The sequence below is a fragment of the Podarcis gaigeae genome, assembly GCF_964106915.1.
Source record: "Podarcis gaigeae genome assembly, chromosome: 7".
NCBI classification, from domain to species: domain Eukaryota; kingdom Metazoa; phylum Chordata; class Lepidosauria; order Squamata; family Lacertidae; genus Podarcis; species Podarcis gaigeae.
This window is the reverse complement of record NC_139683.1, coordinates 82,344,888-82,416,976: the sequence shown is the minus strand read 5'-3', so window position 1 is coordinate 82,416,976 and position 72,089 is coordinate 82,344,888. Positions and strand designations below refer to the sequence as shown.

The 72,089-nt window shown below is 42.5% G+C and overlaps 1 long non-coding RNA gene across 1 annotated transcript; it reads left to right on the top strand.

Moving 5' to 3' along the window:
* Positions 1–57,891: 57,891 nt before the first annotated feature.
* On the top strand, positions 57,892–67,776 carry LOC310849490. Its single transcript, XR_014566924.1, has 2 exons — positions 57,892–57,982; positions 67,471–67,776. It is a non-coding gene; the product is annotated as an uncharacterized lncRNA (long non-coding RNA).
* Positions 67,777–72,089: the final 4,313 nt, after the last annotated feature.

Genomic DNA, 72,089 nt, shown 5'->3' with positions numbered 1-72,089 from the left:
GGGATTTGGAAAACCGTTAAAAGGACATGCAAAGAAATTCAACCAAAGGGAAGCAAGGAAGTCACTTAACAAAGTTAATAACTCTAATTTTCAATAAGGCTATGATTTATGTTTGTTTGTTTTGTGTGTTTGTTTATTTGTTTATTATATTGTGAAAACTAATATTTTTTTGGAAAAAGAAAGAAAAAGAAAGAAATGCCCTTCACCCAAACTGTATTTACATGACTTTTCTTTGCTGGAATGGGCAAGATCCCATCAAAAGCACTTTTGAGTCCCATTTCTTTCAAGAATTACAGATGTGTTTAACTCTCTCGTCGAAATAAAGGGGACCTCAGTGTGCTTGGATTACACATGCTGGAAAGTTGGCCTGTTGTGCTTTCAGATTTAAGGCACAATTAAATGTATGAGCATTTAATTGTGAGCAGGGACGCGGGTGGCACTGTGGGTTAAACCACAGAGCCTAGGACTTGCCGATCAGAAGGTTGGTGGTTCGAATCCCTGCAACAGGGTGAGCTCCCATTGCTCGGTCCCTGCTCCTGCCAACCTAGCAGTTCGAAAGCACGTCAAAGTGTAAGTAGATAAATAGGTACCGCTCTGGCAGGAAGGTAAACGGCGTTTCCATGCGCTGCTCTGGTTCGCCAGAAGTGGCTTAGTCATGCTGGCCACATGACCCGGAAGCTGTACGCCGGCTCCCTCGGCCAATACAGCAAGATGAGCGCCGCAACCCCAGAGTCGGTCACGACTGGACCTAATGGCCAGGGGTCCCTTTACCTTTACCTTTAAATGTTTGAGCAGGAGGAAGTGTGAAAACAAGGACTGCTTGATGCAACATTGCATAACCTCCACGGAAACAAATCAGGGCAACTGCTCAATAAATAGTTGATGCTGTCTAGCCACCCTGCAAGCTTTGCACAAACAAATTTGGGTGAATGCTCAATAAACAGATCATCCATAGACTGTTTGGCAATGCAACCTTCTTGCAGTCCTTTTTGCTGGTGGACCAGTTGCAACAAGCATACAAGGATATTAATGAGGAGGCCACAGTGATTGATGGCTGTTAATTTTATTTCTTTCCCCTATTTGATGGAATAAATATTTGCATGTGTGTTCTCTTAAACCTCTCTTAGGGCATGGGAGGGTTATTTTTAATGCTTTGATTAACTGATATTGTGCTTTGCTTTTAATTAATTAAATCAGATTATTCCCCCCCATTTTGTACTGCTTATTATTTGTAAGTCACTTTGAGATGCTTGAAGTGTGAAGTGTGATGTGTGAAGTGACCAATAAACTGAAATAATAGTGGTAATCTGTGCTATTTGTCTAGAAACAGAGATGCCGGAAATCACCATGAACGTTGTTCTCTAATAATGGTGCCCACCTGAGAGGTGCCAGAACTGAGTTCTGGCGAGTTCTAGTTGAAAAAAAGCCCTGTTAGTAATAAAATAATAATCTATTAACACTGTTGGATAACAAAAAAAGAGCAATCATTGAAATGTTGCACCTGTGTGAGAATCTAGCCAACAGTGTTGGGTTTCTCCCAACCATGGGTAGCCACAGAAATTTTGAGTGTGTGAGTGTGTGAGTGTGTGTGTGTGTGTGTGTGTAAATACTGCAAATAAATATACATACTTACATATATACATAACTGGCAAGTTTCTCAGCAAACAAATAAGTAGAACAGTGCCTGGACATTTTACCTCCTACCCCTTGTTTACTCGTTTAGTCGTGTCCGACTCTTCGTGACCCCATGGACCAGAGCAATCCAGGCACTTCTGTCTTCCACTGCCTCCTGCAGTTTGGTCAGACTCATGTTTGTAGCTTCGAGAACACTGTCCAACCATCTCGTCCTCTGTCATCCCCTTCTCCTTGTGCCCTCAATCTCAGGGTGTTTTCCAGGGAGTCTTCTCTTCTCATGAGGTGGCCAAAGTATTGGAGCCTCAGCTTCACGATCTGTCCTTCCAGTGAGCACTCAGGGCTAATTTCTTTAAGAATGGATGCGTTTGATCTTCTTGCAGTCCATGGGACTCTCAAGAGTCTCCTCCAGCACCATAATTCAAAAGCATCAATTCTTCGGCGACCAGCCTTCTTTATGGTCCAGCTCTCACTTCCATACATCACTACTGGGAAAACCATGGCTTTAACTATACGGACCTTTGTTGGCAAGGTGATGTCTCTGCGTTTTAAGATGCTGTCTAGGTTTGCCATCGCCTTTCTCCCAAGGAGCAGGCGTCTTTTAATTTCATGACTGCTGTCACCATCTGCAGTGATCATGGAGCCCAAGAAAGTAAAATCTCTCATTGCCCCCATTTCTTCCCCTTCTGTTTGCCAGGAGGTGATGGGCCATGATCTTCATTTTTTTGATGTTGAGCTTCAGACCATATTTTGCGCTCTCCTCTTTCACCCTCATTAAAAGGTTTTTTAATTCCTCCTCACTTTCTGCCATCAAGGTTGTGTCATCTGCATATCTGAGGTTGTTGATATTTCTTCCGGCAATCTTAATTCCGGCTAGAGATTCATCCAGCCCAGCCTTTCGCATGATGAATTCTGCATATAAGTTAAATAAGCAGGGAGACAAAATACAGCCTTGTCGTACTCCTTTCCCAATTTTGAACCAATCAGTTGTTCCATATCCAGTTCTAACTGTAGCTTCTTGTCCCACATAGAGATTTCTCAGGAGACAGATGAGGTGATCAGGCACTCCCTCCTACCTCAGGTTCTACAAATGCTAGAAACTTACTCTTTTCTTTAAAACAAAGCTAGAAATCAGGGGTTTATGCCTCTTCTATTGCTGGTGGACGACAGCACCCCATTATGGAGTTGACCACTCAGCCTTCCAACACAGTTGGGGCTCATTCAGATTCCCGTTTGCCCTGCTGCTTCACCTTGGGGAAACCCACCATTTAGCACTGAACTGGAACATACAGCATTTGGGTTTTCCATGAATTGCTGTTTATTGCAATTTAGTGCTAAAGAGAGAGTTTGTTTTCTAGGGGAAAGCTGTGGGGCAAAAGTACAAGGACCAGGACCCATGCCCGCCCAGATGTCAAGGAAATAACTATCTGATTTTTAGAAGACATCTGAAGGCAGCCTGTATAGGGAAGTTTTTAATGTTTGATGTTTTAATGTGTTTTAATTTGTTGGAAGCTGCCCAGGGTGGCTGGGGCAACCCAGTCAGATGGTCAGCATAGAAATAAATAATAGTAATAATAATAATAACGGAATAACAAGACAAGTGTAAAACTGCTCAGCCCCATGTTTTTTGGTACAGGACAAGCAGATGTGTGGGTGACCCTTAGAGTTATTATTAATAATAATAATAATTTATTATTTATACCCCGCCCATCTGGCTGGGTTTCCCCAGCCACTCTGGGCGGCTTCCATAAAAACCAAAAATACAGTAAAATCACACGTTAAAAACTTCCCTGAACAGGGCTGCCTTAAGATGTCCTATTTATCTACTTACACTTTGATGTGCTTTCAAACTGCTAGGTTGGCAGGAGCAGGGACCCAGCAATGGGAGCTCACCCTGTCACGGGGAATCGAACCACCGACCTTCTAATCGGCAAGTCCTAGGCTCTGTGGTTTAACCCACAGCGCCACCCGCACCCCACAGTGTTGTTATTTGTGTATATACAGGGTTGCAGTGATGTAAGAGTCCACGAGTCTGTATTTCTAATCAGGGGATTGCATGCAAAATAGCAATTTGTTACTGGAAATTACAATGTATGTCCTTTTAAAGGAACCTGGAATTAGTTTACATATACAAGAGTGAGAAATGGAATTATTTCACATATGTATAGGGGTTTCGGTTTCATATTCCATCAGATTGACATGTCTGAATTGGCCATCACCGTGCTAGAATTCTGTATTTATTGAGAGAGAGAGAGAGAGAGAGAGAGAGAGAGGGGAAGAAGTTCTTATTTTCTATTATGATATTGTTCTCATAGTGCTATGAAACAATCCTTTCCTTTTTAAAATAAGGTTGCAGCAAGTCAAGGTATTAAATTAAAGTGGGGAAAAAATTCTACCAAGTCACTTAAGCACACTCATTATTATGGCCCTTGCCACCTCAGGCCACTGGAGAACTTATAATTTAGTCTGCATTATGCAGTTTGAAGTGTTTTATGTTCTGCATGGGAGCAGGCTGCAATTCAAATATCATTGGCCATGAAAAATATGCACATACATTTAGCATGGAAAATCTCCAAGGGCATGACAGAAGAGACGGGCACATGTTGCCTCAGCGTGATGGGGAATTTCTCTGAATTAATCATTTGGACATAGTTTATCACCATTTTAGAGTTTTGCCAGAGACATTTCCTCCCCATTTGTCGGAAAGCCTTATTATACATGCACATCTCCAGAAGATAATAAGGCCAAAGCCTTTGATGCTTAAAGGCAACCGGCTCTGTTAGATTCTGTTATGACACAGACAACTTCTCCACTGACAGAGCCGTTCAGATAACAGGAGTAATTGCTTATTTTATTGAGTTTAGGGAATTGTGTTCCATTCTCCCTCCTTGCCTATTACATCAGTTATTATGACCTGTCTTCTGTCATAATTTAGTGGGGAGTGTAGAATATGCATTCTGAAAGCATTTACTGAAAGAAAAGAACGCTCTATTTAAATATTTCGTCCATATTCCCAAAGTGCATATAGTATAATTTTTATAGGCTTACCTGAAGCTCCATACTGCTATTGCCAGCGTCAAAAAATGGCTTGTGTTTTCAGTGATTTGGGGGCACTATTTGCGAAAATAGTGGCCTGTTTGTTTACGTTACTCTCTCAGTTGCAGTGATGAGTGAGCTGAACACAGCTTGCCACCCAAACAATTTAAGGGTTTTTTTAAAAATAAAAATTGCTTTCCTGTCATTGCAACCCCCCCCCCCTATTTTCTGTAAGCAAAAATGGAAACAAAAAAGATTCAGGTTAGAGGAGGGGTAAATCTCAACCTATTGCCATCCCCCCTCCCTCAAGCTAACCCCTTGTTTAGAAATTTGCAGAAGATTTGGGTATTTGCAGAAAAGACTGTGGTACAATCCCCATATTGAGTTAGACTCATCTAGCTCAAAGGAGCCTAATTCAAAATGGGATCCAACTTGATGAGTTTGCATAGCTTCACATTTTGAGCTTCATCCACTTGAAGCAATGGCAGACCTACATTTTTGGGTCTCTGAAGCTTGAGCTGTCATGGGGGCCCTTTTGCAACCAGCAATGTTGTCTGTGTAAGCACTGTTATCTTCTTCAGTGGGGTTGTTCCACGACAGATCAGCACCCCTTTACAACATCTGTGCTACTGGCCCTCAAACTCTGGGATTGTTGAAATATATACAACAAAAAAATAATCAATTTGAGTCATGCAACTCAAATCAGGTCTACTAGATCCCAAAAATTTAAGCAGTGTAAGACTAAGGTCCGTATAGTAAAAGCTATGGTTTTCCCAGTAGTGATGTATGGAAGTGAGAGCTGGACCACAAAGAAGGCTGATCGCTGAAGAATTGATGCTTTTGAATTATGGTGCTGGAGGAGACTCTTGAGAGTCCCATGGACTGCAAGAAGATCAAACCTCTCCATTCTGAAGGAAATCATCCCTGAGTGCTCATTGGAAGGACAGATCCTGAAGCTGAGGCCCCAATACTTTGGCCACCTCATGAGAAGAGAAGACTCCCTGGAAAAGACCCTGATGTTGGGAAAGATTGAGGGCACAAGGAGAAGGGGATGACAGAGGACGAGATGGTTGGACAGTGTTCTTGAAGCTACCAGCATGAGTTTGACCAAACTGCGGGAGGCAGTGGAAGACAGGAGTGCCTGGCGTGCTCTGGTCCATGGGGTCACGAAGAGTCGGACACGACTAAACGACAACAAATCATTTCTTCTCAGTCTCCTCTTTACCAGGCTAAACATACCTAGCTCCCTCAACCGTTGAAGAATAACACAAGCTCACAGCCTTTCTCTTCCTTAGTCTCCTTTTACCTCAGTCTCCCTCTAGCTCCTGTACCTGTTTATGAAGCTGGACCCAATATGAAGATTCAGTTCTAACCATTAAATGTTAGACCAGGAAAGAACATTTTAATGAGTTTGCGTAAAGTTCCCTATTCAGGCGAAGGCATTTAAACAGGTTCCACCAGCAGAGCTAAGGTGAAATCATTTAAACAAAGGCACACACTGTACGAAACGTAGAGCTCAACTGAAGGCTTTTTAAGGGGTGTTTGCCGAAGTTACTGATTTCTGTTTTTAAGGACCTGCATCACAAGACACGGAACAGTGAATTATAAGCTAATGGATCATAGAATCATAGAGTTGGAAGAGACCACAAGGGCCATCGAGTCCAACCCCCTGCCAAGCAGGAAACACCATCAGAGCACTCCTGACATATGGTTGTCAAGCCTCTGCTTAAAGACCTCCAAAGAAGGAGACTCCACCACACTCCTTGGCAGCAAATTCCACTGTCGAACAGCTCTTACTGTCAGGAAGTTCTTCCTAATGTTTAGGTGGAATCTTCTTTCTTGTAGTTTGGATCCATTGCTCCGTGTCTGCTTCTCTGGAGCAGCAGAAAACAACCTTTCTCCCTCCTCTATGTGACATCCTTTTATATATTTGAACATGGCTTTTATATATTTGAACATGGATGTTCTACTGCACTCCAGTGGAAGGAACAACTTTGGGGGACTTACTAAGTGGGCACTGATATTTTAAAAAATAGCTGTCTGCCTGCTGTCCAGGTCCTCTAAAGATTGAAATAATCCAGAGGCCATTTTACAGGAAGTCTGCCTCCGTGGCATCGCTGCCGAAAGAGAAGCTCTTAGCCTTGGACCGCTTGCACTTAGGGAACATGGTGGACAACTCCTTGCTGACACATCTCTGACACAGCTGAATAGCTGAAAACATAGGGGTGGGGGAAATCTCTGGGGTTGCCATATTTCAAAAAGTAAAATTCCTGACACCCACAAATTTGTGGAGCTTTTCTTGGGGAATAAACCTACATTGTTGAGCTTTTTTGGGCAAGGTAAAAGGTAAAGGTACCCCTGCCAGTATGGGCCAGTCTTGACAGACTCTAGGGTTGTGCGCTCATCTCACTCTAGAGGCCGGGAGCCAGCGCTGTCCGGAGACACTTCCAGGTCATGTGGCAAGCGTGACAAGCTGCATCTGGCGAGCCAGCGCAGCACACGGAAACGCCGTTTACCTTCCCGCTGGTAAGCGGTCCCTATTTATCTACTTGCACCCGGGGGTGCTTTCGAACTGCTAGGTTGGCAGGCGCACCCCGCCGCGGGGATTCGAACCGCCGACCATGCGATCGGCAAGTCCTAGGCACTGAGGTTTTACCCACAGCGCCACCTGCGTCCCATTTTTTGGGCAAACATCCCCCCAAAATAGGGATTTCTTAAAAAGCCTTTGGAGCTGTTTCCACTGTTTTATTTTTCTATCCCAAAATTCCCTCCTAACACCATTTTAACACCTGAAAACCAGGACATGTCAGGAATTCTCCTGACATATTGCAAGCCTACCTTTTACACTTAGACTCTAAAGCCTCCTTGATGTATTTACCCATAGAATTTGGAGGTGGTGGTTCCACTTATGGAAGAGGCAGCAGAGTTGTATTGGTCGTTCCTCCCATGATGTAAGGCATCTTCCCCACTCACAATGTCTACACGTTGAGCACAGATGTCTGCAAAAGGGAAGCCTACTGTGGCGTTTGCCCGTTCGTTTGAAAATGTCTGTACAGGGGAGAGAGAAAGGGTTAAAATGTAGACCAATAGGAAAGCCGGAGGCGGAGCCTACCTGTTTATAAAAGGGCTTATCCTGAGGTTTGGGAGTGGGTAGTTGGTTGGTTGGTTGGGAAAGGCAGTTGGAAAAACAGTTGGCAGGCAGTTGGAAATAGAGAGACAGTTAATACAATTGGTTCTTGTGTGAGGGGAGGTGGAAGAGATAGAGACAGGATAAAATAAGACTAAGAAGGTAAAGAGTAACTATGTTTGGAATGCAGTTAAAGTTTGTTTGTGTCTGCAATAAACTACACTCTTCTTTGTTAAACTGACAACCTGAGACTAAGTGATTTACCAGGGAGGACCTGGTTGGTGGCAGCGGATTAGTGGTGTGTGGGTCAATAGTCCGTGAGATGAACGGGGGCTCCATATGAATGCCACACCTACACATGTAGACCTCTATGGGTTCAGGAACCCTGACTGTGCATAGTTGCTGATCCTCTGGAAGCCTAGCCACATGGAGGTGTAGACACATAGGGTTCTCTTTGGCAACATGGCCACGTTCAGCATGTGGATGGTTGGACAGAGAATCTGAATTATATTGAAGGTGGGACAGTTGCATCACCCCACTGCTTTTTCACTGCATGGATGTGCAGTTACGCATTAGCAGCATGTAAGGAGGACATAAAGGACACATGTGGCACTGTGGTCTAAACAACAGAGCCTAGGACTTGCCGATCATAAGGTCGGCGGTTCGAATCCCTGCAACGGGGTGAGCTCCTGTTGCTCGGTCCCTGCTCCTGCCAACCTAGCAGTTCGAAAGCATGTCAAATAGGTACCGCTCTGGCAGGAAGGTAAACGGCGTTTCCATGCGCTGCTCTGGTTTGCCAGAAGCGGCTTATTTATGCTGGCCACATACTGTATGCCGGCTCCCTCAGCCAGTAAAGCGAGATGAGCACCACAACCCCAGATGCAACTGGACCTAACAGACAGGGGTCCCTTTACCTTTTAAGGAGGATATAAGTGTTCCATTTTTAGGCAACCCTGCGTATACATAAAGCAAAAAAAAAAAAAAAAAAAAAGGGCTCATAATAAAAATTTGCACATAGATATTTGTAATCTTTACAAGAGGCAGATATTTCCAGAAAGTGTTATACTTCTTCATTTCATTATCTCCCCACCCACTTTTATTATTTAGATTAGTGGGCACAATTCAGTTAAGGCCACACACACACACACTGTTGAAATCAATGGATTAAGCAGTTTACCCCTGAGTAATTTATTTTAGTGCATCTCAGGTGCAGCTAAGTGTCTCTGGATCATTTCCGAAAATGTGTTCATATTCAAATTACATTTCTGATCATCTTCGTATGCTACTTTGTTTAATACACAAAGATCAAACAGGGTTTATCTTGCATTTTCATGGATATTATCAGATTAGATTGCATATTGACACAATTGCTAATCACAAGAAAACTGATCAATGATTATTCCTTTGGATGCAAATAAGGCATTTGAGTTTAGCCTGCCTTTTTAAATTGAGAAAGAATTTTCTCAGCTTTCAACATTAGCTGGTTTTGGCTGCTAATGGGATGTGTTTCTCTTCTTTTCACCTACACAAACAGGAACTCATCAAAAATGTCCTTTATTTCTTCTTTTGTTTAATCAAACACTATAATTATTACCGGTATATTTTCCAATTAGATGCAGTCCTGAAATAACTCCAATGTGTTACAAAGAGCACACAATAAAACAGTATTCTAATTGTTCAAGAACAGTCACACATTTATATAGCTTTTTTTAAATGTTCCAACCGATATGCATTTGGACATTACAGTCATACCTAATGGCTCAGTCATTGGTGACCCTCTGGCTTGTTTGGTCTTAAGTCACCCACTAATCAGAGCTATAGGGGCAGCGGTTCTTCAGTTCATGTTCTGATTTTCAGGTGTAAAAAATGGGGTTGGGGGGAGTGTCGAAGCGGCAAAATGTGAGGGAAAACTTGGATGAACCGGATTTACATATAAACTAACCAAGCTATAACTTAGGGCCCCACTCTCTTGTTGTTGTTTAGTCGTTTAGTCGTGTCCGACTCTTCGTGACCCCATGACTAGAGCACGCCAGGCACTCCTATCTTCCACTGCCTCCCGCAGTTTGGTCAAACTCATGCTGGTAGCTTTGAGAACACTGTCCAACCATCTTGTCCTCTGTCGTCCCCTTCTCCTTGTGCCCTCCATCTTTCCCAACATCAGGGTCTTTTCCAGGGAGTCTTCTCTTCTCATGAGGTGGCCAAAGTATTGGAGCCTCAGCTTCAGGATCTGTCCTTCCAGTGAGCACTCAGGGCTGATTTCCTTCAGAATGGAGAGGTTTGATCTTCTTGCAGTCAACTCTCTTGGGCCCCGCCCAAAAGTTTAAAGGGGAAAAAACTGGATGTACATTTCGAAAATATAAGATAAAAAACAAATAAAATGAAGGCTACATAGAGCAACAGTATTTTGTGTTGTGTAGGCTCCTATGATGGACCGGTACATATTTTGTAATGTGCAAATGGATTTAGATACCCATTAGGTCCATAAATTACCATATCACATATAATCAACACAAAATAGCGACAGTTTGTTGTTGACAAAGGACAGCTGGACATATAAAGGGCCCCATTACCTGCAGTAGCATAGGGCCTCATCAGGTCCTGCCTGGATATTTGGCAACGTGATGGAAAAAGCAGCAGAAACAGCTCAAAAAGCTTAAAATCACTATTGGGGGGGGGGAGGTTTGGCCAACACAGCTCAACAATTTGTTCCCAAAAGAAGCTCAACAACTTTGTGGGTGTCAGGAATTTTACTTTTTGAAATATGGCAACCCTAGAAGAAAGGTATCCTGTTTCCCTGTGGCACCCTGCAGAAGAGTGCACCCCTGGAGGCGACATTTATACATCCCTCAGTTTGTGCACATGCGATCAAGGACATGTGCCAACAAGGGAGTCAAAAGAGTCTCCCTGGGGCAAGGTATTCCAAAGCCTGCGCACGGCAATGGAGAGTGTGTCCTTCATTCCCGCCAAATGGAGCTCCATATATCTTGGTGGATCTCTGGCACAGGCATCAATTCTCGTTTTCTCTTGCTGCCCATTCTGACTGGAATGTTTGGCTACCTGAGGTATGATCTATTTGCTCTAGGGATGTGGGTGGCGCTGTGGTCTAAACCACTGAACCTCTTGGGCTTGCTGACCAGAAGGTCAGCGGTTCGAATCCCCGTGATGGGGTGAGCTCCAGTTGCTCTGTCCCAGCTCCTGCCAACCTCGCAGTTCGAAAGCACGCCAGTGCAAGTAGAGAAATAGGTACTGCTGTGGCAGGAAGGGAAATGGTGTTTCTGCATGCTCTGGTTTCCGTCACAGTGTTCCGTTGTGCCAGAAGCTGTTTAGCCATGCTGGCCACATGACCTGGAAAGCTGTCTGTGGACAAACGCCAGCTCCCTTGGCCTGAAAGTGAGATGAGCGCCCCATAGCGGCCTTGGACTAGACTTAACCGTCCAGGGGTCATTTACCTTTTACCTACCTATTTGGTCTCTCCCTATCTTTAAAAATATCACAGATGTACTTTGGTTAAACTAGACTCCATCTGAGTGTTTTCATTGGTGAGTTGGCAGTCCCTCGTATTTTCTCCCCACCTTTCCTTTGTTTTTAATATTTTCTTCCCATTATGAAAAGGTAAACCTATATAGGTTGGGCTTGTTGTTTCTTTTTTGACAGTACGTAGTTCTTAGGGGCATGTTGTTGTAGTCATGGTGTGTAGTTTGTAGACACATTACTTCTCACAATCTCTGAGTTTTCAACCAGCAGACTTTCCAGTCCTTGCTGTCTGCTACAATTCCCCAGGGTAGACTCTGCCCAGGCCATCCATCTTTGAATATATTTTATATGTTTACACAATGCTCTCTGATCAGAGGAAATTTTATTTGAAGCGAGTGTTCCTTAAAGCTATTGATGCATATAGATATGTCTAAAACTTTGCTCCAGTTTAACTATTTGACTGGCTCTGAAAAGACGCCTTGTTGCACTGATTTTTAAAGACTTTCCCAGAGTAAATCTAATCCCGTCTTGCAAAGGTGGTAGCCAATAGGTTAACTATAAACAGAGAAACATGTCAATTTTTTGCATTGTGAGGTCATTTTCACATGAAGAACAGAGTCTTCTAATGAAGATGTGTTATCTGCCATTCAGAAATCAATGCTCCTACAGCAACCAGTATCGTTGAGAAATGAGAAAACATTGGCTTTTAAAACTCTTTAGACTCATGGCTCACTACGTGGGTATTTCAAAGGTGATAAAGTAGTATTAGAGGTTATAACTGGTGAAGAGCACTACACGACACGTCCTTTCTTAAAAGGGTTGGTAGCCCATTTGGGCTGAAACGCTTACCCAGTTGCGTGTCGAGGTCCCCAAGCTACTCTCCTAAATGAATCACAATTCACACAGAATTTTTGTTTAAAGTTTTTGGCATAATTTTGGCCACATGGCCCTAGCCCCTTGCCGGGGATACAGACAAATGTATGGCAAACCCATGGATTCCTTTAACGGAATTCCCTTGCAGCAACAGCATTGGAGGGGCAGGCACAGCCAACCCTTACCCCTCCACCAACCAAATTTTAACCAATGCCTAACCGCAACCTTACAAGTTGTGACCATTTGCTATGCAGTAGGCAAAAACCAAATGGCACCAGCCAATCAGCCAAATGGACAAAATTCCTACCAGGCCTCTGCCCCAAAAGCAGGCGACCCCATGACAGGCATAGCAAGGTCAAACACAATAGTCTTTAATTAGGGAGGGTGGGCGGGCGATCCGATGCACGCAGCAAAAGAGGCTGAAAAAACTGTGTGCCAAGAATATACGACCTTTGGGCCAACCCTCTAAATGGTAACATCAAAATCTCCCCAACAACCCAACTTGGTCCAATCACAGTCATGGCCATCCAAACGGTTCCACCCAGAACCCTAGAGGGGGTGTCTTGCTAGACCCCACCGCAACACGTGCTCTCCATGAAGGGGAACACGCCTTGTAGAATTGCAGAGTTGGAAGGGATCATGAGTGTCATCTAGCTCAACCACATGCAATGCAGGAATTATTTTGCCCAACATGGGGCTCAAACCCATGACCCTCAGATTAAGAATCTAGTGCTCTACAGACCGAGCTAATCCTGATCTAACTAAGAGGCTATGCATAACTGTGTCTTCTTTCATCTTTGAAGCCATACACTAAACAAATTGCTTCTGTCTTTCTGGCCACCAAAGAATTTGCATCTATTTCCTTATTGAATCTATTATTTAAGTGCCTTTTAGTGGCCATGTGTTTCTGGTCCCTCAGTTGCTCCCATGCCAATCACTCTAAAAGTTTGCATCCCTAAGGCACAAGCTGTCCCATGTCACAGGAGCAGTAATTTACATGAGCAGTAGCACTTAGGTATTCCCTGAACAATGCTGGTGCAAAACCAAGAATGGCAGGCAGCTATCCCTTGTATGTGTGTGTAAGTCTATTGCTGTTGTTGTTGGACTACAACCCGCATCCTTTGCAGTCCACTTAGCTGATGATCATGGATGATGGGAGCTGTGGTTCAACAAAATCTGAGCAACCAAGAGGCTGCTGCTACATCTGGAGAACTGGGTTCGCGTCTCCGCTCCTCCACATGCAGCTGCTGGGTGACCTTGGGCCAGTCACACTTCTCTGAAGTCTCTCAGTCTCACTCACCTCACAGAGTGTTTGTTGTGGGGGAGGAAGGGAAAGGAGAATGTTAGCCGCTTTGAGACTCCTTTGGGTAGTGATAAAGTGGGATATCAAATCCAAACTCTCCTTCTACATAACCTTTGTTTCCTAAACATGCATCTTAATCTGGGTTCAAAGGAATATTTGCTGGGCAGGAACAGGATGGCTCAGAAAGCTGGCCTGTTCAAGAGAGTTTCATTCGGATGTGATGGCTGTCAAAAGGAGATTTTTCAAAAGTACTAGGTTCAAAAGAACTTTTTGGAGAGAAGACATGAACTGAGCAATGTTGCCTATATACAACATGAATAAGGTGAGGCAAGTGCAAGACGACATAGAAGAAGAACAAGAAGAGGAAGAAGGAGGAGAAGAAATAGAAGACGTGTGGCTGCGTAACCTCTTTGCTTAATGAATAACAACTCTGCTTTCTTAGCTTTTTGGGCAAGGTGTACTACTAAAAGCGAAGAACGAAATGAAGGCTTAGCGTACATTCAGCAGAATCGCCAAATAAAGAAATTTCCATGTAAAACTGAATGTTTCTCCATTTTGGGGTGAATATTTTAGTACCTTCTTTAAATATTTTAGGGAAAAGGAAAGATGATTGCACCCTTTTTGCCATTTGCTTCCCCCCGCCCCTTAAGCATTCTCCACTCGCTCGTTTCCAGAAGGTCATCTTTGAGATGTACAAGCCAGCCCCCTTCATTTAGGTCTCCTCTTAACATTCATATTTAACTTTCCTTTCATTCTGTGGCCTTTATTAGCCGAGCTCCTGGAGCTTGTAGCACATTTTAAACAGCAACACTGGGAGGATGTAAATGCAGAATAATGTATCAGGACTCAAATTTGCATGGTCAAATGTCAAAAAAATTAGGTCTTCCCCAGAACCATGTCAAGAGAAATAACATAAGTGGCCGGCTCAACAGCAGGCCTGCCATTTTCAGTTAGTTCAAGCTGTCATCTCTGCCTGGGAGTGGAAGCAGTGGTCATTAGCTTTAACTCTGCAGGGGGAAGTTGCAATTCTTTTTTTATTGTATAATATATATAGGTCCTATTTTTAACACCGCATGACAGTTTTTCACAGAGCACCCACAATGTTATGGCGCCTCTTTGACACGGAGGTGGTGTTTGGGGCAGAGAGAAAAAAACAGAGGGAGACAAGGAAGAACCTTCCCATCATATATTGTCAGCCAGAGCGTGCAAGAACCAAGTTGCCGATTGGATAAATACTCATTTAGAGTAATCACTTTATTTCAGGCCTGTAATGACATTAACAAGCTTGGAATACAGGGAATTACATGAGCCAGAACAAATAATTGAATATTCCGCTACTACAGAACGCGGCGCAAAGTCTGACTTAATGTCATGCCATTTCGGAAGCTAGCAGAAGCATGCAATTAGATAATAAGCTTAAAAAGCATAAAATTGACACAGCGAGTCCAAAAAAGAGGACTATTAATAGCAAAGTGATCAGCTTATAAATTCCGCAAAACAGGAAAATATTGTTTACATGTTTATTTTTTTCATCAGAACGATTAGCTGAAACGTTGGAGATGTAGAAATAAAACCTAGCATGGAAGCGCTGATTCATAACTAGTATTTTGGCTGTAATCCTATAAAAGCTTACCTGGGAGTAAGCTCCATTGGACTCTATAGAATGTACTGAGTAGATATCGATTGCTGGAAAGTAGATATCGATTGTGTGTTTGTGTGTGCATATCCTCAGATTGATCTCCTAGGGCCCATACAGAAACACTAAAAAACTCAAACTGCTTTGTAACAGTTTTATGTTATATTTTCTTTTTATATACATATTCTGTTGGAAGCCGCCTAGAGTGGCTGAGGCAACCCAGTCAGATGGGCAGGTAGATTATATTTAACAACGTTTTTGATGAATGAAAACAAGCTATTTTGAATATCTCTCTGTCTCTCTAAGCATTTAGGGGGCCAAACATGATTCCTTCAACTACATGTATTATATATTTTGAACCATTTTCTTCCCAAGAGTTCAACGTAACAAAGATTTAAGAAAAGACCTTCAATAAAAACAAAATATATTTACACACATACATACCTACATGGCTGTAACCCCACTCCTTGGAAAGAAAGTCCAGTAAAAGAAGTCTGACAATGCCTCATCGTTTGATAGATTTCTCTAGGAAGGAGGTTCTGCGAATGTGGAACAGCCATCAAAATACCCCTCAATGTGTCTGTGTTGCTTCAGTTCAGAAGATTGATGCTACATGCTCAACCACCATCCATCTAGGACATAGGTACGCAAACTAAGGCCCGGGGGCCAGATCTGGCCCAATTGCCTTCTAAATCCAGCCTGCGGACGGTCCGGGAATCAGCGTGTTTTTACATGAGTAGAATGTGTGCTTTTATTTAAAATGCATCTCTGGGTTATTTGTGGGGCATAGGAATTCGTTCACCCCCCCCCCTCAAAACATAGTCTGGCCCACCACAAGGTCTGAGTGACAGTGGCTGCAGAAAAAGTTTGCTGACAACTGATCTAGGACAAAACACCAAATCTTGCATATATGAATCCCTATTCATCCCACCCATGCCCTCTTCCATCAACCCTTTTGGGTTTTGCTGAAGTAACCAGTGTTTCCAGTTTGCCCCTGTGTCCTGTTGTTAAGAGAGGTGGATAACACTTTTCTTATGAAGGGCTGTTGACCCACAGGAAAAATCAGTTGGGGTCACAGAGGATGGCGGACACAGACAGAGTTTGCAGCACTGCAGGATTGCACAGTTATCTCCTGGGCACACACGGTCATATCCCCCCCCCGGCAAAGCAAAAGACAAAGTAATTCGCAGAAGGGTGGTCTTGGGCAGCAAGAGTGGCAATATGAAACTAGAACAAGGGCCACAGGCTTACCACTCCAGGTTTAGATGCTGCACCATGCTTTCCCCATTTAGAAGCCCCTTTTCATTTTTGACGTGTGGAATGGCATTCTTCTTGCATATCTGGAGAAATCTGAGTGTGCTGGCCCAGGGGTAACCCATGAAACGCGGTCCAGGACCAGTCCAGAATCCAGAGGTTCCGTTAGGAGTCAGTCCGACAGGGCCAAGGCAGGACACGAGGCAGGAAACCAGGCAAGGACAGGTACAGAATCTCAGGCAGGATCTAGCATACAGCAATGTTGGTCCCGCAACCTGGGGCGGGGCCCGACAGCCTTTTATCTTTGTCGGGGTAGCAGCTGGTCCTGATCCCCCGGCGACTCACCTCCCTTTTTCGTCCGAAGGCGAGCACTCCTCCTGCGAGTACTCAGGTCTCTCCTTCTCTCAGATCTTAGTCTCTGCAGCTCGGGAGACATCGATGGGTTACTAGACCCAGGGGCCACCTCAGCCTCCCCTGACCAAACCGGTAGTGGAGCAGCTGTAAGCAATGGCCCAGCTGAAGGCAACGAGGTAATCCCTGCATCTGAAGCCAGGCCAGGCTCAGGCCCCTGACTCGGCCCAGCTGGTGTTTGTTGCAGAGGAACCTGTGCAGACTGGGACTCTTCAGGATCAGGCCCCAGGCTTGGTTCAGGTGATGCCTGAGGCAAAGGATCTGGTGCAGACTGAGTCTCCTCTGGTTCCGAGTCCGAGCCCGAGTCCCAGGCTATCACACTGAGAAGCTCTGGGCCATGTAGGAAGATCACAAGGTGCGGCTCCCCTCCACGACAGTTCCTGGGAAGGCAATTCAAGTGAGGAGTCCTCCTACAAGGACAGGGTCTTTTGCGTTAACCCCCGCCCCCCATGTCACTGGGCCAGCTCCCCTATCTCCACCATAGCCCAGGCTGAGGCCGTCAGTCTCCACTGATGGCAGCCATGATTTCCATAGCAATTAGCTTCCTCGCTGAACTTTGGCAAGTTCTGTTTGCTAACTTCAGTGAATCAGCTTCCATTTGATCTCCTTTAAACTCAATTTTGTTTGTAAAACTGTTCCTATTAACCATTCCTTTTAACCAATCCTTCTTTGTGCTGTGTGATTGGCCACCTAAATTGTATAGCATTGTCTCTGCTCCCCGACTGGAACTTCTGAAACAGAATAACAGAGCCCATGATGAATAATGAATAGCAGATAGTCTTGTTCACACATGAATAGTTTGGCTTGCATGAAAATGTGGATATTCACATCATTTTTCAGCAAGCTGCAGCATTTAGAAATTCCTCCTGGAAGAAACAGAGAATAAGGACTGTGGGTACAATAGCTTGAGTATTCAGATCAGCAGCTTCCCTCGCCATAATTCCTCTCACTAGGCTTGAAAATGTTAATGGGCTCAACTCTTGAAAACATGTTATTGATCTGCTTTGGATCATTCACACATTTTTTATTTATCATTCAGGCTTGGAATCCTCCTCATCCAAGGAGCTCAGGAAATACTATAGCAACAGAAACCTGGAAAAGATATTTTGCACGGCATTAATTTTGTCATTCATTCAGCATTGTAATTTCTCAGTGTTCAAAGTGCTTTCTGTACATTATCGGGCTAATCCTTACAACAACCATACAAGGTAAGCCAGCACTATTATCCCCAGTTTGCAGAAGCGGCAGCTTGCCCAAGACCACCTAGTGAACTCGTGGCAAGATCAGGACCAGGGCATTTCAGTTCACAGCTCCGTCTTGCAGCTGCTATGTTACACTCATTCTTTATGTACAGTGGTGCCCCGCAAGACGAATGCCTCGCAAGATGGAAAACCCGCTAGATGAAAGGGTTTTCCGTTTTGGAGGTGCTTCGCAAAACGAATTTCCTATGGGCTTGCTTCGCAAGACGAAAATGTCTTGCGAGTTCCTGCGGGTTTTTTCCCCTTTCCCCCCCCTTTTTCTAAGCCGCTAAGCCGCTTATCAGCTGATCCGCTAAGACGCTAAGACGCTTATCAGCTGATCCGCTAAGCCCCTAAGACGCTAATAGCGCTAATCTGCTAAGCCGCTAATGGGCTTGCTTCGCAAGACGAAAAAACCGCAAGAAGAGACTCGCGGAACGGATTCTTTTCATCTTGCGAGGCACCACTGTATTGGATTTGTGTCTTGCCCAGTTCTCCAAGGAGCTTGGGGTAGCATTCTATTGTTTTATCTCCCATCAGGGCAAGTGGAAGGTGCATGCTCACTTGTGAAGGCGTGAGCAGTAACAGCCCTGGGTGGAATTCAAAATAGCACTGAGATTGCTCTGCCGGTGTCAGCAGTTTGGCTTGCCTCTCCTCTTTTCCTGCTTCCACTGTTCTCGGAGTCCTCTTGCCTGCACCTCTGAGCAGATTTGGAGGGGGGATGCAGGAACGTGTGTATGGGGTGGGGGGAGAAGGTGGAAAATCATGTTTTGCTAGCTGGACTCATTCCGCTGGCTCCCACTAATGCAGCTATTCAGTTGAATCTGGCCCCTTGTGATGCTCAACTGAAATTCTTTAATTTTGGACTCTTTTCAAATTGGGCCACTATATGTTGTGTGAGAGATTTGCGCTCCAGGAGCCATAAAGCCCTCCACTTTGGATTGGGCCCATGGCATGGAGGGAGGGCTCCACGCCTTCCCTCCAAATTGCCCTGAACCCAGTAAACAAACAATTATTGTTACCAGATCCAGGGTGTGTATGAAATGGAGCTCCTTGCAGAAAAGTAGGAAGGGGTTATCAAGGGTCAGCAAACTTTTTCAGCCGTGGTCCGGTCCACTGTCCCTCAGACCTTGTGGGGGGGCCGGACCATATTTTGGAAAAAAATATGAATGAATTCCTATGCCCCACAAATAACCCAGAGATGCATTTTAAATAAAAGCACACATTCTACTCATGTAAAAACACCAGGCAGGTCCCACAAATAACCCAGAGATGCATTTTAAATAAATGGACACAGTCTACTCATGTAAAAGCACGCTGATTCCCAGACTATCCGCAGGCCGGATTTAGAAGGCAATTGGGCAGGATCTAGCCCCCAGGCCTTAGTTTGCCTACCCATGAGTTAGATCCTTTTGCCCACGCCTTGGCCTCAATCTGAATGGCCCCCCATCCACTGCTTTTAGAAGAAAATTACACCACAAGGTCCATTCATGAATCCCCTATATAATGTTAAGACAGGCCCCTTGCCTCTCTGCTGCAGCCCCACACCACGAATCCTCCCTCCTATATTCAGCAAGGGAGCCCATGGTTCAGAGGGTCCAGAGCATTCAGCGACCCCTAGCTTAAGGCTTCCGCAAAACCACACATGCGTGGTAGTGTCCAGGTCTTGATCCTGAAGCATATGGTTGCTGTGCTTAAGGATGGGCTAATCTGTCCTCTACGGTTTCTCTGTTTTTCATTTCCCACTCTTCAGTTCAGCTCTTCGTACAGTGGTACCTCAGGTTAAGAACTTTGCTTCAAGAAATCGTGCAGTGGCAGAAGGACCGCATTAGCTAAAGTGGTACCTCAGGTTAAGAACAGTTTCAGGTTAAGAACGGACCTCCGGAATGAATTAAGTACTTAACCAGAGGTACCACTGTATTTCCACATCAGTTTGCATAATAATGACAAGAAAGTCTTCATGAAAATTCACCAGCCTTTTAATGCAAATTTCTCCAGATAGTTATTTGGATGAAATTTTGCCTCCAAGGTCTCTCTTCCTCTGTTCGGATGATTCAAAAATGTCCTCCGTACCAAAAGGCAATCCTCTCACAATTTTCTCCCGTTGAGGAGTACCCCTTGCTATTAAGAACACTTCCACTCAACCCAAACTGAGAACCACCATTACTTCAAGGCAAATCCACAGGGACAGACCATAATGGTAGAGTTTGCCTTTCCCTTGTTCCTCTGTACTCTTTCCAGAGAAGTTCCCTACTTGTGCCCAAGTTCTGTTCCTATCGAAAGCTAAATGAATATACTGTATTCTAAATTGGCACTGGTTTGATCTTTCCAGTACAGCAACAACAAAAACGTGAAATCTTCCCTACAGGTGGGAATTCCTAGAGATAACTATTGAGGCAACCCTGATTGAAGATGAACCACGTTGCTTGTTGGAAAACAGTTTATTTCAAAGCAATGAGGTATAACGCAGTTCATTCCTCTGGCACTTGGGAAATTTGTGACTGTGGAGGGATGGCAGGGGAATGTGTTTGATGTTACACATTATATGCATTGGTGTATCCATATTGCTAAATAAGGTTTGTAATTATTTCAGCATAAATAGGGAGCCATCAACTATCAAACATCACAGGGTTTTACCATCATGCGACCTCCCATCTTTGAATGCCTGTCAAATTCTTGGCCTGTTCACCTCACCCCCCCTACCCCTCTCTCTCTCACACACACTAAGTATAGTGTATCTATATTTCATATGCAAATTCTCCAATGAGTGATTTGCCTGTTTTGTAAGCTAGACTGCACCTGTAACATGTGGGATTGAGTTAAAAATGACAAGCAGACAAGCACAAAGCACATTATCTTGACAAACCCAGCCTCTGAAAATTAGCCTGTGACTGAATTATTAAAATAACAAGGAATATTTCACTCAGCTATGCAGAAATGTTCCTAATTGTCCACTTTAGCCAACTTCTTTCAGACTTCACAATCGGTCAATTTGCAGTCGGGGCTTGCAAATTCCTGAACTCCCATTAGAGGATAGCTCAACAGCGGTTCAGCCACCCTCATTTATTTTAATAACCTGCCAAGCAGACATGAAAACGGGGAAGCGGAAGGTGACAACATGACAGGAACCTGACTTGTCAGAGCTACATTATAATCTAGTTAAACTACTCTCTGCCTTTCATTTCTTTTCTGGTAAGTGGTGAACTAATTGTCAAATTACTAATTTTGTTGGCATTAATATCAGCACCAAGGCAAGGAAAACCAAAACAGGTAACCCTCCTTCTCTTTTCTTCCTGGTAGCTGGTGTAAAAAGTAGTCCTCAAATCACAGAATGGAATCTAGGAAACTTCACAAGTTATGTGTTGTGGGGGTAGAAACTTGCTGTTTTCAGACACAAATGCACGGTGGAACTTTGAAACCAGTCTTCAGACTCCAACCAGCCAATGCTTAAGGCTTGAGAAGGAAGATTAATAAATACATCTGACAGCCAGTGTGGTGTAGTGGTTAAGAGCGGTAGTCTCGTAATCTGGGGAACCGGGTTCGCGTCTCCACTCCTCCACATGCAGCTGCTGGGTGACCTTGGGCCAGTCACACTTCTCTGAAGTCTCTCAGCCCCACTCACCTCACAGAGTGTTTGTTGTGGGGGAGGAAGGGAAAGGAGAATGTTAGCTGCTTTGAGACTCCTTAAAGGGAGTGAAAGGCGGGATATCAAATCTAAACTCTTCTTCTTCTTTCAGCCATTGCATTGCTTTTGTCTAAGCTATGGTAGTTTACCAATAATTTTTGAAAACCTGGAGTTGGCAGAGTGTTGGACTTGAACAGGAGAGGTTTGTGTTCAGATCTCCATTCAGGCACGATGGCACTGCTCAATCACCATCTTTCAGACTAATTCACCTTAAAGGATTGCTGTGGGTGTAAAATGTTTTCAATTTACGGAAGACCGCTAAGCTTGTGTGAAGGAGCATCTTTCGTCTCAGGCTCTCTTCTCCCAATTTCCCCTTCTTTTGCACATGTAATGGCTCTGTGTAAAACCATCTTAAAAAATTACACTGCTTATACTAAGTTGTAGCAGCTGCTCCTTTAGATATATATACGAACAGTGTCACATGAAACACATGTGGTGCACAACAGTTGTTAGGAAACTGCAGGAATCATCGCATCTCTGAGACAATTGTGCAGCTGCTTTCGATGGAAAGCAGCCCCAAAATTCCCTGCGTGTCCCAGTGAAAAGTTGTTGTCCAAGTTTTGTCACTGGCCTAGGAAATGGGTGTGTGTGTGTGAGAGACTTTGCACTTAAATAATATTCTCCATTTTAAGAAGGAAGTTTGCTGGTGGTGGTGAGGGAGGCAGCCGTGGATATTTCGCTTGCCATTAGCATGTCTGCTCTCTGTTTCGAACATTTAAAAGCTTCTGTTTTAAATTAAGATAAATGCGTCCTCAAACAGCTGAGCAGCGCATGACACAGAACAACTGAGGAAGGATCAAAGTGCCTGACAGATAAAACTGTGCTGGATGTGGTAAAATAAACAGGGCTTAATCCCTTTATAACTTGGGTAAATAAATACAGCTTTAATTCAGATACAGTTTTGCCTCCAGGTTACTCTGTTCTGTTAACACCTATCTGTCAGCAGTAATACCATGTAAATGAGCCACTCTGAGCTTTCCCCCTTGCATCTTGTCTAATCCTCTTCCATTCTTCTAATCATCCTACACACAGAGGCCAGTATCTATTTTCATCTGGCAAGATAAGATCTCCTAAGGAATTAAAGGGGGCTTCCACTTAGCTTGGCAGCAGGCCCAGGCTCGGCTGTGATCTAGGGCTTTAGGGATTTCTCATTATGCGCTGGTGCACGCTGGATCGAAGACTTGCATTCCTGGCTACTGGATTTTTAATCCTCCTGCGACCAATGTTCGGAGCTCCACTTATTTGAGATCTTTGATTACGCAGAGCTTGGCCCTTTGATTGAGTGAACTTCTGAAGACAGCATGTGACTGTTGATTTCCAAGTTAGGGGTTTTAAGGAACTACTGGAAAAAACAGATAGGAGAAAGCTAAGATTAAGCTTTTCAGCCTCTCTCTCTCTCTCTTTTTAAAAATTGACTTTCTGAAGCTTAACTATATGTACACAAATGCAAAATCCTCCCATCCAGATAAGTAATCATTTTAATGAAGAGCTGAAACAGCCCAGGTGTCTCCTCTGTTTGCTTTTACACAGGGACTTGAACACATATTGCAAAGGTGAAAGATTTACTGCCTGCTTTTGGGCGTGGAGAGGTGTTGGGACAACAGAAGAAGTATGTGTGGTTTTCATACTTTTTGCTACATAAAAGGAAAATCTCAGTGCAAGCAGCTCTGAGGAGCCTTTGAACCATATAAGCCTACCATCAATGGCCACCATCAATGGCCTCCCATAGCAGAAACAAAGGAGATGAGGGCCAGTGATCCACTGGGGGCTGCTCCATGAGGGCAAAAGGGGCACTGCCTCACCAACCTCACCTGCCCTCACTTGCCTGCCTTCTTATTTCTGACCAGTCCAGGGAGTGGCCCTGCTTGCTGCCTGTCAGCTTCTTCCTCCTTCATCTCAGAGGTGCCCCTTGTAGCAGGGAGGAGAATGGGGTCAAAACTAGAATGGTGGAAAAGCTCCCAGAGCCTTCAGGATTCCATATGATTCCATAAACCTCAACAGGCAGTCCATACAAATGGGTTCCCCACCTGAGGCGAGCCATTACTTTGTTATCATGTTTGTATTCTAAGTTCGACTTGGCAAATCTTCTCTGGAAAGGCTAATTTATGGTGCAACTTGTCTGGGAAAATTAAAAAGCAAACGCCTAGATTCTATTTCATCCGAACTGAGAAAAATGGCGTCTGCCACCCGAGGAGGACTTTTGGATGGATTCGGCATAAATAACAGTGTGTGAGGATTTATTGCAAACAAAAGACTTACCAGCTTTAAAAAACAAGGGAGAGCCTTACAAAGTTCACACAGAAGCATAATACTGTTTACTTTAACTCACCTGTGGAAACTAAGGTAAAGGTAAAGGTACCCCTGCCCGTACGGGCCAGTCTTGACAGACTCTGGGGTTGTGCGCCCATCTCACTTAAGAGGCCAGGGGCCAGCGCTGTCCGGAGACACTTCCGGGTCACGTGGCCAGCGTGACAAAGCTGCATCTGGCGAGCCAGAGCTGCACACGGAAACGCCGTTTACCTTCCCGCTGGTAAGCGGTCCCTATTTATCTACTTGCACCCGGAGGTGCTTTCGAACTGCTAGGTTGGCAGGCGCTGGGACCGAGCAGTGGGAGCGCACCCTGCCGCAGGGATTCGAACCGCCGACCTTTCAATCGGCAAGTCCTAGGCGCTGAGGCTTTAACCCACAGCGCCACCTGCGTCCCTCCTGTGAAAACTACTCAGAGGCTATTAAGAAGAAAAATGAAAACAACAAAAAGATTGATAGATGGGACTGGTGAACACTAAAAGCAGCAGAAATATGAGATGATTGGACCCTACTGAACTCGAAGCATGGGAGCCCCCAACAAAAAATTATAATTTGGCAAAATATTTGGACTTTATGATATGTATTGGTATAATTTGGAATAATTAATGTGATATGATTGGATTGTTAAATGTAAAACTTAATAAAAATTATTATTAAAAACTTCCGGGTCGGCGCCATCGCCGAATGGCGGACTCCCTCCGAGCTCCGGAGGGAGCCTGCTGGGTAGGGGTTGGGTCCTGCCGCGCCGGCGACACGGGGACCCTCAAAAACCATGGGCGGTGATGCCCATGGACTTGGCGACGCGGCGGGCACCGTTTGCGCCCCCCGACCCGCAAAGGAGCCTTTTTAAAGGCTGCGGAGCGGGTGACGGGGGGTGTGTGCTATGAGTCCACTGCTTCCCCTGCCCAGCGAAGCCGCATGCCATTCGGCGGAGAGCAAGGACTTCTTCTTTGGAAAATTTTGGATTTGGATTAAAAAGAACAACCCGTGAGTAAATTTATCGGACTTAAAAGGAAAAATTTGATTTATGAATTTAGAGCGAGCGGGGGAGGTGCAAAAAGGAAGTCCGCCCCCCCTGTTGTAGATATTTTAACGCAAGGATTTGACAACTAAGATCGAGAGATGAACTTGTTTATTTGAAAAAAATTAATTTCACGAAGGGAAATTACAACAATTGTGCTGGAGGAGAAGATTGGTTTGTGAGAACTAAAATGCAACCCCCCCGGGAACCGGGAGCGATCCGTTATGAGAGACTGGTGAAGAGACACAGAAACTTTGACAGCTGTCAAAGTAGCTGTCAAAGCAGGAAAATAAAAGAGAACTTTGTTACTATGGCTTTGCTGGTTAGATTTGTTACAATTTGGACATAAATTATTGGAAATAAAGGCAACAAGTTATTTGACTTTTGGGTCTGATCTGGAAAGAAATTAAGTTACCATATTCCCTCTAGAGGGAGGTTGGGACATTGCAACAGTAGCAGCAAGCGGAAAAATACTATGAAATTGAGCAGGATTTGTTATCTCTTGGGAAAGCTGCAAAAACGAAGCATTATTTTGTCTACAGAGGTTTCTACACTAAAGGAGACAATGGATTTATCTATTGAAGAAAGGAAGGGACTTGACGTAAGTTTATGTTCCTGAATAAATAAAGCCTCTGTGGAGAACAAGAAGTTTCTGAATTAGAAGGTTTTTGCAGCAGAACAGGAAAAGAAACCTGAGGAATAAGAGCTGGACCAAACTCGAAGTTGGAACATTTGGGACATCCAGACTTTAAAAGGATCAAGAAACAGAATTTGAGTTATACTCTTAAACATAGAGGTCTGGATGGAAGAAGAATCATCTTTTCTGAGAGTTTCTCCGAGATTGGACTTTCTGAAATCAAAAGCTATCAAAGACGGCAAAGTAGAACTGAGACATGGACGTGGGTTCTCCAATTTGGCAGTAGACAGATGGATGAACTTTGGGGATCAGAACCGGGAAAAGGGGGAGGGAGATTTGGAATCCAAAGGCTGTAAAATTACATATTTTTTCTTTCTTTTCTTTTTTCTTATTTCTTCTGGTTCTATGAAAATAGGGGAATTCGTGGAAGGGAATTGGGGTCGAGCTTAGGGAAGCATAAAAATCATAAGGAGAAATGGTTAAATAAGATAAATTAATTTTGAATAAATGGGTTATTTATAATTATAATAAGGTTTTAAAATTTGGGTAAGAATTTGTGGAATTAATTTTATGGAATGGGAATACGAGAGGGGGAGGGGGGAGTCCAGGAAAGATGTTAACGAAACTAAGTGTAAAGTTTATTCTTTTCTTTTTTCTATCTTTCCTTTTTTATTTTGGAAACTTTAATAAATATCATTTTTTAAAAAATTATTATTAAAAAAACAACAACAAATGGGTCCCCCACCCCTGCAGAATGGAATAGCTGCATTGAACCCAAAGCTCACCAGGCAGTGATTCGCCCATGATAAGCTCTCCACCTCCAATCAGCAGAGTATTCCTCAGTGACAAGGATCAGTGCGAGGATATGTTCAGACATGTAGGCTAGGTCAATGAGTACGCTCATACCATGAAGTTCAGAGTTGGCCCACTGCAGGAAGCCTGGCTACCAGTATTACAGTATTGAAGCCCCACAACTCCACCGTGAAGAGGTTCTCCATCACCACATCCAAGACAATGTCTGCGAGCTCAGTTTAAAAAGCCTGTAGTGTGGCAGGGCAGATGGCACACTAACAAAACCCCTCTTCTGTTCCTCTAGGCCAGCGGTTCTCAACCTGTGGGTCCCCAGATGTTGTTGGACTACAACTCCCATCATCCCTGACCACTGGTCATGCTGGCTAGGAATGATGGGAGTTGCAGTCCAACAGCATCTGGGGACCCACAGGTTGAGAAACACTGCTCTAGGCCAACAACATGAACCAACATTTGAACTCAGACACAATGGAGATTGATATCCTGAAGAGAGGAATTGTTTATGGACAATCACGACTCCTGCCCCCTGCCCTGACCTGAAATGGTGCTTCGCTGAGTGGAAACAACTGGATTAACCTAAGGCCACCCAGATCACCTGTGCATGTCTCAGGTATACACACCAGATTGACTCCCCTGTCTGTGATTCTGTGATCAAACAATACCACGACCAGACCAGGGGATGAGTGGATTGACACCTTCAAGTTCTGACATATTGGAGGAGAAGTTTCTGTTTTTTCTCTTTGTTTTTTCTTTTTGTTTCATTTTCTTTCTATGTATATAAAATTTGTATATAATTTTTGTTTTGGTTTTTATAAATATTTTATTAAGATTTTTGAATAAAAATGCAAAGATAAAGAAACAGAATAACATATATCATAACATACTTTCTTAACATCTTTGGACTCCCTCACACCTCCCGCTCCCATTTGCATCGTTGTCAATTCTTGCCCGCAATTTATCATCTTGTTTACAGTCTTGTGTCAGGTTCATTTAAATATAATCTGTTAATTCTCCAATAGATTTATAAGTTTTCCTCAAACTTTTTTTATCCTTTTAATTATCTAATTTAGTGGTGCACAATTATTTATGATCTAGCATCCTTTCTTAACATTCAACCAAATTACAATGTTTTTTTAAATAAGTCTTGAATTTCTTCCAATCTTCTTCGACCCTCTCCTCTCCCAGGTCTCGGATTCTGCCAGTCATCTCAGCTAGTTCCATATAGTCCATCAGTTGCATCTGCCATTCTTCCAGCGTGGGTAGATCTTGAGTTTTCCAATTCTTAGCGATAAGTATCCTTGCTGCCGTTGTTGCGTACATGAAAAATGTTCGGTCCCTCTTTAGCACCTTCTGGCCGACAATGCCCAAAAGGAAGGCCTCTGGTTTCTTAGTGAAGGTATACTTAAATACCTTTTTCAGCTCATTATATATCATTTCCCAGAAGGCCTTCACCCTAGGGCAGGTCCACCAGAGGTGAAATAATGTTCCTTCATTTTCTTTACATTTCCAACATTTATTATCAGACGAATGGTATATCTTAGCAAGTTTAACTGGGGTCATGTACCATCTATATATCATTTTCATTACATTTTCCTTCAAAGCATTACATGCAGTGAAGTTCAACCCAGTGGTCCACAACCTTTCCCAATCCTCAAACATAATATTATACCCAATGTCCTGTGCCCACTTTATCATAGCTGATTTAACCATTTCATCTTGTGTGATCCATTTTAACAGCAAGTTATACATTCTTGAAAGTACCTTAGTCTTTGGTTCTAACAGTTCTGTTTCCAACTTCGATTTCTCCACCTGGAACCCTAGCTTTTTGTCGTTTTTAAAGACTTCTTTAATCTGAGCATAATGTAACCAGTCTCGCACTTTATCCTTCATTTTCTCCAAACTCTGCAATTTCCAATTGTCTCCGTCTTTTTCTAATATTTCCCAATATTTTGGCCATTTGGCCTCCGTATTGGGTCTTTTTCGGGCCTTAGCTTCCAGAGGTGAAAGCCACCTTGGAGTTTTGTTTTCCAATAAGTCTTTGTATTTTGTCCAGACATTAAACACTGCTTTCCTGACAATATGGTTCTTAAAGGCCTTATTGCTCTTAACCTTATCATACCATAAGTATGCATGCCATCCAAAAGCATTATTAAAACCTTCCAGGTCCAATACATCAGTGTCTTCGAGAAGTAGCCAGTCTTTTAGCCAGCAGAAAGCTGCGGCTTCATAGTACAACTTTAAGTCTGGCAGGGCAAAGCCCCCTCTTTCTTTCGCATCAGTTAATATCTTATACTTAATTCTGGGCTTTTTGCCCTGCCAGACAAATTTAGAGATATCTCTCTGCCACTTCTGGAAGCACTCCGTTTTGTCCACAATCTGTAGTGTTTGAAACAAAAACAACATTTTTGGCAATACATTCATCTTAATAGCAGCAATTCGGCCTAGCAAAGAAAGCTTCAATTTTGTCCAACTGTCCAAATCTCTCTTAATTTCAGACCAACATTTTTCATAGTTATCCTTAAGTAAACTCAGATTTTTTGCTGTAATGTTTACCCCTAGGTACTTTACTTTTTTGACCACAGTTAGTTCTATTTCTCTCTGAAACCGTTCTGACTCTGTATCTGTCAAATTTTTCCCCAACACCTTGGTTTTCTGTTTGTTTAGTTTAAATCCCGCTACCCGACCAAAGTCTTGTATCAGTTGCAATACTCTTTTTGTACTAGATTCTGGCTCCTGCAAAGTCAAAACTAGGTCATCTGCAAAAGCTTTAAGTTTATATTGTTTCACTCCGACCTGAATCCCTTCCACCAACCGGTCCCCTCTAATCATGTTCAAGAGCACCTCCAGAACCGATATAAATAGCAGAGGGGAAATCGGGCAGCCTTGTCGTGTTCCTTTTTCAATTTTAAACTCTTCTGTAACCACATTGTTAACTATCAATTTAGCCTTTTGTTCTGAGTATATTGCATCAATCCCATTCTCAAAACCCCGTCCCACTCCCATTTCTTTTAAGTTTCCCTTCATAAATTTCCAAGAGATATTGTCAAAGGCCTTCTCCGCATCTATGAAAATTAACACTGCTTTTGTATTTATGTTTGTTTGTAAAAGTTCCAAGATGTCAATGATGTTCCTTGTGTTAGCGAACATGTGTCTGCCTGGGAGAAAGCCTGCCTGGTCTTTATGAATTACTTCATTTAAAACTCTTTTAAGTCTGCTTGCCAATACATCTGCAAATATTTTGTAATCCACATTTAAAAGGGAGATGGGACGATAGTTCTTGAGTTTTGTCTTCTCAATTTCCGATCTTGGTATCAATGTGATGAAAGCTTCCTTCCACGATTCCGGCGCCCTCTTCCCCTCCATGATTTCGTTGCTGACCTCCATCATTGGTTGAATCAAATAGTCTTTTAATGTCTTATAATACTTGGAGGTCAAGCCGTCTGGCCCTGGAGATTTGCCCAATTGCATATTCTGAATGGCTTGTTCAATCTCTTTGTCGTGTTATTTTGTTATTCAGGATTGATCTATTTTCTTGTGACAATTTTGTAAATCCATTTTTTTCTAAAAATTGTTTAATCTCAACCTCATCTTGCGGCCCTTGAGTATATAGTTTTTTAAAGTATCTCTGGAAACACTTTCTGATCTCCGCGGGGTTCTGAATATTTCTTCCTTCAATTTCTAAATTTGTAACTATGTTTAATTTTTGTCTCCTCTTCAACTGCCAAGCTAGCAGTTTCCCACATTTGTTTGCCGATTCAAAAGTTTTTTGTTTCATTAATTTAATCTTCCACTCTATTTCCTGATTTATCAGTTTAGAATATTGTGCTTGGTGGAGTTTGATTTCTCTCGGAATCGGCTGTGACTTCGGATTTGATCTTAATTTCTTCTCTAATTCTTTAATTTTCTCCAAAATCTTATCTTTCCTCTCATTTTGTGTTCTTTTCTTTACAGCATTCTGTTGTATCAAGAACCCCCTCATCACTGCTTTGCTTGCGTCCCAGATAGTTCTTTTTTCCACCATAGTGTTCATGTTTATCTCAAAATAATCCTTCAAAGCTTTTTGGGCCTTCTTAATAATCTCCTGATCTCTGAACAAATTGTCATTCATCTTCCATCTAAAGGAACCGGTTGGTAGTAGTGTCATGTCCATCTTCAGTGTGTTATGGTCGGAGCAGGTCTTTGGGCAGATTTCCACCTTTCTAACCTTGGGTGCCAGACTTCTAGATATCCATATTTGGTCGATTCTTGTCCAAGTCAGTTGGGCTTCAGAGAAGAATGTTCCTTCTCTTCCCAGGGGGTTCTTGGTTCTCCAAATGTCAATCCAATCCATATTGTCTGTCATTTCAAAGAAAGTCTTTGGTAGTCTGCCGTCTTTTGTAACATTTTGGCTTTGTGACTTATCCATGTTAGTTGATACGACCCCATTCATGTCTCCCATCATGATGATGTTGTTATAGTCCAGATAATCCAGCATGATCTCATGCAACTTCTTGTAGAATTCCGATTTCCCGTCGTTTGGTGCATAAATTCCTAATATCAAAATCTTCTCTCCTTGGTGTTGAATCTCAATTGCTAAGATTCTTCCATGTTCGTCCTTAAATAAAAATTTAGGTGACAGGGTCTCTTTTGCATATATCACCACCCCTCTCTTCTTTACTCTGTCCGAAGATATAAATTCTTGGCCAAGTCTTTTATTTATTAACACTTTTCTGTGGAGCCTAGTCACGTGTGTTTCTTGTAAGCAAATAATGTCCAATTGTTCTTTTTTTAATATATGAAAAATTTTCCTCCTTTTTTCCGGGATGTTACAGCTATTTATGTTCCAACTCAAAAGTTGCAGAGACATCCTGAATGAATCTGGTTATTTGTCTGGGGGTGGTATCTTATTCGCTGGATCTTCAGGGTCCAAGGGTGCAGGTTCCTCTGGTGTTTCAGGCCCTGAAGGTAGTCCAATTCCTTTTTGAAGGTCCTCTCCGTGTGCAATCAGAAATTTATCTCTATCTTCCAATGTTCTGATTTTAACCTTCTTCCCTCTAAAGGTGAAAGATAATCCTTGGGGGAATTCCCACCTAAAGATGATTGAGTTGCTCCTTAGCAGTCTTGCCAGCTCCAAATATTCAGATCTAAGATCCAACAGTTGTTTAGGAATGTCCTTGTAAATTTCAATTCTTTTGTCCGAAATGTCCAGTGACTTTCCGTAATGCAGGCCCAGAATCTTGTCCCTTTCCTCCTTTGATCTCAATATTATCAAACAGTCTCTGGGCTTCTCTTTCTTTATAAGTCTTCCAAGCCTAAAAGCTGATACAATTTTAAAGTCCTTTTCCTCTAGTTTCCAATACTTGGAAAATTCCTTAGTCAAAAACTCAGCCAAGTTGCCTTCTTCCACTTCTGGTACTGACCTTATCCTTAAGTTATTCTCCCTATTCCGCAATTCTAACATAGAGAGATAGTTCTGGTGTTCCCCCACTTGTTTGCAGAGTGGCCTTACCTCTTGTTCTAATTTTCCAAGTTTTTGGCTGGTATCCTCAGCCAATTTCCAATTTTCACCTGTGGCCCCCTTCAATTCTCCAATTGCTTGTACATTCTGTGCTACTTGTCCAGTTAATCTATTTAAACATTCTGTATTTTGGTCAGTTTTATATGTTTGCTCATCCGTCTTTTTGTCCAAAGATTCCACTCTCTTGTCCAAAGATTCCAATTTTTCAAAGATTTTCTCTAAAATAGAAGTACTTGCTCCTGAGGCCATATCTTCCAGTTGTAATTCCTCAGTTTCACCCTCCCCTGCCCGTGGCAGAGAAGCAGCTTCTTCCTCAGAAGGCAGAGTAGGCACAGATGATCTACGTGTCTGTGAGGCTGCGGTTAAAGTTGTTAAAGTTGTTTGTCTTGCTCTTCCCCTCTTTCTTGCGCCACTCATTCCAAAGTTATCTCAAGCTGAGTTGTTCCCATGAGAAAGCAACGGCCCAGATGGTAACAGTCAGGCAGGAGGCCGGGAAAAGGAAAGTAAAATAAAAGTCACTGCTGTAAGTCCCAAATCCTCTAGGGGGAGTTTAGAATATTTTTAGGGAAGAGATCAATTCCATAAAAATTAATAAAGTCAAATTCAAAATCCAGGAACCTTCAGTAAAAAGTTTTAGCAGAGTTAGTATATAGTATTTAACAACCACAATGTTTCAGATGGTGCATACTGGCAATCCAAATGCTTCAAAATAACAAGTTCAAGCTCCCTCAGATTATTTCAAAGTTCAGATTCAAAGTATCCAAGTCTGCAAACTGACAGCTCAGTTACTCAGGCAGCTCCAGCACCTGGGTTTCTTGCTTAAATTGGAATTCCAATAGAAGAAAGGTGTCACCATGCAACTAATAAGCATAAAGTCCAGCACTTAAAGTCCTTATTCCGCTTACTATAAAGTTCAATGGGTGCTCAGATCAATTAGGTTAAAAATTCTCTCTTTGCCTCCACTCCTCCAGCTCTTTGCTTTGATGTTCAATGAGAGCGGAAGACGGACTTCCTGTTTTTCGTCACTCCGCTTTCAGCCAATTTCAATACTTTAAAGTCCCGAAGTTATATAGAGTCAATTTGTTACTCACGGGTTGTTATTTTCTGAATCCAAAATTTTCTCAGGAAGAAAGGTCAGCGCTCACCGGCAGCAGCAGCGCGGCTTCGCTCCGATGGTTGCTAAAACGACCCACAGCGCCGCTACCCCCTCCCTGTTCCGGAGCCCCTTACGGGGTTCCTTCCACGTTTCGGGGGTTGCTCCTGGCGCCCGCCGGGTCCCGAGACCACAGGCCTTCGCTGCCTGTGGGTTTTCAAAGTGGGTCTCCGCTTCGCCGTAACAGACGACCCGTTCCCACCGGAGCTCCCTCTCCGCTGTTAGCAGAGGGCAGCCATTGCCGTTCACGCCGCCTCGCGCCGCGTAATTTTTGTATACATGTTGGAAATTATATTATAGTAAGTTCTGTAATGTAATATGACAACGTTTATCGATGTACAGTGGTACCTCTGGTTACGTACTGTTACGGAAGGGGGGGCATGTCTTCTTCACTACAATATATTTGCTCAATTTCTCTAGGATTCCATCACCCCTCCCCTGTCCCCCCTAATTCCTCAAGTAAGATGTCAAGACCCTAATCCTGTCAAATCACTCTGCCAAACCTTTCCTCCGGGCAATGCCAGGTGACAGACTATGCATACACTCAGGAAGTGCTTATCTGCGCATATCTCCAGCTCTGCATATTCCCCCCTCCCTCCTCCTTATGTTAATCTGATGTAACCCAACCTCTCCTTAATGTATTCATGATGTAATCTGTGGAGAGCCAGTGTGGTGTAGTGGTTAAGAGCAGCAGTCACATAATCTGGGGAACCGGGTTCGTGTCTCCGCTCCTCCACATGCAGCTGCTGGGTGACCTTGGGCCAGTCACACTTCTGTGAAGTCTCTCAGCCCCACTCACCTCACAGAGTGTTTGTTGTGGGGGAGGAAGGGAAAGGAGGTTGTTAGCCGCTTTGAGACTCCTGAAGGGGAGTGAAAGGCGGGATATCAAATCCAAACTCTTCTTCTTCTTCTTCTTAACCCAACCTTTCCTTAATGTATTCATGATGTAACTGGGATGTATTTTGCACTGTATTCTGGGACATGGAGGGAGTTTCAAAAGTTCATGTCACCCCTTTCTCGCTGTTCAATCTGGTCTTGAACCTGTTGCGCAATAAACCTTGGATCTCCGCATTTTGCTCCTGTCCGGCTGAGCTCATTTTTCTTCCGCAGGGACCCGCGGACACTTAGTCCGACGAGCTGGGTGGCAGTGTAGCCCCACACCCAGATTTTAGCCGTAACAGTACTTAATTCATTCCGGAGGTCTGTTCTTAACCTGAAACTGTTCTTAACCTGAAGCACCACTTTAGCTAATGGGGCCTCCCGCTGCCGCCGTGCGATTTCTGTTCTCATCCTGAAGCAAAGTTCTTAACCCGAGGTACCATTTCTAGGTTAGCGGAGTCTGTAACCTGAAGCGTATGTAACCTGAGGTTCCACTGTAATATAAGAATGTTAACAAATAAATAAATTGCAAATTAAAAAAAAGGACTTTGATGTAATGAGTCCCCCCCCCCAATACCTTTGCCCATCTTTGTACCTCCCCTATGTCCTATTCCAGAGATGGCAGCCTCACTTCTTCCTTCCCCCACCTGTCACACAATTCTGTTAACCATTTCTAGTCTCAGCAATGGAAAGCAAAGATTAAAAGGGTTTGATCTAATGAAACCCAGCCAGACACCTCACCTCTTATCTAGGGCAACAAAGTCACTCGTCTCTTACCAAGGGAGATTCTCCTCCACTCCCACCCCAGGACAGGCTCTCACCTAGAGAGGGTCAGATGGCTTTGTCCTCCACACACAACCCACCTCTCACCCAAACAGACACACATTCACATGCACAGGACAACAAATATCCAAGCAAACCCTCTCGACAAGAACCCCAAAACAATAGGGGTGATACCGTCACCCCCCAGGCCAAAGGAATGACTCCCTTTGGGGCTGACCCATAACTGGCAGCCCACCACACCAAGATGCACAAGCTGAAGCCAGATGTTGCAGACTTATCTCTGCTGGAACAGGTTTCAGTTGCCAGCTCCTCCATTACTGAAGGCTGCTGGGAGCCAAGGGAGCAGGTGTGAATTAAAGTCTCCCCAGTCCTCTCTCTGACACACTGAGAGACAGCTACCAGGTCAGCTAGAAATAGGGAATAGGTGATATGAAACATTTCTACCTGACACCAGAGACAGCCACTGCCATACAGAGCAGGCAATTCTGAGCTAGATGGGTAGTTTTCTACGTTCTCATGCATATGCAAACTGTATGCATAGGGGGACACTGCTTAAAAAAATACATCTCCTAAGTTGTCCATGCAGAAGTTATGAGGCAGATGTCCAACCTGCTACCTGAGACACTCTTTAGCTGGAGATAGGAGGGAAGGGACTGAATCTGGACCGCTTGGCAGGGAAAACAAAGCTTACAGCCCCCTCCTATAGCCTCACTTGATGCATATACTTGTTTTCTAGCCCCATCTATGTACATGTTCTTTACTGGTTTGATGGATCCCCTCTCCCGAGGGATTTTGCAATCTAAAAATAGACAAAGGAGAAACAACTGAAGAAGAAGGGGGTGTGGAATTGAGGCCAAGGAAAACGGGGAAGAATATGCGGTTGTTTCAGCTGTCGATGAATGAATGGGAAGAAACTGCAAATAGGTCTATTCTTCATCAGAAGATATACTCAATGAATCCTTGGGCGTGAGGAGGAGAAAAGCATTGGATAGATAGCAGAGTTTTGCTATATTTATATATATATATATATAAACCAGGAACAAATATATATATATCCCCAACCTCAGCCCAGTTTTGGTCTGGGTTCCAACCAATTAAATGCCAGCATGCAAATCACATTAGGTTGTAATGGAAGAAGGGAATTGCTTGAGCTGATGGCAGACTCCTGCCATTGCAATGAATGCACTCTTTTGTACACAGCAGGTGTCTGAAGCAGATAAATGTGGGAGGGCAGAATGAGGTAGTGGTAAAACAAGCTTGCATAATAAATAATAATTTGCATAATAAGTAGCCACCACAGCTCGTCCACTTCCGAGCCAAGTTATGGTCTACAAGACAGAGAGAGAGAGAGAGAGAGAGAGAGAGAGAGAGAGAGAGAGAGAGAATTAAATGAGACGAGGATTGATTAAGCTCCTGTACAACAACTGGAAAGGAATAAGATGGTCATTTGTGGGTTTTTATCCCCCACCAAGAAAGTTCACTACCATTGGAGGGTGACTTGTTTTCATGTAGGGTTTCTGAGTACCAAGGGGTTGCCTGTTCAGTGATCAGGGAGATAACATTCGGAGCGGAAGTATGTGAGAAGTGGCTCCAGTAACAAAACACTGCAATGCATAATCATCTCCTGATAAGGTTTCACCTTATCATCAGGCCATTCTCTCTCTCCCTTGTTTTCTGTTTCCCCCCATCAATACTGATGATCAATGTTCCATGCCTACTGCGCATGCAGGTACCCAACAAAGCAAAATAACTTCTGTTTGTGCACGATAACTTCCCCTCCTCCTCCTCTTCATGCCCCATCTGCTCTGGGGGTTTCCCTGGCTCCCCTCCACCCTGAGCAGAGGGGCCATTCCACTTAGCTGGATCCAACCCTACATTCTTCACTGAAGTGCTTCTCAGGGTGTGCACACACCCATTTGCAGTTTTTCCTTTTTTAAAAAAATAAACACCTTTTGGACCCTTGTGCAAACCTCAGGGTTCCCCCACCTAGCCTGACGTTTCCTATTCAAGTTGCAATCCTGTGAACACTCACAACCTGAGGTCACTTTGAGAAAGAGTGATAAACTGTAGGCTTAGTAAAACCAGACTCAAATAGAATAGTTTGGATTTGATATCCCGCTTTATCACAACCCTAAGGAATCTCAAAGCGGCTAACAATCTCCTTTCCCTTCTTCCCCCACAACAAACACTCTGTGAGGTGAGTGAGGCCGAGAAATTACAGAGAAGTGTGACTAGCCCAAGGTCACCCAGCAGCTGCATGTGGAGGAGCGGGGAATCGAATCCAGTTCACCAGATTACGAGTCCACTGCTCTAACCACTACACCACACTGCCTCTCAAAATAGGCTCAAAACCAAAGTCAAATAGCATTGACTTGAAGCTCTTTAGGGTTCCTTCTTCCTAGTCACCTGCAAAGAAATCTACTGGCTCTATTCTAAATTTCAAACGTTTCCCCTTTTGCCATAACCTGAGCTTCAGGTGAGAGGTGCCTTTGTTTTGTAGACACCAACCATTCAAGCTCATTGAATTCTTGCCATGAAAAATAATTGAACAAACATCCCTTGCTCGTGCCTCTGGAAATGTCAGCTGACCATCACTGGCAGCTTGCCAAGAGATGCGTTTGACACCATACAATTGCCTCCTCGTTATATCTGCGCTCAATGTATTCGGCATTATGTTACAGCTTGGAACTAAAACTGTGCCCAAAATGCCACCTGCCACCCCCACTTCTGAGACCCCTTTCTCAGACTGCAAAAGAGGAGCAGATGTTTTGGAGAAGTTCTGGAGGATGGAGAAGTTCTTTAAAATAGCACCTCAGAGAAAGCTTACCTTGACAAGCACAGCGGCTTTTGTGTGCACATTCTTGCCAGTGGATGCCACAGTCTGTTGTTGTTGTTAATGTTCTCACATTTATATCTCACATCTTGATGCTTTTGCTGTGTGCTGGCTCTCAGCTAACAGCACATGGGCCCAATCCCTATATGGGATGAAGCCACACTCTCTTCCGTAACTACAAGCTAAAGCCTGCCTTCAGGATCATACTGTGAACTGAATGTAAGTAAACTTCGTATTACTTTTAAAAGAAGACTGTTGTGTCATTGTTGTTTTTAAGAGGGAACTAAAGAGGATTTACCAGGAACAAATCCAATCTGGATAAGCCAGACTAGATTGCTTAACCCAAGAGATTCTAATGAATCTACCAACCAGCTTCCTGAAATATACAGGGGAATGTACTCTGCTACCAGCTCACTAGTGTGAGTGAGGAAGGATAATATCAATATATCCTCTCCTAAAAAAATGTAAAGGTAAAGGGACCGCTGACCATTAGGTCCAGTCGTGACCGACTCTGGGGTTGTGGCACTCATCTCGCTTATTGGCCGAGGGAGCCGGTGTACAGCTTCTGGGTCATGTGGCCAGCATGACTAAGCTGCTTCTGGCGAACCAGAGAAGCACACGGAAATGCCATTTACCTTCCCGCCAGAGCGGTGCCTATTTATCTACTTGCACTTTGATGTGCTTTCGAACTGCTAGGTTGGCAGGAGCAGGGACTGAGCAATGGGAGCTCACCCCTGTCACTAGGATTCGAACTGCAGCCTTCTGATCGGCAAGTCCTAGGCACTGTGGTTTAACCCACAGTGCCACCCGAGTCCCATATCCTCTCCTACTATCCACAAAATTCCCACATTTTAACCACAATGCTTCTGCAATGACACTACACCTAGATGCAACAGCCTTACACAGTCATGTGGAGGAATAGGATAGCCTTCTGCAAGCACTGGTGAAGCAATGTGTAAAATAAGCATCTACACACAGAAGTCACTCTGTCCTCACTACTACTTGTCACCGTATGCCCCTCCAGGTGCCAGTGTTTGTTAGCTTTCAAAAAATTTTCTGCCTACTCAATTTCACTTGATTCTTCCTTGCCACCCTCTCTTCCCTTTTTCCCAATTAAGAAATGCTGCGCTGAAAAATTTGGCCCAGCTTGATGTATAACCGAGTTGGAAGGTCCATAACATGATAAAGTGTATAAAACCATAACATTCCCTTTCGAAACCTGGATTCAAACCATATGCAGAATAATAGATGACCGAGACCTCCTGCCAATTTGCTTGATCAGTTGCCATCAGGTAATGAAGATCTCATATTTTTAGATCTGCTCACAGCAGGGTGCTTGGCAAAATCTGCTGCTGCTCATACCAATGCAACTTGGCATTGCCTATGGCACTCAATTGGGCTACTTGGGTGGCAGCCAGCTTTGACTCTGATCAAATGCTAGTGTATATTTGCCATGAGGGCTGGTAATCCTTTGAATGCCAAGTTCCCATTTCACCTGTGCAGGCATATCACTTGCTTTCTGTACACATAAACACTTGATGACTTGGAGCTGAATATCTGAACAAGAGTCATAGAATTGTACAGTTGGGAGGCACCCTAGTCCAACCTCCTCCAGTCCAGAATTCTCAACGAATGCATCCCTGACAGATTACCATCCAACCTCTGCTTAAAAACCTCCAAGGAAGCAGATTCCATGGGAAATCATTGTGTGGGAGGTTACACGAGATAAAATTGAAGTTTCTGAGGTTGACAGAATATGTGACGGTCTATATACACATGCAGGCTGACCTGTGAAACGATCTGTCATGCTGTCACCTCTTCAGCTATGTGGTTCTCTGGTACCGCTCTCAGATCGCACTCAGCCTGGACACTGAGGTCCAGCTCCAAGGGCCTTCTGGTGGTTCCCTCATAGCAAGAAGTGAGGTTACAGGGAACCAGGCAGAGGGCCTTCTCAGTAGTGGCCCTGTAGAACGCCCTGCCATTAGATGTCAAGGAAATAAACCAACTATCTGACTTTTAGAAGACATCTGAAGGCAGCCCTGTTTAGGAAAGTTTTTAATGTTTGACATTTTACTATGTTTTTATGTGTAAAGTAGGTCACCCAGGGTGACTGGGGAAACCCAGCCACATGGGCAGGGTATGTATGTATGTATGTATGTATGTATGTATGCACAGTGGTTACTTGGATTGCAACTGCTTTGGATTACAACCATTTTGGATTACAACCACGTCAAACCTGGAAGTGCGTGTCCCTTTTTTTGGATTACAACCCATTTTTTGGGGGGGATTCCAACCAATTTTTTGGACGACGCCCCATTGGTGAAAGGGCACCTTGGGTTACAACCTGCTTTGGTTTACAACTGGACCTCCGGAACGGATTATGGTTCTAAACCAAGGTACCACTATATGTATGTATGTATGTATGTATGTATGTATGTATGTATGTATGTATAAATATATACAACAACAACAATTATCTACCTCAACTCCCCTGTGCCACCACTTTTCTTTCACTATCACACAGCTCTGAGTTGGGTTTTTGTCTGGTGTTTAAAACTCTCCTTATTTCCACTGCCACCACAGATACCACATTACTGAATGATTCCTAACCTCTACTGTAGGCATGCATGGCTGGGACAATTTTGAAATATTAACAGAAGTAACCAAAGGCACTCAGCACATAGAAGCACATGGTTTCAGTTATGTCCTAGCTTAGTTGTTACTTTGGTTTCTACAAAACAGTGACTAATAATGATGCCAACCCTATCCTATCACGCTAATCCTACCACTACCCAAACACATCCATATCCAACTCTAAACCTTCCCACCAGTATTCACATCCCTTGCATGCCAAGGCCCCGGGTCCTGCAGTTCCCTTTGATAATAAGTACATGGACATGAGTATTTAGAACAAAAAAAAATCCTTCCAGTAGCACCTTAAAGACCAACTAAGTTAGTTCTTGGTATGAGCTTTCGTGTGCATGCACACTTCTTCAGATACACTGAAACAGAAGTTACCAGACCCTTCTATATAGTGAGAAGGTGGGGAGGGGTATTACTCAGAAGGGTGGTGGGAATGGGTGATTGGCAGATAGCTGTGATGAGCCTGTTGACGACTCTTAACGACTGCAATAGGCTCATCACAGCTATCTGCCAATCACCCATTCCCACCACCCTTCTGAGTAATACCTCTCCCCACCTTCTCACTATATAGAAGGGTCTGGTAACTTCTGTTTCAGTGTATCTGAAGAAGTGTGCATGCACACAAAAGCTCATACCAAGAACTAACTTAGTTGGTCTTTAAGGTGCTACTGGAAGGAATTTTTTTTGTTTTGACTATGGCAGACCAACACGGCTACCTATCTGTAACTATGAGTATTTAGGTTTATGGGATAAAACAGGCCACAACTTTATTGGTTACAGATGTGAGCGGTTTGGCTTAGGCATTGGGTGAAACCAGGCTATATCTTTCCTCTCTGCAGGGAGTGGAACTATTGGCCTGGCTTGGGATAAATGCTAGTAAAGAACCTGGTCTTCTCCATTTGCCTGGCCAACACAGCAGGACCACTGTATGCTAAGCTTCTGCCCTGGACACAGGTTCACTCATCTAGCTTGACCTCAGTGACTGCAAGTGAGATGTTACATACCCTGGGCCTGAGCTACTCACAGCCCAAGCTGACATTGACAGAGGGGTGATTTAACAAGATCAGGGGTGGGGAGAAATCTCTTTCAGCTGCATTCCTCTCTGGGCAACTTTCTAGAGAAGAAAAATCCTGAGGTCCAGATAGAAAGGCTTATAGGGGCCCATTTGGACTCCTAGTCTGAGGTTCCCCACCTCTGAGTTAGATGGCCTTTTGTTCCCTTATTGTGTATGGATTCAAATGAATTTGTTTCAGGCACATTACTGTGTATGGATACTTGACCTAATAGTTGTTCAGAAAAGGCTCAAAAGTTTTGTGTTTTGAATTCTGCGCTTATAGGCAGAAGAAGGAATGCTCCCAAAAAATGTGTAATGTCATCTCATGGTGCACAATATATAGTTAACTTTGTAAAAAGCAAAACAACTATATCTTATTCCCTTCTCCAAAGTGCAGGTGACAGTGACAGGTTATTTATAAAAACACATCGGGAGGCGAGTAATTCAAACTTCAAGTCTTTATATTCCTTTAAATGTCATTTCCCCCCAAAGGCTGTTATCAAAATAATCTAAATCACTTTCTTTATATTAATCAAAGAATTACAGCACTTAAATTTGTAGTTGTCACTCACACAGAGTGTGCCTAAAGCATTTTGGAATTGTTTTGTGCAGTCTTTTCAATCATTTTGGGTAGGTTTTTTTCTCAAGACATTGTCAACAAGCACCAAAAAATGGGGATAAAAGTGATAAGAAGTAAGAATGTTATTCCTTACGGACTTTTAACCTGTGATGCATTCTGATCTCTACTTGTGGCAGCTTAATAAATCCCATATACCAATAGTGGACTCATTCTCCAAGTGCTTATCCGTATGCAGCTAAAATGGCCTCATCCACACCCAAGAGAGGGAGCAGCAGGCTCAAGGAACCCTGACATCTGCAGATGTGTTGTTGTTTAGTCATTTAGTCGTGTCTGACTCTTCGTGACGCCCTGGACCAGAGCATGCCAGGCACCCCTGTCTTCCACTGCCTCCTGCAGTTTGTTCAAACTCATGCTGGTAGCTTCAAGAACACTATCCAACCATCTTGTCTTCTGTCGTCCCCTTCTCCTTGTGCCCTCCATCTTTCCCAACATCAGGGTCTTTTCCAGGAAGTTTTCTCTTCTCATGAGGTGGCCAAAGTACTGGAGCCTCAGCTTCAGGATCTGTCCTTCCAGTGAGCACTCAGGGCTGATTTCCTTAAGAATGGAGAGGTTTGATCTTCTTGCGGTCCATGGGACTTTTAAGAGTCTCCTCCAGCACCATAATTCAAAAGCATCAATTCTTCGGCGATCAGCCTTCTTTATGGTCCAGCTCTCACTTCCATACATCACTACTGGGAAAAACATAGCTTTAACAATATGGACCTTTGTTGGCAAGGTGATGTCTCTGCTTTTTAAGATGCTGTCTAGGTTTGTCATTGCTTTTCTCCCAAGAAGCAGGTGTCTTTTAATTTCGTGGCTGCTGTCACCATCTGCAGTGATAATGGAGCCCAAGAAGGTAAAATCTCTCACTGCCTCCATTTCTTCCCCTTCTATTTGCCAGGAGGTGATGGGACCAGTGGCCACGATCTTCGTTTTTTTGATGTTGAGCTTCAGAGTATATTTTGCACTCTCCTCTTTCACCCTCATTAAAAGGTTCTTTAATTTAATTCCTCCTCACTTTCTGCCATCGAGGTTGTGTCAACTGCATATCTGAGGTTGTTGATATTTCTTCCGGCAATCTTAATTTCAGTTTGGGATTCATCCAGTCCAGCCTTTTGCATGATGAATTTTGCATATAAGTTAAATAAGCAGGGAGATAATATGCAGCCTTGTCGTACTCCTTTCCCAATTTTGAACCAATCAGTTGTTCCATATCCAGATGTAGATGTGGATAATAGATATAAATATAGATAGAAGATCTTGCTGGATCAGGACATCTACCCATCTAGCCCAGCATCCTGTTCTCACCATGGTCAGGCAGATGCCTATGGGAAGCCCACAAGAAGCAGGACTGCAGAGCGAATGCTCTGTCCCCTGAGGTTTCTAGCAACTAGGATTCAGAAGCACATAGCCATTATGGCCAGAAGCCATTGAACCCTCCATAAATTTGTCTAATCCTCTTTTAATGCAATCCAAGGTGGTAGCCATCACTGCCTCCTTTGAGAGCAAATGCTGTAATTTAACGATGCACTGTGTGAACATCTGCCAGTGTGGCATAGTGGTTAAGAGCAGTGGACTCATAATCTGGTCAACCGGGGTGAACTGGGTTCGCTTCCCCGCTCCTCCACATGCAGCTGCTGGGTGACCTTGGGCTAGTCACACTTCTCTGAAGTCTCTCAGCCCCACTCACCTCACAGAGTGTTTGTTGTGGGGGAGGAAGGGAAAGGAGAATGTTAGCTGCCTTGAGACTCCTTCGGGTAGTGATAAAGCGGGATATCAAATCCAAACTCCTCCTCCTCCTCCTCCTCCTCCTCCTTCCCATTTTTGGGCAAGTAACATTCTCGCTGCTGTAGCCACATACATGAATAAATTTCTATACAATTTAGGTAGTTCTATTCCTATAATTCCCAAGAGAAAGGCCTCTGGGTTTGTTTTTTTACAAACGTTATTTTAAACATCTTTTTTTCATTTCATTGTATATCATTTCCCAGTAAGCTTTAACCTTATTACAAGACCACCACGTATGATAAAAAGAACCTTCTTTCTCTTTACATTTCCAACACTTATTTGATTTAGTTTTATACATTTTTGCCAGTTTACTTGGTGTTAGATACCATCGATATATCATTTTCATATAATTTTCTCTTAAACCATAGCATGCTGTAAATTTTATATCCCTATTCCACAATTGTTATTTCAATCCACTTTTTCCATATCATATAAAATTTTATACATTTTCTCATAGGGGAGTTGCTTTATGCCCTTGCTTGTCCCTTTCTGAACCTTTTCCCTCTCTACGGTATCTTTTTGGAGGTCAGGCGATCAGAACTGAGGACAATTCCCCAAGTTGCACCTAGATTCGTATAACAAAAATAAGGCAGCAGTTTTAATTCCCATTCCTTTCCTAATGATCCTTAGCACTGAACTTGCCCTTTTCACAGCTGCCACACACTGGGGTCAACATCTTCGTCAAGCTATGTACTACAATCCCAAGGCGAAAATTCCTGCATTATGTGTATAGGAACATAAGGGGTGACTTGTAGAAAGAAAGTCATGTGGTCTCAGCCAGGGGAGTCTCTAGCATATGTGCTGCTGGGGTGCAAAGATTTGCCCAGCGCCCCCAAATTTAGATTAACCCCCCCCAAATTAAATTTTATTATGCTTATGTCAGACACCACGCTTACGCCTTACCTCTCGTTTACAAAAGAAGGGAGGAAAGAGAAACAATTTTTAAAATTTGCTCATTTATTTACAATACACTTATATGCGTTGAGTCTGACAAGCACCGCCATTGTGAATGACAAGTGCCGCTCATTGGTAAATGAGCGAACCAAGTCGAAAGTCCTTTAGTGAAACAGTAGGTATACATTTCGGTAATACCTAGGTATATATTTATTTTGTTGATCATTTTTTTTATTATTTTATAACAGGTAGAAGTTAAGAGCTTAGGTGGCTTCGGGGGCAGGCACCTGGCACCCCCCAGAATTTGGTGCCTGGGTGCCCTGGACCCCTTACACCCCCAGGTAAAGATGGCCCTGGTCTCAGTTTCGGTGTTTAAGATGCTTAAGTGTTTAGCACATGCACAGAATTACAGTTCCTGTAGCTTCCAGGGAGGCTGAATTACTAATAAGCCAATTTGAAACTGCTGCTATGCATCTATGCAAGGTTTTTTCTGCCTTGCCTGTCCCTGTTTGAAGTCCCTCGCCCCATGTTAAAAGAGAACTAGTATCTGGGTGAGCAGTTTGGGCTTGGATACCTTCACTGTGCTCATGCAAAAGGGCAGTCTTTTCAAAGAGGAACTGTTGTTCACTGGTAATTATTTAACTCTCAACCATCGGGGCTTTTGATACACACCTCCTGCAAATGAGGAAATCTCTCCAGAACCTCAATCAACCCGAATTCTGCCTTTTTATACTATTTGTTAAGGAAAGCCTAAGGCACAAACCAAAAAGCAATAATATTGATCCATGCATGTTGTTCCTTCTCAGAGCCAAGGTTAGAACGGGAACAGAGATTCTACAAAGTCTCTTTTGTGAACAAGGAAATGAGACTTGATTCCATTATTTCCCCTTTAAAGCCATGGCGTCACAAAACTAAAACTGGACTCATCTTCTTAACCTGGGTGCATGCCTTTATCCTTATCCTTTTCTCTCTGTTTTATGGAGATGATATTTCCCTCTCCTAAACACTGGGATTCAAAGCCTGGCAATTTCCTTCATTGCTCACTGTTTTGAGCCCTGCTTTGGTACATAATTTGCATTGGTCTGGACTGCTTAGGCCTTTGTGGAGGTTGGGATAGTTGTTGGGTGCTTGGTATTCTTTTACAGCAGTTTTTGGAAAGGTTGCTTCTTAGGAAGGTTGCTGCTTAAAAATAAAATAAAAATCAGTAACACCATGTGAAATAGCCACCTCCAAAATCAATGTTTATATAACTTGCCTACTGATATGATCAAGGATTCTCTCAAAAGGTAAATTATGACATGAGGAGCTTATCCTTGAGTGGGGAAGATGCTTGCTGCAATCAGGCAGTACATGTTGGCTGCTAGGTGCATATTGAGGGATGGGAGCAGGAAGAGGGTAAGATTAAAGGAGTAGGACCTAAGAGCAGGACCAGATGTAATGTTTATAGTCCACCTTTCCTCCATGGAGCTGAAGGTGATTTAAATGGTAGGTTAGGCTATGAGACTGTCATGGAATTCTACTCAATAGTTATCCAGAGCAGAACTCCAGTGTATAGTTAGCAGAGTAAAAATTTAAACACGTTGCAGGATTCCCCCAAAATAGACTGCAGGCAATTAATATTTCATCCAGCAGAGCTTTACTGCTACTGAAGGCAAATGAACATAATGGTCACAAATCCAATACATTCAGGATTGGCCCTGTCCATAAGAAATCCAGTTGCGTGTTGAGTTCCACAGTGCCGCCCCCCAAATAATTACACACTTCACACATCAATTTTTGTTTAAGGTTTTTGACATAATTTTGGCCACAACTTTATTCAAAATACAAAAAATTGTGAGTGGTTGCTTAGGCATTGGTTATGACTATCTGTCCTGGCCCTCAAGGACAGAGCTGGCCCTTCCGGACTCCACCGGAAGCCAGTGTGGGAAACAAGTATTGGATGAGAAAGTGAGGCCGGGAAACAGACCCTCACTTCTCACCCTCATGTTCCGGTGGGGCTTGCATGGCCCAAGTCCGGCTCCACGGACAAGGATGAAAAGAATGGCAAGCCCCTGGATTCCTTTAACGGAATTCCCTTACCGCATCATTTGGAGGGGTAGGCACTTACCCCTCCAAGCACCAATTAACCAATGCCTAACCGCCAACCTTACAAGTTGTGACGATTTGCTACGCAGTAGGCAAAAACCAAATGGCACCAGCCAATCAGCCAGATGGCAAAATTCCTACCAGGCCCCCGCTCCAAGGCGAACGACCCCATGACAGGCATAGCAAGGTCAAGCGATCAACTTAAATAAGAACCCCCCTATTAAAGGGAGGGAGGGCGGGTGATCCGATGCAAAACGGCCCAAGAGGACGTCCCCACGTCTGGCCCTTCTATTTATAGCTTCTGACTCCTCCTCCGAATTGGTAACAATCAATATTCCCCAGCAACCCAATTAACCCTTAAGGCCAGGGTTGCTGATCAATTTTGCCTAGTCATGGCAGGGCGGCCTGTTCCCCAACCGCAACACGTGCTCTCTGTTAGGGAGAACATGCTTTGCAGCAGACTTAACTTAAATTTACAATAACTTATAATAAGTCTAAAACCTTAATACTAAGCATCCTATGTACAGAACAACACACCAGAAGGAAAAGGTATCTATATATAGATATCTATATATATAGAGAGAGAGAGAGAGAGAGAGAGAGTGAAACCCAGGGTCCTTTTGGCCTCTTATTATCATGACCTTGAAGAAGAAGATAAGAGAACCAGTTTAAACCAACTGTGCTCAGCCTTTCTGAAGGAATAACCCAAAAATCACGAACCTTCTGCTTGTTTCTTTCACACAGAGAAGCTTCCAGAACCCTCTTGAATTAATTAGAATAGGATCTCTACGCATCAGATCAATACTTTCTGCACTAAGAAATGCAAACTGACAGTGGCTGTCCGGCGGTCACCCAGTGAACTTCAAGTGGGAATTTGAACCCTGGCCTCCCAGGTTATAGTCCAACACTCTAACCACTACTGCCTAGAAGACAGGAATCAGCTTCAGGCATTCCTGTTTTGTTTTGTTTTGTAACCAACATAAACAGAGGTGGGATGTCAGAGTGAGAGAGAAAAGAATAAGGATGAAAGCTCAAGGATCTCCGAGGCTGAAGAGATTTGGTTCTGAAAGGAGGAAGCTGCATGTAACACTGGTAAGAATAATTACAGAATTATGAAAAATTCTGCTGCAGTGAACAGCGAGTTGAATAACACCCCTTTTGTCAGAAGCTGAACTGCAGTGGAATTGAAACAGCCCTGCATGTGACTAACAGAGATCAGGACAGAAATGGATGTCTTTTCACATCCTTAGCACTATGTAGTGCAGGATGCTGCCCCTTCATCAGCTTTGAAGTAGGATTTTGCTGGCCAGCTTTTGCCCTTACCCTCAAGAAGCAAAAGATATTGGTTTGGCCTTGACTCAGGTCCAAGGGTCTCTCAAAGTCTAGCTGTTTGTGATTCCCAACACATGACAGTCCAGGGTTCCCAAAATAGAGTTTAAAAAGAGATCGGCAGAGTATGCTAGGCATGACACATGCAGCTCACACAGAGTGTCCTTCTAACTACTTGAGTATACAACACTGCTTGCTCATCCACAGCCACACCTATTTATAAGCTTGAGGAGTGTCCGGAGGCGGCGCGAAACAGCAATGGCGGTCCTCTTCGCGCTGTGAAGAGGGGCTCTGCGAAAAAGGGTCGTCCGCTACGGCAAAGCGGAGACCCATCAAGAAAAACCGCAGGCAGAGCGAGCCTGTGGCCGTGGGACTCGGCGGGCGCCTTGAGCCCCCCCAGAAGCGGAGAAGGAGCCTCGTAAGAGGCTCCGGAGCGTGAAAGGGGGAGCGGCGCTGTGAGTTCATCGCTCTTTTCGTGGATGCAAAGCCGCGCTGCTGCTGCTGATGAGCGCCGACCTTTCTTCCTGAAAACATCGAAATTGGAGCAACATACCCGTGAGTAAAGGGTCTAAATTCTTAACCAAATTGGAGAAATTCGGCTGAAAACGGGAGGCGAGTAACAGGAAGTCCGCCTCCCGACTCTGCTAATTAGATCAAAGCAAGGGCTCTGAAGCGAGCTGAAGTGTTTAAAAGGGACTGTAAAAGTGGAGGAAAGAGTGCATTGATAGACTGTGTATCTTTGAGGAGAAAAGGGAAAGAATTGTGAAATTTATGGACTTTTGCTTTCTGGAACTGTCCCCCTATTTTTGAGCTAAACGGAATTAAAAGGGGTAACCCTGTCATCGGGCTGCCAGTGTATAGAAGAGAACTGTCAAACTGCTGTCAAACTGACGACATTGTAGCAGAGACTTAAACTGTTGCATGGACTGAGATATTAATGTTTAACATTGTTGCTGAGACCTCCTTTGACACCTTGTGGCTGGAGTTTAAGAAACTGGAAGCTTTGGAAACCTTCCTTTTGTGCATTGGAATTACAAAATTTAACATGGGGAATATAGGAACTTCAATGGCAGAAAATAGTTCCTTCCTTTTTTGAAATTTTGAAACACTCCCCCTAGAGGATTGTGGAAGTATAGTGGCCTGGGAATTGAACTTTATTGAAATTCTTTGTGGTTTAATTGTTTATACTTTGGACTTGTCTTTCTCATGGGACAAAAGATCATTTGACCTTGAACAGAGGCAGGTGTGGAATGAGCGGCTCAGGGAGAACAAGAGCAGCTAAAGCCAAAGATAAAGAAAAAGAGAAAAAATCTGGGCAACTTATGCAAACAACTTTAACTCATCATCGCAGATCATCCGTCCCAACTGTGCTGACAGCACAGGAGGTGGAATTTGTACAGCCTGCTACAGAAGATATGGCAACTGGAGGATCTGAAACAGTTTTGAAACAAATTTTGGAACAACTGGCAGTTTTAAATCAAAAAGTGGATAATCAAACATCAAAAATTGACCAAGCTACATCCTCTATTGGCAGATTAACTGAACAGGTTTCGCAGCACACCCAGGCGATTGAAAAACTGCAAGGAGCTACGGCTGAAAACTACAAATTAGCTGTGGAAGCCAACCAAAAAGCAGAACAGGCGAATATAAAGGTTGATGAAATTAAAGGGGAAGTAAGGCCTCTGAAAAGACAGGTAGGGGAACAACAAGCCTACCTGTCATTGGTTGAATTGAAAAGTAAAGAAAACAATCTCAGGATAAGGGCTATCCCGGAACTGGAGAAAGACAACCTAGAGGGATTTTTGACACTTTTGTTCTCCAAATTCTGGGGAATTGAGGAAGAAAAGGACTTTAAAATTGTGACAGCCTTTAGACTGGGAAAATCTGTAAAGAAAGACAAGTCCAGAGACTGCTTAGTTATTCTGAGATCAAGAGAAGAGAGGGATAAGATATTAGGCCTACATTTCAAGAAATCTTTGGAGATAGAAGGCAAAAAGGCTGAAATTTACAGAGATATACCCAAATATCTCTTGGAACTTAGGACTACCTATATAGACTTGACCAAATTGTTGAGACACAACGGAATTCCTTATAGGTGGGAGTTTCCACAAGGACTTTCATTTACTTACAAAGGAAGGAAAATAAAAATTAAATCACCTGAAGACCAGCAGAAGTTCCTATACGACCACGAGGAGGACCTGCAAAAAGGAGCTGCAGCTTCTTGGCCTCCACCACCACCGGGACCACCTTCAAGAGTCATACCACCTGGATCTGGACCAGCACTACCTCCTCCGGGATCGGAGGGAAACTTAGACACCCCATTGTAGGACCCGTCAATTGAATCAGGATGTCTCTGCAGCTTCTCAGCTGGAACATAAATGGCGGAAATTCCCCGGAAAAAAGAAGAAAAGTTTTTCACATTTTGAAAAAGGAACAATTGGACGTTATCTGCCTACAAGAAACACATGTGACAAGGCTCCACAGAAAAGTGCTAATCAATAAAAGACTAGGCCAAGAATTTATTTCTTCGGATAAAGTTAAGAAAAGAGGAGTGGTGATATATGCAAAGGAGAGCCTGTCACCGAAATTCTTATTCAAAGATGAACATGGCCGAATTTTGGCGATTGAAATACAGACACAAGGAGAAAAATTTTTGATATTAGGAATATATGCTCCAAATGAGGGAAAATCGGAATTTTTCAGGAAGCTGCATGAGACTATGCTGGATTACTTGGACTATAATAACATCATTATGTTGGGTGATATGAATGGGGTTGTGTCTGTAAACATGGATAAGTCACAAAGTGCCAACATATCGAAAGATGGCAGACTACCTAAAATCTTTTTTGAAATGACTGACAATATGGACTTAGTCGACATATGGAGGGTTAAGAACCCTCTAGGGAAAGAAGGAACTTTCTTTTCTGAAGCTCATCTGACATGGACACGAATCGACCAAATATGGACAACTAGAGGACTGGCACCTAAGACTAGAAAAGTGGAAATCTGCCCAAAAACATGCTCCGACCATAATGCGTTGAAAGTGGAATTGAGACTAAATACAACCGGATCCTTTAGATGGAAAATGAATGACACTATATTAAGAGATCAGGAGATTGTTAAGAAGGCCCAAAAAACTTTAAAGGACTATTTTGAGATAAATTTGAATACCACCGTGGAAAAAAGAATAATCTGGGACGCAAGCAAGGCAGTCATGAGAGGGTTTCTAATACAACAGAACACGATTCAGAAAAGGCTCTGGAATGAAAAGAAGGAGAAGATATTGAAGAAAATAAGAGAAGGAGAGAAAAAATTAAGATCTAGGCCTAAGTCGAAGGATGTGCTAAGAGAAGTGAAATTTTTCCAGGCGCAATATTCAAAATTGATAAATCAAGAGGTGGAATGGAAAATTAAACAAATGAAACAAAGATCCTTTGAATCAGCGAATAAGTGTGGGAAACTGCTAGCCTGGCAGTTGAAAAAGAGACAAAAGCTTAATACAGTTACAAATCTAGAGATTGAAGGGAGAATGGTTCAGAAACCTGAGGAAATTAGAAAGTGCTTCCAGAGATATTTCAAAGAACTCTACTTACAAGGGCCGCAAAAAGCTTCCGAGGTGGATCAATTTCTTAAAATTAATGGATTACAAAAAATACCCCAGGAAATGAGAACAAACCTGAATTGCAACATCACACAGCAAGAAATTGAAAGTGCCATTCAGAATCTTCAATTTGGCAAGTCTCCAGGCCCTGATGGTCTAACCTCCAAATATTATAAAGTTTTAAAGGATTATTTGATACAACCCTTGATGGAGGTTTGTAACCAGATTATGGAGGGAAGGAAGGCACCGGAAACGTGGAAAGAAGCTTTCATCACATTGATACCTAAACTAGAAACTGAAAAGACTCAGCTTAAGAATTACCGCCCCATCTCACTCCTAAATGTGGATTACAAAATTTTTGCAGATATTCTGGCAAGTAGATTTAAAAAAGTATTAAATGAAGTGATCCATAAGGACCAGGCTGGCTTTCTCCCTGGTAGGCATTTGTTTGACAACACAAGAAACATTATTGATATTTTGGAACTTCTACAAACAAATCTTAACACTAGAGCGGTCTTAATTTTTATTGATGCAGAGAAGGCCTTTGATAATATTTCTTGGATGTTCATGAAGAAAAATTTGGAAGGGATGGGAGTGGGGCGGGGGTTTGAAAATGGTATAGAAGCAATCTATTCAGAACAAAAAGCTAAATTGATAGTAAACAATGTGGTGACAGAGGAGTTTAAAATTGAAAAAGGGACACGCCAGGGGTGCCCCCTATCCCCCCTATTGTTCATTTCAGTTCTGGAGGTGTTGCTAAACATGATTAGAAAGGACCGGTTGGTCCAAGGAATTGAGGTCGGAGTGAAACAATATAAATTGAAAGCATTTGCAGATGACTTGGTATTAACATTACAGGAACCAGTCTCTAGCACTAAAAGAGTGTTAGAATTAATTTCTGACTTTGGTCGGGTGGCGGGGTTTAAGTTAAATAAGCAAAAAACCAAAGTTTTAGCAAAAAATTTGACAGTCACAGAAACAGATGAGTTCTCTAAAGAAACGGAGCTGAATGTGGTTAAAAAAGTAAAATACCTAGGGGTGTATCTGACCTCTAAAAATTTGAATTTGTTTAAAGATAACTACGAGAAATGTTGGTCAGAAATCAAAAGAGATTTGGAAACATGGTCAAGATTGAAACTTTCCTTGTTAGGCCGAATAGCTGCTGTAAAGATGAATGTATTGCCGAAAATGTTATTTTTGTTTCAGGCCCTACAGATCGTGGACAAGGTGGAATGTTTTGGAAAGTGGCAGAAGGATATTTCTAAGTTTGTTTGGCAGGGCAAAAAGCCCCGGATAAAGTTTAAAATATTAACTGATGCGAAAGAAAGAGGGGGATTTGCCCTGCCAGACTTGAGGTTATATTATGAATCTGCAGCCTTCTGCTGGTTGAAAGATTGGATTTTACTGGCGAACACTGATGTCCTAGATCTGGAAGGGTTTGACAATGCGTTTGGGTGGCATGCATATTTGTGGTATGACAAGGTTAAAGTGCACAAATTGTTTAAAAATCATATTGTCAGAAGAGCAATTTTGATGGTCTGGACAAAATATAAAGACTTATTGGAGAGTAAGATTCCGAGGTGGCTCTCACCGGTGGAGGCCAAGGCACGTAAGAGACTTAACATGGAGGCCCATTGGCCTAAATACTGGGAAATAATTGAAAAAATTGGAGACAATTGGAGGTTGCTGAGCTTGGAAAAACTGAAAACCAAGGTGCGAGATTGGCTGCACTATGCGCAAATTCAGGAGGTCTTTAAAATAGATAAAAAGGTTGGATTCCAGGTGGAAAAATCGAAACTAGAGACTGAATTGTTAGAGCCAAAAAATAAATTACTTTCGAGAATGTATAACTTGCTGCTTAAGTGGAATACACAGGATGAGACAGTCAAATCCGCCATGATAAAATGGGCGCAGGATGTGGGGCACAACATTATGTTTGTAGACTGGGAAAGGTTATGGAACACCGGTTTGAAATTTACGGCATGCACTGCCTTGAAGGAAAATATTATGAAAATGGTATACCGGTGGTACATGACCCCAGTCAAGCTTGCTAAGATATACCATCTGTCTGACAACAAATGTTGGAAATGTAGAGAGGCGGAAGGGACATTCTTTCATCTCTGGTGGACCTGCCCGAAAGTGAAGGCCTTCTGGGAAATGATCCATAATGAACTAAAAAAGGTACTGAGATTTACCTTACCTAAGAAACCAGAGGCCTTCCTTCTGGGCATGGTGGACCAGAGAGTGCTTAAGAAGGACAGAACTTTTTTCATGTATGCTACCACAGCAGCAAGGATCCTGATTGCAAAATATTGGAAGACACAAGATTTACCCACGCTGGAGGAATGGCAATCGCAGTTGATGGACTATATGGAATTGGCTGAAATGACTGGCAGAATCCGAGACTTGGGAGAAGAAACAATTGAGGAGGACTGGAAAAAGTTTAAGGACTATTTGAAAAAACACTATAAGCTGTATGAATGTTAAAAAAAAAATGCATCTTTTAGGAAACTCTAGCTTCAGCAAATGTAAGTTAATGAAATGAAAATTAAGACACAAGAATTTAGAGGTAAAATAATGAAACAACTTTATTGTGTTTAATTCAAAGCGTACAAGAATTGGGTTACATTAAAACTGAAATCAGGGAACATGATAAAATGGAAGATACAATAAGTTTTTGAAATAAGTTAACAAACTGCTGATGTTTTTTATGACAGAGAATGCAGGGTTTGGAGGATGTGGGGAAGTCCTTTAGATTTGATGAAAAAAGAACATGGAAATTTGTTATTTTTCTATTCTATTCTCTTATATCTATCCTTTATCCTTTTTTCTGTATTTCTTAAAATCAATAAAAAATATTATAAAAAAATATATATATAAGCTTGAGGAGTGCTAATTTTTCCAAAAAATTAGGTGCCAGAATTCACCATGAAGTTGTTACAGCAAGTGTCCAAGTGTCCCTATTTTCCAGGGACGTCCCTGACTTAGAGAAGTTGTCCCAAGATATTTCTAGGTTTGTCTGGCAGGGCAAGAAGCCAAGAATTAAATTTAAGATATTAACTGATGTAAAAGAAAGGGGCGGATTTGCCCTGCCATACCTCAAACTATACTATGAATCAGCAGCTTTTTGCTGGTTGAAAGACTGGCTACTTCTTGAGAACACTGACATTTTGGATTTAGAAGGATTTAACAATACTTTTGGGTGGCACGCATATCTGTGGTACGACAAGGTTAAAGCTCATAAAGCGTTCAAAAACCATATTGTCAGGAAAGCATTATATAATGTTTGGATTAGATATAAAGATTTGTTGGAAAGTAAAAGTCCAAGGTGGTTGTCACCTATGGAGGCAAAGGCTGTTAAAAAGCTAAATATGGAGGCTAAATGGCTGAGATATTGGGAAATTTTGGAACAAGAAGGGGACAGATTGAAATTGCAAAGCTTTGAGAAATTAAAAGGGAAGGTGAGAGATTGGCTTCATTATTATCAAATAATGGAAGTCTTTAAAATGGACAGGAAAATTGGCTTCCAGGTGGAAAAATCAAAATTAGAGACAGAACTGTAAGAACCCAGGACTAAGAATTTGTCAAGAATGTATAATTTGCTGCTGAAATGGAATACACAAGATGAAACGGTTAAATCTGCAATGATTAAGTGGGCACAGGACATGGGTCATAACATTATGTTTGCTGACTGGGAAAACTTGTGGACCACTGGGATGAAGTTTACGGCATGTAATGCCTTAAGAGAAAATATTATGAAAATGATTTACAGATGGTACATGACCCCAGTCAAGCTTGCAAAAATCTATCACTTGCCTGATAATAAATGTTGGAAATGTAAAGAAATTGAAGGAACATTTTACCACCTTTGGTGGACGTGCCCAAGGATTAAGGCTTTCTGGGAAAAGATCTATAATGAACTTAAAAAGGTACTTAAGTACACGTTCTCTAAAAAACCAGAGGCCTTTCTCCTGGGCATGGTTGGCCAATTGGTGTCTAAGAAGGATAGAACATTTTTTATGTATGCTACAACAGCGGCAAGTATGCTCATCGCAAAGTACTGGAAGACACAAGATTTACCCACTGTGGAAGAATGGCAGATGAAGGTGATTGACTATGTGGGTTTGGCTGAGATGACGAGCAGAATCCGAGACCAGGGAAGAGAAACGGCGGAGGAAGATTGGAGAAAATTTAAGGACTATTTAAAGAAATATAGCAAAATTAATGAGTGCTAAAATGATGTTGGATTAGAAATTAAGTGGTTAGTAGCGGTAACGGCTAATTTAAGGAGAATAAGCAACATTAAAAGTAAGTTAAAAATAAGGGAAGGATTTGCTGAAAATAAATTTGAAATTGGAATACGGAAAGGGGAGGTATGAGGAAGTCGGGAAAGTAAGCTATAAGAAATTAAGAATTGAACTTATATGTGTTTTATGTTTTATTATGTTTTGTGTTGTGTTTTTTATGTTTTGTTTTGTTATGACAAAATTTGCTGAAACCTTAATAAAAAATATTTTTTAAAAAAGAGAAGTTGTCCCAGTTTCTGATTTGATCCTGGAATGTCCCACTTTTCCTTAGGGTGTCCCTATTTTCATTGGAGAAATGTTGGAGGGTATGTTACAGTAAGCGCCACACCTTTTAACAACAACAAAAAGAGGTGCTGGTACTGTGTAGCCTTTTTTTTTTTTTAATTTCCCTGTCTCCTTGCTGTTTATTAGGAATTTTTTAAAGAAAAAAGCATAAATAACAAACAACATTGCTTATGTCATACACAAAATTTCATAACTCGTTTGGACTTCCTCACATCTCCCGCTCCCACTTACATTGTTAAAAAAAAAATTTCAAGCAAATTATCATCTTGTTTACAATCTTATATCCACTCATTTAAATATAATCTGATAGTTCTCCCAAAGGGTTTGTCTTTTCCTTTATCTCGCTTATCGTCTAGTTTCAATCTAGTTTAGTGGTGGCCAATTATTTATGATCAAGCATCCTTCTTAACATTCAATCAAATTACAATATTTTTGTAAATAAGTTTTAAATTTCTTCCAGTCTTCTTCCATCCTTTCTTCTCCCAGGTCTCGGATTCTGCCGGTCATCTCTGCCAGTTGCATATAGTCTATCAGCTGCATCTGCCATTCTTCCAGTGTGGGTAGAGGTACTGTGTAGCCTTGAGTACCCCCTGAGAAAAAAGCACTGGGCTTGGGGTACCAGAAAACTTGTTCTGTTACCAGCCTAAAATGAGTGCCAATTTGGTGAAATTCAGCAAGTACCATTGTCGGAATGCTAATTAGCAAAATACCCCCTCGCCCCAGTGCAGCTGGCATTTCCTCAGTTCAACAGAAGTGAAAAAAATCCAAGTTTCCCTTTTAGAATTCTTTAAGCAGAAAGACTTATTTTGATTGTAACTAAACTACCCATAAATCTATGCACACATGTATTGATCTTGGCTGCCTCTTAAAAATGACTCTGTCCCAGTAAGTTGGCATATTTCATAAACAAAAAAAGAGCAAATTATCGATCTATCACACACTCTAAAAGTCCTGTGAAAAATCTAGGTTGCTTTTAAGTTCATTCCGTACCTAAGGGAATGAGAAACCCTGAAATGAAAAATAGATATTTTTAAAAGGGGCAGAAATAACACAAGATATATAGCTGCCCCTGCCAATATTTAATCTTTCATTGTAACTCCGATTCAGTGTATTGTATCTCTTGTTATATCTACTGATATGCTGATAGACTACTTAAAACATTAGTATAACTACTTCTGACATGGAACAGTAATTAATTTAGTTATATGCCAGAAGATAATTAGTTCATTGTGGAAAAATACTTCTATAGCTTGCAAATTGAAACTGCTGTCTGGCACAGTTGGTTTGGTGTGAGCTCAAGCTTAAAGCCACGAAGTTCTGAGGGTGGCTGCACATATACCAGAAAGAAGTTAAAGCATGACAAAGATTGCTATTTTTCCAAATGTGCACGGACTCTCCATATTTGGAGGGGAGAGTTGGCTGCTGTTGGCAAAGCTGGCTGTTGTTTTGTTTTAAAGAAGAATCTGGCTTTCAGGTTGCACCAAGCTCTTCTTCAGGGTTTGGTCATGAGAGCAAAATAAAAATAAATCTAAACATGGAATTTCTGGACAGTCAGGAGGTTGGTTAGCTCCTTAGGGAAGTCTAATATCCACTGCAGCCGGCACAGAGATAGCTGGCTTGAATGCAAACATGATATTCTGATGTCATGTGTGATGTCACAAACAGATAAGCTCAAAGTCTTGGCAACAAGAAAGTCAGTTAACAGTCAGACTGAGTCTGGACACAGTCAGGCTGGATGTTCAGAACAGGGGAGGATCTACACTCATGGTTTTTAACGTCAAGGAAGAGGTAAGAAATGGTTTTCATATTTGGATGAATTACGTCCTACTTTCACCGTTCATAACACGTTATTAAAATGTGACACCAGAGAGCGCTGCAGAGCAACCAGGAACCAGCATTAGGGAAACAGCATTTTGACGGGGGGGAAACAAAGGTAAGAAACACTTTAATTTACAAGTATGCTCTGTGATGTTTTAGAACGGCATATCTAATATTGTTCTAATAACAACCAACAGGTCAGTATAGACCCAGCCCAGGTGGTGATAAACAAGTTTGCCTGGGAGCTAGAGTTATGTTAACATAGGAAGCAAGTTTTAGAACAATTTGCAGGTAGGGTTGCTAACTCATGAGCCGCCAACATTTAAGTCCTTTCTGGACATGTTGCCATGAAAAGAATTAACAGTTTATGTGAAGGTTTCAGCTAATTAGCAGAAGCATTTGCCTGATTCTGAATTTAACATCCGCCCCCCCTTAATGAACTTCATCTACTTTTTGTATAGCATCATGTTGGAGATCTTTCTAAACCTTGACTCCAGAAATCTCCATTTTGCCTGTAATTGAAGTTTGGATTTGCTTACCTCAATTCATATTGATGAAGGAAGGATTCTTTTCTGTTATTCATAGCAGTATGTGATATCTAGTAAATGCAGTCAAATGTTCTACCACTGAGTTATACCCCAAATGCAAAATGCCTTTTTCTTCTGTCTAAACCAAGTATTTTTTAGTGAGTTCATAAGATGTTCAACACCATCTTGTGCTTTTATATGGTTGATTTAACTCTTTTTTCTTTGATGTGGGCCTGGCCCAGCCTGAATTATAGGTCTTGCTGTTTCTAACAGAAAACCTGCAAACGTAAAAATATTAATTCTTAGTACTCTTTGTCATCTTCTTTTCCCCTTTTGCGTGTTTAAAATTTGTATAATTTGTATTTTACTTTTGCAGAAATAGAATTTAACAAAGAACTAGTTCAACCATTTGTTGAGGGAGGGTGTGGAATGAACTGACCTGCAAACAGGTTGGGGGGTGCTGAAGTTCAACAAATGCTTAGTTTGTGGGCGTGTTGTTTTTTATCACATTGTACCAGGTGGCAGAGTGGTTTGTTTAATCTAAAAAAGAGGATATTCCTTTCCATATTTGCTATGGTGTGAATCTTATTCAGGGCCGGATTTAGGTTTGATGAAGCCCTAAGCTACTGAAGGTAATGGGGCCCTTTATATGTCCAGCTGTCCTTTGTCAACAACAAACTGTCACTTTTTTGTGTTGAATATATACTATATGATAATTTATGGACCTAATAGGTATCTAAAGCCATTTACACATAACAAAATATGTATTTTATCAAAGTAATTGTTCAACTGAAATACAATTAAGAATTATATTAATAGTGAAATACAATTAAGAAGAAGTATATTTTTGGGAGCCCCCAAGAGAGTGGAGCCCTAAGCTATAGCTTGTTTAGCGTATACATAAATCCGGCACTGATCATCTCTCGTAAGCTTTTCTCCCAGAACCATTTAGTACAGCGACTGTTGTAGCTGTGGAACATCACATGGTTTCAGAAAACAGTCCATCCCATAATTCGGTCTGGGGAGGGGTGATCTATGACTTGTAACAACAAGGTTGTTGACTGACTTCTGAACCCTATGCACCATGACATGGTATTGAAGCAACACAACAGGACTATGCCTGTTGATGATTTACTGCATTTTATGAGATTATACAAGGGACGTGGGTGGTGCTGTGGGTTAAACCACAGAGCCTAGGACTTGCCGATCAGAAGGTCGGCAGTTCGAATCCCCATGACGGGGTGAGCTCTCGTTGCTCGGTCCCTGCTCCTGCCAACCTAGCAGTTCAAAAGCACGTCAAAGTGCAAGTAGATAAATAAGTACCACTCCGGGGGGAAGGTAAACAGCGTTTCTGTGCACTGCTCTGGTTCGCCAGAAGCGGCTTAGTCATGCTGGCCACATGACCTGGAAGCTGTACGCCCCTCAGCCAGTAAAGCGAGATGAGCACCCCAACCCCAGAGTCGGTCACGACTGAACCTAATGGTTAGGGGTCCCTTTACCTTTATTAGATTATACATTTCAGAACCAACTAAAAATATATTTTTAAAAAAAAAAAAAAAAACAAGGCTCAGTTTCACACATTTTACAAAATTCTGCCTTGGCTGTGATGAATGCCAGAAACAAGATCTGAAACCAGTCAGGTTTTTTTTGTTTTGTTAATGCTGTCAAAAAGATAATACAAGGTGGATCATGATTTAAATAAAAGTGGAGTCTTTGATGGCCAATAACTTCCTTCATAATTTTTCCCTTGAGTTAGGTATTCAACTTTTTTCTTTTGCCCACAACTCCATACCAAGTCGCAGATTCATCCAAAAGGCTTTCAGATTTATAAGTTCCAAAATGGAATGGGCATGAAAATATTGTTTTTCTTCTGTGTGGGACTGAGATGGATATGGGTCCAGCTAACTGCAATCAGGTTGGCTTTCATCAGTGAAACAAGTCCTCAGTGAGGAAATAAGCAAGTCCAGCTAGGCAATGTAGATGGTTTGATGGCAGAACTCTTCCATGGATTGGCTGGGATGATTGGCATGACTCTTCTGTTGCCCAGTTTGTCTAGGTGCATTAAGTTCTACATCTATTTCATCTGCTACTTTCTTGCACTTCTCTGCTATTGTGCTGAAGGTCTCTTGACTAGCTTCCCTGTGTTGTTGTATTACACCCAGCAAATGCTGCATACGGGCTTTCATTTCCATTAGACCTAACTTTTCACAGCTTGGGTGACTGGCCCTGGCACTGAAGAATATTTGCTTATAATCACAAGGCGATCAGTACAAGTTGATCTCCATGATCACGCAACAACTGGTATGAAAGTTTTCTTCAGTTGCGAGACAATGCTTGTGTGATTTGCTGCAAACACACAGATGCTCTTGTATTTCTGAGTCCACCGTTTTTCACACAGCATTGGTCTGTTGGTATTAGATGTCATTTTTGGATAACCTAATGTATTTTCTTATGATGACCTTACCTTAATTGTGTCAACTGTATTACACGTATCACTTACACTGCTCAGATAATTAACAGAGAGATTAAGTCTATGGGATGAGCAGTGGGGGGCAAACATTGCCCGAGGATAGAATGCCTTGATCTGTTCTTGAACCTTCTTTTCCTGTCCTGCTTCCAAACTCATTGTATTGTTGTCCAAGTAACTAATTGAGACCTGGTCAAAAATTAGAACAAACAGGTATGATTGTTTTGGATATGGCTATTGCAGTTTGGTCTGAGACTGAAATCAACCCAAGAATTCCTCATGTACATATGTATTCTCATCATTTTATTTCACAAATATTTCACCTAGAGATAGCTGTTCTATACCAGGAATAGCTGCTGTTTCATCTGCTAAAACTGAGAATTTCATGAGACATTAGCCTCCATAACTATTTATTCACTCGAACGTTTCCCACACAATTTCATTAACACAGTCTATGTTTGGGCAGATGTGTACTTAGCACTATCACCCCCAGTTTCAAATAATAATAATAATAATAATAATAATAATAATAATAATAATAATAATAATTGCACCCCCTGCCTCATCATGAAACTGTAAAAGGTCTATCGTGCTAACTGTGGTATTGGTCTTACGATGGAGCAAGACCATGCACGTTGCTTGATATTACAGTGTACAGCTTTTGTTTAGTTGCCTGTATAGCTTGGAAGCAAAGATTGTTTAAATTATTCCTCTGAACATGACACAGTTTCCCTCCACCTCCCAATAAATAAAGAGACTCAAACCCACAGGAGATGAATTGGTGACCTAAGGGAATAACAGCTGAGGAAAATCTAGCCTGGGCATCACCATCCAACTCCGGCCAAAGGAGCGAATTCGGGGGGACTGACCAAGAAAGCCTCATTGCACCTATAGGCCAGAGCATGTCAGGCGGTACTCCTTAGCCTCTACAAAAGGTTCTGACTCTGAAGCAGTGGTGGAGGAGAACACCACCCATTGTCTGCTATGAGCAGCAGTGGCAGCACCATGATGGAGGTGGGAGAGCCATGGCAGATCTTTTGCCCACAAAACCCAATTGCAGACCTTGCCATTTTGCCACTGCCCAAGGCTATCTTAAGACACCATTCACTGTGCCTGAGTAAAGATTAAATACTTTTTTAATTGATGCATTAGGGAGGGAGTGTGTTTGGGTGTGTAAAATGCGGTCTTGACTATGCTACCACTCAGTGGATTTGTAACTGGCTGACTGACCGAACCCAAAGGGTGCTCATCAATGGTTCCTCTTCATCCTGGAGAAGAGTGACTAGTGGGGTGCCGCAGGGTTCTGTCTTGGGCCCGGTCTTATTCAACATCTTTATCAACGACTTGGATGATGGACTCAAGGGCATCCTGATCAAATTTGCAGATGACACCAAACTGGGAGGGGTGGCTAACACCCCAGAGGACAGGATCACACTTCAAAACGACCTTGACAGATTAGAGAACTGGGCCAAAACAAACAAGATGAATTTTAACAGGGAGAAATGTAAAGTATTGCACTTGGGCAAAAAAAATGAGAGGCACAAATACAAGATGGGTGACACCTGGCTTGAGAGCAGTATATGTGAAAAGGATCTAGGAGTCTTGGTTGACCACAAACTTGACCTGAGCCAACAGTGTGACGTGGCAGCTAAAAAAGCCAATGCAATTCTGGGCTGCATCAATAGGAGTATAGCATCTAGATCAAGGGAAGTAATAGTGCCACTGTATTCTGCTCTGGTCAGACCTCACCTGGAGTACTGTGTCCAGTTCTGGGCACCACAGTTCAAGAAGGACACTGACAAACTGGAACGTGTCCAGAGGAGGGCAACCAAAATGGTCAAAGGCCTGGAAACGATGCCTTATGAGGAACGGCTAAGGGAGCTGGGCATGTTTAGCCTGGAGAAGAGGAGGTTAAGGGGTGATATGATAGCCATGTTCAAATATATAAAAGGATGTCACATAGAGGAGGGAGAAAGGTTGTTTTCTGCTGCTCCAGAGAAGCGGACACGGAGCAATGGATCCAAACTACAAGAAAGAAGATTCCACCTAAACATTAGGAAGAACTTCCTGACAGTAAGAGCTGTTTGACAGTGGAATTTGCTGCCAAGGAGTGTGGTGGAGTCTCCTTCTTTGGAGGTCTTTAAGCAGAGGCTTGACAACCATATGTCAGGAGTGCTCTGATGGTGTTTCCTGCTTGGCAGGGGGTTGGACTCGATGGCCCTTGTGGTCTCTTCCAACTCTATGATTCTATGTGTGTGCATGTGTGTCCTTTGATCTACTTTTGTGCATTATTAAAGTTTTTGATTTTCAAATAAGAAAGTGGAACTAAAGTAGAACAAAAAAAGTAACACTTCTGCAGCAACTACTATTCCTGTTTACTCCCATCCTCTTATTAAAGAGAACATAACCCTACAACAGTCTTATGATTTTTCTTTCTTTCTTTGAAGCACAATTAGTTTTCATTTCCATCCATTGATGCTGTAACCAGATCATGGAGGGGAGGAAGACACCGGAAACGTGGAAAGAAGCCTACATCACATTGATACCTAAACTAGAAACTGAAAAGACCCAGCTTAAGAACTACAGCCCCATCTCACTCCTAAATGTGGATTACAAAATTTTTGCAGACATTTTGGCAAGTAGGTTTAAAAAAGTGCTTAATGAAGTGATCCATAAGGACCAGGCTGGCTTTCTCCCTGGTAGGCATTTGTTTGGCAACACAAGAAATATTATCGATATTTTGGAACTTTTACAAACAAAGCTTAATACTAGAGCGGTGCTAATCTTTATTGATGCGGAGAAAGCCTTTGACAACATTTCCTGGATGTTTATGAAGAAAAATTTGGAAGGGATGGGAGTGGGGCGGGGGTTTGAAAATGGAATAGAAGCAATATATTCAGAACAGAAAGCGAAATTGATAGTAAACAATGTGGTGACAGAGGAGTTTAAAATTGAAAAAGGGACACGGCAGGGGTGCCCTCTATCCCCCCTATTGTTTATTTCAGTTCTGGAGGTGCTATTGAACATGATTAGAAAGGACCGGTTGGTACAGGGAATTGAGGTCGGAGTGAAACAATATAAATTGAAAGCATTTGCAGATGACCTGGTATTAACATTGCAAGAGCCAGTCCCCAGTACTAAAAGAGTGTTAGAATTAATTTCCGATTTTGGTCGGGTGGCGGGATTTAAGTTGAACAAGCAAAAAACTAAGGTTCTAGCAAAAAATTTGACAACTACAGAAACAGATGAGTTCGTGAAAGAAACAGAACTAAATGTGGTTAAAAAAGTTAAATACCTAGGGGTGTATCTGACCTCCAAAAATTTGAATTTGTTTAAAGACAACTACGAGAAATGTTGGTTAGAAATTAAAAGAGATTTGGAAACGTGGTCAAGACTGAAACTTTCCTTGTTGGGCCGAATAGCAGCTATAAAGATGAATGTATTGCCAAAAATGTTATTTCTGTTTCAGACCCTACAGATTGTGGACAAGGTGGAATGTTTTGGAAAGTGGCAGAAGGATGTTTCCAAGTTTGTTTGGCAGGGCAAAAAGCCCCGAATAAAGTTTAAAATATTAACTGATGCGAAAGAAAGAGGGGGATTTGCCCTGCCAGACTTGAGGTTATATTATGAATCTGCAGCCTTCTGCTGGTTGAAAGATTGGATTTTACTGGAGAACACTGATGTCCTAGATCTGGAAGGGTTTGACAATGCGTTTGGGTGGCATGCATATTTGTGGTATGACAAGGTTAAAGTGCACAAATTGTTTAAAAATCATATTGTCAGAAGAGCAATTTTGATGGTCTGGACAAAATATAAAGACTTATTGGAGAGTAAGATTCCGAGGTGGCTCTCACCGGTGGAGGCCAAGGCACGTAAGAGACTTAACATGGAGGCCCATTGGCCTAAATATTGGGAAATAATTGAAAAAATTGGAGACAATTGGAGGTTGCTGAGCTTGGAAAAACTGAAAACCAAGGTGCGAGATTGGCTGCACTATGCGCAAATTCAGGAGGTCTTTAAAATAGATAAAAAGGTTGGATTCCAGGTGGAAAAATCGAAACTAGAGACTGAATTGTTAGAGCCAAAAAATAAATTACTTTCGAGAATGTATAACTTGCTGCTTAAGTGGAATACACAGGATGAGACAGTCAAATCCGCCATGATAAAATGGGCGCAGGATGTGGGGCACAACATTATGTTTGTAGACTGGGAAAGGTTATGGAACACCGGTTTGAAATTTACGGCATGCACTGCCTTGAAGGAAAATATTATGAAAATGGTATACCGGTGGTACATGACCCCAGTCAAACTAGCTAAGATATACCATCTGTCTGACAACAAATGTTGGAAATGTAGAGAGGCGGAAGGGACATTCTTTCATCTCTGGTGGACCTGCCCGAAAGTGAAGGCCTTCTGGGAAATGATCCATAATGAACTAAAAAAGGTACTGAGATTTACCTTACCTAAGAAACCAGAGGCCTTCCTTCTGGGCATGGTGGACCAGAGAGTGCTTAAGAAGGACAGAACTTTTTTCATGTATGCTACCACAGCAGCAAGGATCCTGATTGCAAAATATTGGAAGACACAAGATTTACCCACGCTGGAGGAATGGCAATCGCAGTTGATGGACTATATGGAATTGGCTGAAATGACTGGCAGAATCCGAGACTTGGGAGAAGAAACAATTGAGGAGGACTGGAAAAAGTTTAAGGACTATTTGAAAAAACACTATAAGCTGTATGAATGTTAAAAAAAAAATGCATCTTTTAGGAAACTCTAGCTTCAGCAAATGTAAGTTAATGAAATGAAAATTAAGACACAAGAATTTAGAGGTAAAATAATGAAACAACTTTATTGTGTTTAATTCAAAGCGTACAAGAATTGGGTTACAGTAAAACTGAAATCAGGGAACATGATAAAATGGAAGATACAATAAGTAATGAAATAAGTTAACAAATTGCTGATGTTATGTTCACAGAGAATGCAGGGTTGGGAGGATGTGGGGAAGTCCAGTAGATTTGGAAAAAAGAACAAGAAAATTTGTAATCTTCTTATTTTGCTTTTCTAACATGCTCTTTGTTCTTTTTTTCTGTATTTTACAAACTTAATAAAAAATATTATATAAAAAAAAGATGCTGTCAGGCAAAGCTGTTGCTGGGTGGATCACGACAGAGGGGAGTTCAATTAATACATCGTTTCTGAAACTTATCTGACAATGAACACTCTCCCCCCGTCTCTCTCTCACACACACGCATGGAATAAACTGTGTATTCAGTTTGCCTGTGCAGTCATATCTAAGTCTCCCTTGGCTGCTAGCCAAGACCTCTAAAAACCCATTAAGGCTATTAGAGAAATTATTTCCTTTCCATTTTGAGCTGGGTAAATTTCACAGTTATCGCAAGCAAGAGGAAATGAATTGGGAGGATATCTGTCTAGGGATGGCTTGCCCTGTAGTAGGAATTAAGCCAAGGAAATGTAAAGCCCCATTTATTTCCCTTTGTGCCATTTGCACAGGAGAGCCGGTGGGTGGCAGTGTAATCTAAGCCTTGTGCGCCAAAGGTCTCTAGGGAGGAAATCTTACGTACTTCTGACTGGCAGCTGTGAGCAATGGAAGCTCTTCTCCTTGCAATTATAGACTTTACCGGAAATCAACTTTGCCTGGAAAAAAAGCAGTGTGTAAACCAATATTTTCCATGCACTGCAGCCTGCCGTAGAAGAGAGATTCCAAATGACGGCTTCAGGTGCAGCACTGTGACCTGGAAAATACTAGAAAACACTTCAGATGAATCCCAGAGCTTTGTCTGAACAATCAAACAGAGTGTTGTGTTCAGACTCCATCGTGCAATGTCACTTACTTGTTTGATGTTATTCAACAAAGGGCTAATTTTCTCAGGGCAGATAATACAATTTGGACAGAATCTTCTATTTAGTTTTTGACTGATTTGTAGCTTTGCATCCATGATTAGACCAAAGGGGAAGTGAGGGGAGTAGTAGCCAGCCTGAGAAGTATTGACCAGGCCAAGGCCTGCCTAAACAACACATCGCTGAACATAACTGACCTGCCATGTGGTGGTAGTAACAACAATAACAACAACAACAACACTAAACAAGAAATAAAATAAAATTTGCACCCCATCCACCTGACTGGGTTGCCCAAGCCACTATGGGCAACTTCCAACATATACAAAAACATAATAAAACAGCATGGTTTAATGTTTTATTATGGTATGTCTTCTTGCCCCTGTTTTTAAGGTTCCATGTAGGTAAGAAAAACAGGGTAGTTGTTCAGGCTTTGATTGTCAGTGGTATGCATTTGGCATGAGTTGTGAAGCTTGGTTTAAAATGCCTTTTTAGTCAGGTTTGTGGACCTACAGAATAGAGTTGCATATGCAACTTGCTGTGCAGCTGCTGCTGCTACTCAAAACACAACTGTATGCTAAGCAAAGTTTCTCCCCATTAAATAGGAGTGGCTACAACTATACGAAGATGATGTAAGTTTCCAGCAGATATTTAGAGGTTAAATCAGAAGGCACTTGCTGAATCTCTGTTGGCAGAGCATTCCACAGCACTGGGCTCGCTTTCTTGCTGCTCTCAGATGAGCCTTGCCAACTTGGGGAATGACCAGCCACACTTCTGCGGATGATCTGAGTGAAGGAGCTGAGATATAAGGAGCTTGAAAACATTTCTGTTTACCCAGGCATTTGATGGTAGAAGAATCCTGTTCCTGGAATTCTTGAGAGCCCTAGATAAAATCATGTTTAAAACCAAAACTGTTTTAAGAATGCTTAAAAAACAACCCGAATATGTTTGCTTCCCTGAGATGCTTCAGGAGGAAAGGCAGAATATAAATTTAATAAATAAGATATGTATCCTAAACCAATGAAGTTTGGGGCTTTGGCCCAACACCAATTTAGGTATTATAGCAGGAGTAGTCAACATTTTTATACCTACCGCCCACTAATGCATCTTTCTTGATGGTAAAATTTCCTTACCGCCCCCCAGTGCTCGATGGAAGGAGGACTCAGCTTGTGCCGTAGAACCCCCTACCGCCCACCTAGAATCTTGAAACGCCCAGTAGTGGGTGGTAGGGACCAGGTTGACAACCCCTGCTTTATAGTCTCACTTCAAGGGTGAGAGGTTTCTGAGTGATGGGACATGAACTCCTATGGACTGCAGTAACAGTTCCCACGCAGCCCTCCAGTCTGGGCTGATGTTGTGCTGAGTTACCCAGGCAGGCAGAGATGAGCCAGGTCTGGCCCGCCCATTTACTCTACCCAGGTCTCAGTATTACACACCAGGTCAGCTCACTTATCTACAATTAAATCATGCATAGGCATGGTTTTATTAGTGACCAGCTTAGCATTCAGCTGCAGAACCACCAGACTGTTGGCAGCAATGGTAGAGCATTCATTAGTACCAGGGACAGGAGGGAGCTTGGTGGGAGATATTAGGCTCAAGTGGCACTGTGGGTTAAACCACAAAGCCTAGGACTTGCTGATCAGAAGGTCGGCGGTTCGAATCCCTGCGACGGGGTGAGCTCCCGTTGCTCGGTCCCTGCTCCTGCCAACCTAGCAGTTCGAAAGCATGAAGTACAAGTAGATAAATAGGTACCGCTCCGGTGGGAAGGTAAACGACGTTTCCATGCGCTGCTCTTGTTCGCCAGAAGCGGCTTAGTCATGCTGGCCACATGACCTGGAAGCTGTACACTGGCTCCCTTGGCCAATAAAGCGAGATGAGCGCCACGACCCCAGAGTCATTCGCGACTGGACCTAATGGTCAGGAGCCCCTTTACCTTTACCTATCATCAACCTTCCAACATGCCTCCTTTCAATCACTGAGATTGGACCTCCTCCTCCAATACCCTTCTGCTGAGACACACCCTGTGTATAGAACACTCTTCTAGAAAAACCCAGTGCACGATTTATCATGCCACCAGGCCACGTAGACATCAATCCACAATAGTCAAGAGCACATACAGTCCACCATAAACATGCCAACCCTCCAGCTGAGGAAACAAAACAAAACAAAACAAAACAAAACAAAACAAAACAAAACAAAACAAAACAAAACAAAACAAAACAGTATATTATACAGGCATCCCATCCCATCTTTCTCCTGGGGCATAAGCAGTAGATTTTCTACACCCAGGAGTTATAAACCATCTAGGACCCCTCAATTTCTCATACTGGGTACTCCAAAAGCACAAACCTACGTATGTCTCCCTCTCACCCTTGTTCCAGTTACAGATAGGTAGCCGTGTTGGTCTGCCATAGTCAAAACAAAAAAAAATTCCTTCCAGTAGCACCTTAAAGACCAACTAAGTCAGTTCTTGGTATGAGCTTTCGTGTGCTGGTTTCTATGAAGTGTGCATGCACACGAAAGCTCATACCAAGAACTGACTTAGTTGGTCTTTAAGGTGCTACTGGAAGGAATTTTTTTTTGTTCTCCCCCTTGTGACAACCCCATGGTCTTGCCAGATGGCAGCCCATCACATTGGACGAGCCTTGAAAATGAAAAGTGATAACAGCTGCACAGTCTTCAGGCACCATCGCTCTCAGCTGCTAGGCTTGTCTGCCTGGTGGCAAGAGGCTTGCTTGGTGGTAATTGGCAATTGGAGGCAGGTGCACAGCTAGCAGGAGGTATGGAGGGCAGATGTTCAGAGATGTTTTTGGTTCTCTTGCTTCCCATTCACCAGGCCGTCGCAAGTAGCAACCTCTTGTTGTCCTGGACACACCGAGTTGGGTGAGCCTCTGCTTTGTAACTTCTCCAATGTGTCACTTTAGGTGTTCACACAAAAATAGTTTCTCCTCATTGAACCTGCATGTTTTGGCATGAGAATCAAAGCTCGTGAAAATTTGGCTCATCTCTAGCTATACTGTAGCAGCATTCAGAAAATCACTCCCCCATGATTCCATCCCAGAACACTATTTATTTTCATATACACCTCCATGCTAGCCCCTTCCTTTCTCTCCATTGACTGCACCCGTCCCCCATGAACTAGACTGTAAGCCTTTTGAGGCAAGGAGCTGTTTCCTCCCCTGCTCCCATGTAAAGTCAGATACTTCGTAAAACCTGCTAGCATAGTAGGCCAAATGTCCTGCTTGACAGTCCTCTATTTGTGAGGATATTTCACCCCTCCCATTGCAAGAATCTGCTGATTTTCCAGAGAGGAGGGGGCAGATTGGGCTTGCTACTTATTCCGCTCCATCCTCACTTCAAAGGGGGGGGGCGACTGGATGTTATCTCTGTGTAGATAAGGTCGCTGCAGAAAGCAGCTGTAACACTCAGTGCAGTCCAGCGTCTCCATTTGTATATAGTTTGTATAGTACAGTAGCTGTTAGTGAATAAAAGAAGATATTCTTCAGCACTGTCATCCGAGTGATTTATGCTCTGCTATACTCTGCTGGGCACGGTTGTCTTCTGGAAGTGAGTTCGGTGCTCACAGCTCTGAGTTGTGAGCCCACAGCACTTTGACCTGTTCCTGTGCAGAAGGTGGTCTCTGGAAGTGCTACTCCAGCTCGCCTAGCCCAGTCGGGGCTGAAGTGGTTGAGCCCAGTTGGTGGCACTGGCCCAAGAGCGATGCTGACAATTTGAAGGCACCCTTGCTTTGTAGGATTGTCCAATCCAGATCTGGTTTAAAGACAGATAACAATAGGCACATTCTTTCACCTTTGGTGGACGTGCCCAAGGATTAAGGCTTTCTGGGAGATGTTATATAATGAACTGAAGAAGGTATTTAAATATACCCTTTTGAAGAAACCAGAGGCCTTTCTCCTGGGCATAGTTGACCAATCGGTGTTAAAGAAGGATAGAACTTTCTTTATGTATGCCACAACAGCAGCAAGAATACTTATCGTAAAATATTGGAAGACACAAGATCTACCCACTTTGGAAGAATGGCAGATGAAAGTGATGGACTATATGGAATTGGCGGAAATGACCGGCAGGATTCGAGACCAGGGAGAAGAGTCAGTGGAGGAAGATTGGAAGAAATTTAAAGACTATTTACAGAGATATTGTAAAATTAAGGAATTTTAGAATAATGTTGGATTGGAACTAAGTGGTTTCTAGCTGTGATGGGTTAAAAGAATACGAAAAAATGGGTTTATATAAGTAAAAATCTAAGATTGTAATAATTTAAGAATAAGATTTGGGTAACAAAAAGAGGGAAAGAAATTGTTGAATTAATAATTTGATTTGGAATACAAAAAAGGGTGGTATGAGGAGGTCCGAGAAACAAGTAAATGAAAATTAAGGAGATGGAAAGAAGGATTGTTTTTAACAATTTTTGTTGGATTTTTTATTATTTTTTTATTTTTCGTAATGTAAAATCTTTAATAAAAATTATTATTAAAAAAATAAAAATAAAGACAGATAACAATAAGAAAGCAGAGCCAGGCCTTGAACTAGCTTTTTAGCAGTTAGCGCTGTGAGAGCAGACTGAACAGGCACACACCGTATTTTTCTGTGTATAACACGACTTCATGTATAAGACGACCCCTATTTTTGGGAACCCTCAACAGTCGTTGAGCTTCTTTTGTAAGTCCACTGAGCTGTTGAACAGCTTTTCCACGATCCTTTGCTCCAGCTGATGGAACTGGTGCCATAATACACTGTATACTGGCACTCACCAAATACTCTTCCTAAGCAGGGAAGAGCGGGTAAGCAGCCTCCTCTCCAACATTTCCCTGCTACCGCCGCAGCACTAGCCCTCAGTTACTTAGCCTATTAACCTGTGTATAAGATGATTCTCAATTTTCCACCAAAAGAAAAATAAGAAAAAAGGTCGCCTTATACATGGAAAAATACGGTAGGTCACCTGCTCACCATCTTCCCAATTGCTACTATGATGAAATGCATTGCATTTTTAAAAAACTAAATTATTTCTAAGCATGCATTTATATATTTAAAGTAGCATGGAGAAATCTTATGCAAATATGTCTCTTGTTCTATCCTGTTTTCCATGATGCAATATCTCATTTTTCTTTTCATTTTAGTATTGTGGCAACCATAACTCGTATTACCACCGCCAGTAATAGTCATGTGGCACACAACAGATTGTTGATAATAATCACAAGTATCT